The sequence below is a fragment of the Myiozetetes cayanensis genome, unplaced genomic scaffold (assembly GCF_022539395.1).
Source record: "Myiozetetes cayanensis isolate MyiCay16 unplaced genomic scaffold, myiCay2020 scf10, whole genome shotgun sequence".
Taxonomy (NCBI): domain Eukaryota; kingdom Metazoa; phylum Chordata; class Aves; order Passeriformes; family Tyrannidae; genus Myiozetetes; species Myiozetetes cayanensis.
In genome coordinates, this window is record NW_026086605.1 from 17,239,403 (window position 1) to 17,311,491 (window position 72,089).

Below are 72,089 nucleotides of genomic sequence, written 5' to 3' on the forward strand. Positions count from 1 at the left end.
CAAAAGTAATCCTTTCTAGTTATTGCAAGGTGTTCTTTTTCCTATGTCAGTTAAAACATGTAAAACAAATATCTCCTGGCATGCAGAAGGGCTGAGGAATCTGTAATCAGATGCAAGTTCGCTGTGTAGCACTGCAACAAAAAGCACAAAAGCTATTCTACCACTAATAAATAGCACAGAATATGTAAAATACAAATGGCTATTACCACTAGGGTTTTTTTGTTTGTTTATTTGGTGACTCAGAGCAGGTCTGAGATTCCCGTCTGACTTCAGGTGGCCAGGCCAGGGTGTGCCTGGCTTTCTCTTCAGACTGAGCTAAATTCACACCAGGGAAAGTCTACAGGGTGTCTGGACCTCTGAATTCTTAATGAGGCAAAAATGCTTCTATGCCAGGCCAAGGCATCGATGCTGTCAAACCTGATACGTCCCTGTTTATGGGGTCTGTCCTTGATGCAGCTTGTGCCAGCTGTGCACAAGGGACTTGAGAGGACCTGTGACTCATTTCTACCAAAGTGATCACATCGTTTATGAAGGATGGCTGAGAAACAACAGTGCCTTCCTGGCATATTTCTGGCTTTGCTGTCTGATGGGTTACAAAGACCTGGGATGGTGGTAGCAGAGAAGCTACTTGTGGGCTGAAGGCGTTGCACTAGGAGTTTGGAGCAGCTTTGAGGGTCAGTAGAAAACAGCCTGCCACATGTCTATGACAGGAAAAAAACACATCACTCTGAAAGGGAAAATAAATCAAACCAGCTGGTAAACCATCTTTGTTCTTGACACAACTATGGCAGCATTTTGCTCTCGACAATATTGGAACAAGATATTTCTGTAAAGGAGCTCTCTTTGATTTATCTGTGTCTGTAAAGTGTTTGCCTATGACAACAGATCAGCCACTACTGCTTCTTTGCCAGTCATTTGAATAAGCAGGACAGCCTGAGTGGTATTGCCAAAGTTTTTCTTTGATATGTGTAAAAATGGAAGAGCTCAAGGTATTACTTCAGGTTTTCTTTGACTCAGTGTACAATGGATCTTGATTCAATTTGTCTTAATGAATGTAAAAAGCAATCTATGAACATGTACCAGTTATTTTTACTGCAGCAGTGTTCAGAGACACCAAACGGGATTAAGCAGCTTTTGTTTCTGGCAATATACAGGCAAAACAAACCTTTTCTGGCAATATACAGGAAAAACAAACCTTTTCTTGAGACATTTAAAATGGAGAACCTTTAAACAGATCTTCGTATGGAAGACCTGCAGAACCCTATTTGCTGTAATGATGTAAGAATCTGAGTATGAAGCACTTCCAGCATCAGGTATCATGAATCATATTCTCAGACCAGTGCATAACCTTTTTTCCTATGATGTTACTTAGATATTGCTGCTTTTATTTACACCAGCCCCAGTGATCTACTTAGAACCTCCTAATGATCCTCACTGTTAAGCCACAAGCTTCTAACCTGCTTTTTTTTCATCAGTGTCCCGAAGTCCTCCTTGGTGAAGACAGATCTCCTCACTCCAGGTGTTTTCTTTCTCAATATACCTTGATCTCAAGGCATCCTTTCAGTAAATTTTGATGCAGAAACCCTAATGATTCTTCTAACAGGTTTTGAATGGGCAGTCCACAGTAGCAACTGATGGGGTTTTCTTTGCTCTAGTTCTGCATTTAGCACTTTCAGGGAGCTAAGATGTTATTTAGTACTGTCTGTCTCAGCAACTCAGTAACATGAATGTCACAGTCACTTTTATCATGACCTCATAACCTCAATAAGCTCCTTTGCAAAGGTGCAGACTGAATCTTCAGGGTTGGGAGCTCTCATTTTCTGAGCGATACAGAATTTTTAGCATAAATGTCATCTTAATTGTTTGTTTTCTTTTCACATGCCAGCTTCCTGTTGTTAGCATTTGTTGGTTCTAAAAAAAGGGAAGACATCATTTCTATTTAAGTTGCACAGATGCAAGTATTTATTTTGACAATAACAAGAAATGCCAAAGATGAGAAAGTTTACCTCTCTGTTTCACTCTCATAGAGTGATAATGATTTATCTTCACAAAGACAAGAAAAGGCAGAAAAGAAAACTGCAGCTGCAACATCTTTGCTAGAACTTAGACAAGAGTCTTATTTGTTAAACAGTACATGCTGAGAATAAAAAAATCCAGGTTTCAGTAATCATTGTCCATGGAATTCTAGCAGTCTCTCATAAAATATTCTAAATATTTTAACAACGTATTTCCCCAAGGCAGAAGAAAAGTATACCTATATTTTATTTGTTGTTCCCAACAGCAGGTGATATATATATATATATACATATATATATATATATATTGGTTTCTAAGAAAAAAAAAAGATGAAACCAAAAGGAAACAAATAAAAATTACAACAGACAAATGAAAACAACAGTTTAGGGAGATAAACTGTCTCAGGCAAGAAGAACAAAAAAGGGGATGATAAGAAAGGACAAAGAGCAAGAAAAAATTCTGATCTGTTTATTTTTTGCATTGCACACTTGTATTACCTTCCTGCCATGTATCCAAAATTGAATGGTTTAAGAAGGAGAATGTAGCAGGGCCTCCAAGCTTTTATGCTAAGAGGAGCAGGGCTGTTTTCTAAAGGCAGCTGTGTGAGGGAAAGTGTTACCATGCCAGGCTGTCAAAGTTTCCTCCTCCACTGCTAAAGCTCTTGCACTGCATTCCTTGACCCATTTCAGTCAGGATCTCCAAGCTAACACAGACCTGCTGTCTTAACAAACACTGCAAGCATTAAGTCCTCCAGGGAGGAATGAAGTATCCAGGATTTAGAGCAAGTTTTTCAACACAAACACTTTGATAGCTACAGTCTGGCCTCACTAAATCAACATGCACCTGGGAAATTGTATTTCCTGAGCCAGTTCTGATGATCTGTCTTAACTTATCTCACTAACTTGGGGGCAACAAATTGATGCCAATACCCACTGTTATATTATACACTTAGAATGAATGACAAATGCAGTAGATGCTACATTATTAGAACTATTTCTAGAGGAGGAGAAAAAATAAAACAAGTTAATTGTTTTTGGAGAGGAAAAAATCAAAATAAAAAGTTTTCTTGCTTTTTTTTAAAATCTGAAACATTTCTATATAGCAATAGTGAAATATCAAAGTTGATATTTGCAAATAAAGTACATTATCACATGTGAACAAAATATTTTACCTTCAGTAAGTGAAGAAAGAATGAGTGACAAGGGCCTTAGCACAGAGTTGAAGGTATACAGACATATTAAGAAACCTTTATGCATGGAGAGCCTTAATCACTCAAAGGACAGGATTTTACTAAGCTCAGCCAGAAAAATGATTTGATTATATTTATTGAAGCTTAATGGAAGGTGAAAAAGTAATTTCTTGGGGAGAGAACAAATGTCAACTTGACACCTAATTGGACATTTATTTCACTTCTGTGTGTTGTCTGGAACAACATTTTAGAATTTGTGAATAGGATCACTGAAGACAAAAGCAGGATGTACCCTTGGAAACATCAAGTCCTACCTTCATGTATCATTGTTTTAAGTATCTAGACTAGCTGTCATCTCATGGAATGATGGATGCTCTCTATTTTCACAGACACTGAGGATGTCAAAACCTCTAAAGCCCTCAAGGAAAGCATCTCTCCAGATTCAACCCGGCCCTGAAAACTGAAATGTTATTTTAAATGTGTCCTAGAGAAAAGCTTTCAAGAAACATATTTTAGAGAGGTATCAGGTGCTTCATCTTGCCAAGGTTTCACATTTTCTCTGCAATAGTACGTAAATCCCTTTTTATAATGGTACATAAATTGACTTAAATTGATTTGTTTCTTCAAAGATAAGATTATGAGAGTAAATACAAAGAACGGTAACATATGGCCCTTGAGAAGGAAAGAAATCAGGTGATTAACTTCTAATGAACTGTATGGGAATTTAAGGTACAGAACAAAAGATGAGGCTAAATTCTTCTTTCAGATTGGAACGGGTAGGAGTACACACAAGTGATCCTGCATATCATCCACTGAGAACATTTAGAGAGCCACGTTCCAGAAATGTATTGAAAAGCTGTCAAGAAGAATAACTGATTTAATGAACTGTGTCAACACATTTGCAGGAAGCACCAGATTATAATTTGCTCTCCCTTAGTGACATTTTAAGCAACTGAAAAATTGCTTTTACTGGGAGTATTATATTGTACAATATTATTAGCTTTTATGATGTGAATCTATTTTGAACAAAATTTACTCAGTTCCTAAGTTTTTAGCTGTACTTCATACACTATTTTTAAAAAATATATTCAGCCCTTTCATTCAGTCCTAAACATTCTCCTTTCTCCAAGTTTTGCCTTAATGCTTTAACTTATTTTAATGTACTCTTTCTAAAGAACTTTTTCTAAAGAACTTTAATGTTCTAAAGAACTTTTTCTTTCTAATATTTCCTTAATCGAGGAAGACAGAAAAAGTACTTGCTTCATTGCCTGGAGGAGTTACTCACCTGAAGCTCAAGGCTCATGAACACATTCTTCATGGTTAAACAAGGAAAGCTTTTATTGTGATTAGACACAATGAATCAATTAACAAAGTTTAGGAAAATACGTGACTGAATAGGAAAACACTTTCAATTTTGTAATGGTCCAAGAGCTGCCCTACTAGATTTCATCCTTAACATGTAAAACTTGCTTATTTTATTATCTTGGTCAAATCAAGATGTGGGGGTGGAAGGGAGAGCCAGCAACTAAACTCACAAACCTGCTCACTGCCTGCTGCGTTTCTGACCACCTGAGGCTCTGCTGTGCTCAGGTTGTGTCAGGCACAGTTGACCCCAACCCCTCAGTTCTAGACATACTCATATATGGGCCAATGTATCACACATGTTGGAAAGCCCCAAGACATCCTGCGAGCCAAGTATGGAAGCCTCACTTGTTATGGATTTATGTTTCAGTGGTGCCTATGACAGTCAACTGAGGGTTTTTTCCAATTGCTAGACACTTATTATGCCTGTCTTAAAAGATTTTAAACTCTGTATGATGTGAGATCATGCTGTAGAATCTCTTACTACTGGGTCTCACACACAGTTCTGCCTTCTGACTGGTGCATACTTAAAACTTGCTATATTGCTACCTACAAGAGTCCCCTTCATTCAAACACAACTGACATTGGTAACTGATCCATCTGGGATCAGTGGTCCTCCTTTCATTTCCTCTCCTTCTCTAGTTCATCTGGTTTCTGTCTCTTGTTGAAAATACAAGGGAATGTTCAGGAGCAAGTGTTTCCTTTTTTTAATCCTTACTATCATGTTACTATACCAAGAGGTGTAATCTTCTGCTGGCATCCCATGGGCAACTGACAATTCAATTAGCTTTCACCCCATTTGGAGGTAAGACTATGACTTAAAGAAAGAGTTCAGGGAACCTGCAAGAAAAGCAGGTAATTCAAAGCAATGGGAGTTTGTTGGTTTTAACTTTACTGAAGTGATTAAACATGGAACCGTGAATAAATTGAAAATAATGGCATATAAATATTAATAAAAGAGAAAATATATGTGATGGGATTCACATCAACTTAATACGAAGGAGAATCCTCAAGCTTGAAGATACAAAGAAGTACTTCAGCGCTGACCGTGTTGTTGGAGGGTAGATCTTAAGGAGCGCCCACTACTAACTCTGGCAGCAGCCAGGGTTCCGACCGAACCTTTCTGCACGGCCATGCCGGCAGCGCGGGCAGAGGCGCTCCCGAGGCAGCTGATCCCGCCGCAGAGCCGCGCTGGAGCCGAGAGACTCGCACTGCTCTGCGCCGGGGCAGCTCAGCCTGCGGGAGCCTCTGCTCCAGCCCCGGCCACCCGCCCGCAGCTTCTCGGGCACGCATGTATGTAGATGTACATATATACATATACATAGGGGGTTCCCAGAGCGCCCCTCGCTTGGCGGGAGGAGGTACCGGCGCCCCGGGCTGCAGTGAAGGGAGCTCCCCTACCTGCCGCTCAGAGGGCAGGAGGGAGACGGGGGCGGAGCGGTTCCCATCCCGTCGCCTTCGGGAAGCAGCCGCGGGTGGGAGCGGGCGCCGGGCACGGGTGGGCGGGGAGCGGGCGCCGCCTCTGCCCGCGGGCTGGGGGCGATGGCGCCGTGCCCACCCCGCGGCCACCCGGGATGAGCCGTGGGCGAGCCCGGCTGCTCCGGGGGAAGTTGAAGGCTGTGTCTCCGGCGGGTCGCTCGGCCGGCTGCGAGGGGGCGGGCGGCGCCGGGCACCCGAGGAGGAGCCCGAGCATTCCCGCGGTGGGGACAGCCGGCGAGCGGACGGCGGGCGGCGGGGCTTCATGGGCTGCTCACGCCAACATGGTGCTCGCCCTCAACGGCAGCCACCTCTACGGTAACCTCCGGTCCCTGGTCCTGGAGGACCCGCGGGCGCTGAGCGGCGGCAGGATGATCGCCGGCTCCTGGCCCCCGCGCAGCCTGGCCAAGCTCGGTCCCTCTCCTGCCCCGTCGGCGCTGCCCACGGCGAGCCCCCTCCCCGCCAACGACTCCCAGTGCGGGGAACAAATCCTCAGCTACGGCAACGTGGAGAAAGTTCTCATCGGGGCCGTGCTCTGCCTCATCACCCTTCTGACCATCGCCGGCAACTGCCTGGTGGTAATATCTGTCTGCTTCGTGAAGAAGCTGCGGCAGCCCTCCAATTATCTCATAGTCTCGCTGGCCCTGGCAGATCTCTCGGTGGCCCTGGCCGTCATGCCCTTCGTCAGCGTCACGGACCTTATCGGCGGCGAGTGGATCTTCGGGCGCCTTTTCTGCAACGTCTTCATCGCCATGGATGTCATGTGCTGCACGGCCTCCATCATGACCCTCTGCGTGATAAGTATCGACAGGTGAGAGAGCCCCGGAGCCCCGCGGCTCACCCTGCCCTCCTGGGCACCGGGGACAGCCGTGGCGCTGCGTGGGGACCTGCTGTGAGCGGTCCCACCAGCCGTCTCCTGCCTCCTCCTCCGGGTCTCTTGGAAATGAGCCGCAGACGTGCTCAGGGCAGGGAGTGAGGCGAGTGCCAGCCCTCAGCCTCTTTGTTCGAAGGAGCCCGCCGGAGCAGAGTGTGCTGCCGCCCCTATCTCAGCCCAGCTACCTGCTTATCCTTCTGGGTTACTGCCCTGCTGTCACTGCAGAGCAGAGGTCTCAGAGCAAAACTGAACCTAAACTGTTAACGTTTACTGTGGCTCCGTACAAGTAATGAGGCATTTGCAGCCACGTTAATATTTGAAACATATGTCTTTAAACTGCTTTACACCACAGCTAGATTTGAGCTGATTATTCTGAAGGTGGTGAAATTGTAACCTCGCTGGGTTCAGTGGAGTTTTACCAGACCAGAGAAAGTGCAGGAATTATAGCTTGTTTTATCTTTTTTCTGGGACACTAACAGAATAGCTTAATTTCAACCAACAGAAACATTTTTGACAAGCAATGTTTTGTTTGAAGGAAAAATTGCTTTTAAATGTTTGCTTTGTAAGAGTTTTCATCTGCTCTCTTAAAAATCAGGTTATGCTCATTAACTAAATATCTACTTCCAGAAGATATAGGCACTGGGGCAATAAGGAGGTGTATACAGACCGCAGAATAGGATCTTAGGTGTTCAATTGTGGTGTCAGGGCCACCTTGCCTGTGTCTGAGCTCTCCTCTACAGAGGAAGGTTAACAGTTTCCTTTATTCTGTGCAGGTCCTGTTCTAAAGTAACTTGCAGCCTATAGCTTCCCTCTTCCACAGCCTAAACTCCACGCCAAGAATTTTGGCATCACGGGGTTAACTTTTCATTACAACTCCACACAATTGGCAGAAATTGAAGAACTTCATAACTAGATTGTAGAAGCAGTTTACCAAGTCCAATATCTGAGAAAAACCTTGACTCTTTACTTTAGAAAGTTTTTGGAAAGAACTCTGCATTAGGTTTCTGCAGAGAGACAGTCTTTTAAAAGAGGTTCCCCAATAAATGGAGATTGTTTTATTCTAAAGAGCACCACGGTTTGTATTAATTTCAAAACTTTAATTTCTGTATAAGCATCCCCTGCTCCAGTGATCTTTATTTTGTAACTTCTATATTGAGCAGTATTTGGTTGCTGCAAAGCATCTTGTAGCAATGAAATCTACATACAGAATTTGACTGAGTATCAAAGGGTGTTGTGTTTGTTTTGTTTTTTGTTTTGTTTTGTTTTTAATTGGTGTTGTCTTGAAATTTGCTATTTTTAAACTTAATTCCAGTACTCTAAGAAAGTATGAGTAGGCTTATCTGCCTTCCCAATATTATTCTCTGTTTTTCTATACTACCTATTTCTAGGACTAATTATTTCATTTTTCTGCTCTCTCCTCATAAAGTAATCTTATTCTTTGATTATTCTTGATCTTCATGTCTGAGCTCTCCACCTCCATTTCAACCCTTTGAAGACAGGTTAACATATTTAAGCTTTCTTACCCAAGTACGGATGTGTGACTGATTCCCACTGTAGAACTGTGTTTGCTTAGTTTAACATTTGAGGCCACTGCTGTACGATTAACAGGGGCTTTCACTGAACTAGTCACAGTTGTGATTGCGTCTTTTGCTGTCTTATTATTCTTCCTCCACTCCCCTCTCCCAGCAAAATACTAACTAGAGATATCTCTGTATTTAGATCAGAATATAACCTGTTGTGAATGACTGATTTTCAACACCAAGTGCTGATTTAAACTAGAATTATTTTCCTCTTGTCTTTGCATCCCCAATTCTATCACTGAATGTTTGTTGAACGTGATCTCTTTACAATTCATTGTACTGTTTACTCCCTACTTGAAATTAAAATTCTGTGAATTATGATGCTTTAACCTCTGTCACCCAAATCCATTATATAGTTAAGATAGATGATATCATAAGTAAAAGGAGACAAACCAGCAATTCATTAGCAAAATGTCTCTACTACCCAACAATAAAAGAAATCTCCGTGATTTCTAATCTTATTTAAAAATAAGTAAACTTGTACTAGTGAAGCACTGCTCAGTCAGGGCTAAGATTAGTTTGGGATGAACTAATATTTGAATAGTGAAGATGTATAAAGTATGCAAGCCAGGGAGAAATTAGGAAAATTAAATGTGAATGATGAAATGTTGCCAGCGTAGCACTAATTTAAATTTAATTTTAATTAATAAAGCTATCTTACCGGCAATTGTTCTTACATGTATGTAGTTAGGAAATCCTTGGATGATCAATGAGAGAGATTTATCTCTGAAAAACCACATACCTCCAGATTAAGCATTGTATGTGGTATTGGAGCTGCAAATCACAATGTATATAGTGCATTAGAGGGTCAGATTTTCACAAAGTCCATTTTTCCATGGGTTTGATGGAAACACTAGCATGTTTTCTGTTATGTAGGAGAAGATCATCAATGATACAGCCTTTATTAGCCTTTCTATCTCAGTGCAAAGAATACAATATCCAGAAGCTGGGAAAGAGGGAATTAAATTAACTCACTTTCCTTCAAGCTGGCACTATCCTCAGAGCCATTTAGATGCACTTGAACTTTGTAGCACAGTTAAGTATCCTGGGGTCACATAGGAGACATTTTTTTAGGAAGAAGGTTAAGACAGGAATAGGAGCATTTTTTTAAGAATAATTATGAATGGCACTGTCACCTGTCTCTTTAGGACACTTTAGGAAACCTTTATTGGGATGCACCTTCCTGAAGAGAAAGGTGAGGCTATTGAAGGCAGGAAATAAGTTGGCTACTTGAAAATTTAATTATTAAATATCTAGGTTCTTTCTGAAGCAGATATGAGAATCAGGTAAATAGCTGAAAAAATATTACTATTGAATTAACCTTAAAAAAAAGAGAGTTTATTACAAACTGCTAAGCAAGGTGTATAAAAAGAGGTAATATCTTTTATTAAACAAACAATTACATGAGTAAAAGAGAGGCTTTGAGGAGCTTCCAAACAGGATAAAATGAGTAAATTGAAAAGGCTTTTTGATTTGTTTCCCTTGCACAAATATGTGCTACTCAGCTTACGCCACTGAGAGCCCTGAAATGCCAGCAGCTGGCAGACCTATTGCTCACAGAGATGTTTTGATGCACAACCCTTAGCGGCAGATGTATTTTTTAGCTGAATCTATCAGTTGGAAAGCTCTGAAAGATGCAGATTAGCCTGGAATCTACCAATGGGCTGCTTTCATTCTGTTGGAAAACCTTGTATTTTTTTCCTAATTAGACAAATCAAGCACTTATCATACTTTTTAAATTGTTTCTTCTCTGAGTTGAGTAAATGTTAAGGGTGCAAAGTAGATGTTAGTGTGCTATTATGGGGTTGTCTATCTTTGTGTAGAGTGCACAATGAAGAAGCTAGGTTGAGAAGGTCTTTCTATTATCCACAAAGATCTAAATTTGTGGAGATACAAGATTTGAACTATTATGCATTTCATCAGATCATATCTTCCCTTTTGTTTCACAAAATGAAAACCTTCGAGATCTGTATCAGGGTAACTTCAGATGAACGCGTTACTTTTTAGGCATCTCATTCAAGCCCCACTTCGGAAGAAGGCTATCTGCCTACAGGCAGGTCTGTCAGAACTAAACCACATATGATGGAGGAACAAAAGTTTCTCCCTTTTCAGATTTCATGAGAATTAAACAGGCAAGACAGCTTGATACTCAGACGGTCAATATTACCTGTGCTATTCTTGCCATCCATGATGATATGAGGATTAGCTCTGTAGAAAGGAAGGAGCTACATAGATTTTGGCAGCAAAATTGAGTCTCAGTGAATAGTAGTCTTCTTTAAGCCTTTACATTCTTTATGTTTAAGAGTGAGCAAACAGTAGGAGTGAATTATGAGGGATGGATACAAACCACATTCTAGTGGTGGAATGAACAAATAAAGGGAATTGATCGTATTGGAACTGGTGGTGCTTGCATGCTGATTCATCATGTTGTCCTGACCCAAGATAGCTACAGGAATGTTGTTTTGGAGAGTATCCACTGGATAACTGCATAAGTAGCAATTTTTGATTCAATTTAAAAATAGTTCTTTGGCTTAGATAGTGATAAAGTAACATAACTACTCAGATACAGTTGATGAATTATAACACTTTCCCCACACCCACACAAGTAATGAAACACTTTTTGGGGAACTTTTCCAGGCTGTATCTTAGCCAACAGTTCACGAGTATTCCAGGCTTCCATTAAATTGATGAGGATTTAGAGTTTGTATGCAAGTAAGTGTGTCTTTTTGTTAATCCTGAGATTTTTATACACAAGTATCAGCTCTTTCTCCTTGTTTTGCCATGCTCTAAGTATGAGTACTTATGCTTCTCCTTAGAGAATGTGTCAGAGCTCATTCTTTAGAGCTCATTCACTTCTCAAGTCCCTGTTCCTTGCCTGAGCGCTGAGCACGTCCTCAAATAAAGTACTTGGAACTAAATTTAAATAAATACTGAAGTACTTCCAATAGAATCCAGGTGTCTAAATTCTACCTACATCCAAAACTGATAATATGACCTGAAAACTGTCAGCAATTTGCTAAACTTAACAGCACCTAATAGTCCTGTGTGGCTTCCTATTCAGTGTGAAACTTTTTCTGCCTTCAGGGTGGAAAAGGCTGCGATCCATTCTGCCAACCCTGCTCAGATCATTCATAAAAGACATGTAGAAAACATATGTAGATTAGATATGAAAAAATTCTCAATGTAATATATTTCAGATCTAGAATAAACGTAGGCATCCACCAGCAGTACCACTCATGAGATTTTGTTCATATATTTACACAGAAGTGTAAATGAGAAATGAGGAAAAACCTAAAAGGAACTATGAAAAAAGTGTGTGATGGAGTTACTGCAGTTAAGGTCTATATTGCAGAAGAAAGTTTTGAGATCAGTATAGCAGCTAATTCCTTGCAACAGCCATTATTTCCGCTGTTTAGCCTGATAAACAGTACCCTTTCTGAGACTGTAAATAACTTGTTTAACTAATGAAAGATACAGACAGCATTGATAAACTAAAGTGAAAAAGAACAGATTGGTTTTATTCCTTTCCATTTAGTTTTTCTAATGTAGTCCACTTAAAGAATGTTCCTCAAGTTAATGTAGTTTCTTTTTGCAGAGAACTAATTGCTGAACACTTCTGAAGTCTCCGTTTTATTATTTACCTTGAAAAGAGGAACAACCATAATTTTTGATCCCAAATCTGTAGATGAAGAACTTGAATTGGAAGTTGGATGCATTAGGTAGCATAAGGCAGTGCAATGTGTATCTGTCACCCAGAACTCACTCCTAAAGAGTAATCATGATCCCTCTTTTTAAGTACCTTTCTGTGACATCCTCAGGTATCTTTTCCTGTGTCACACAGGCAGCCTGAAAGACGCACAGTCACTTACAGAGTAACTTGATCTTAGCCACAAGTTTAGTTTTATTATGTCTTTGCAGACACATTATGCTTCATGATCACGCTGCCAGATGCACAATAAGTAAGGTGGGCAGTAACAAATAAAAGATTTTTTTATCAAGCAGATGGACTATTTTTTTTGAAGACTTAACTCAGGAGTAAACTCTGGAGTCTGAACAACAAAACAAGTGGTAATTTTGTCCTTTCGCAGTGGGAACAGGCATAAGACCTGAAGCTTGGTGGATATGTCTTGTGGCTGCACAGTAGAAGCTGACAAATTTTAGGAAGATAGAAGATGTTACAGAACAAAAATCTGTAGATTGATTATTTTATTGCTGTTATGTACTGGATGCATTTAAGTCATGTTACTGAAGGGGAGTTACAAAGTGTGGAGATGCAAGATAATCAAGAGGTGGCAGTGAAATGGTGACTGCAATTGGTAACATTTCAAGATATGCATGCATGGGGAATTATAGATCAGTCAGTAACAGGAAATTTTAAATTAAACCACATTACCTGAATGCCTTTTCTTGAAATTGGATATTTCATTTCCCCCCCCCCACATTTGAAACTATCTTCTGTTTGCTCCTACCAGGGTTTAACACTGGATGAGTTTTCAGAAGTGATTTTGGGGTCTCTAATTCTTGGGGGTTCATCCAGACATTTCAAAGGATCCTGATAAGTCAGAGGTAAGGGAACATTAATTCGCGTTTTTACCAAGGAGGGCATTCTGGAGACATTAAAAAGTGATTTGTTTTCCTGACAAGGTCACAAAAATAGTTTCCATAAGTAAGGTTGGATTTACTTCAAAATTCACAGGAAAAAATACAATTCTAGAAACACTCCTCTTAGTTTTTGAAGGGAGCTTTCAAAAATATCTCCTAATATAAATTACCAAAATGCAAATGCATATGATACTGGCACAATGGTGTAGTGTGACCTGTGTGCACTGGTATCAAAATATATTTTCCTAGAGTGTTGTTCTTGAAATGAATGAGTATCATAGAATGACACATCAAAGCCTTTGTAGTTATTATACACTGTTTGAAGCAAGATTACTATATCAGTAGTAGCATGCTCACACAAGTTTCTGGAGAAACAGAAATTAATCAGGGAATGTTTTCACTTTCTTGGAAAAATTTTCTCTGAAAATTATTTCTAAAACTCACTGAAAATTATATAAAGAAAATATCTTATTCCTTTAAAAGAAACACAGAATTATTTATAATGTTGTTGAGTTGGAAACATTTTATCAGAAATATTTGTGGCAACTTTTGAAACAGAACACCTTGTTTCATCTGCAGCTGATATGTACATATGGCATCGTCTGTCAGCTACAAACACCTCTCTCTTTTTTCCTCTCTTAGTATATAGCACATATCTGGTCCATCCTCTGTGGACTAGAAAGTCTGAAGAAAGAGCTGGCCATTGTAGGTTGCACGAACATAAAGAACTTGAGAAATAGTTAAGTCTGCCAAGGTGCAGCTGTCATACAAGAAAGACTGGGGAACAAAATTACAAATTCTGATATCTGCATGTAGAAAGCACAAGTACCATAAAGCAGTGAACACTGCAGTTTTGTTCTAATGGTCACTGCTGTTTATAAGGTGAGGATAATTTCTTTTCAGCTGGAAAGCTTAAAAGTTTTAGTTTTTCTTCTTGAACTGGATAGACAACTATTTCTAAAGGATTGAATCATACTATATCTCTTCCTGGGTATCCTGAAAAGAGAAAGAAAAAACTTGATTTTTTTGAGCCAACTCTTACTGCAAAGTTTAAGTTTTCCTTTTCAAAAGACTCCAGTAATTAAATAGGGAAAATTTGTTTTTATTCTGTTTGAACTGACAGAACAAAATTAAAGAGTGCAGCAGTTATGATTTTCTTCTTGTACCTTGCTGTTTGCTCAAGGCTTTATACAGAAATCTAGATTATCTGATACATGTGGGTGGTTCCACATATATGAGCATGTATGCAGATCTGGTAGTGATTCACCTCTAGCACTAAACAAGGGGTTTGGGTAATGTACAGACAAGAATGAATTCTCCAAAAGTCCAGAACAGAGATGCTCAGGGAAATCAAGTCAGCACTGAGTATATTCTATCTATTGTGATCTCTGCTATCAAATTGAAGCTAGCACAAGAGACTACTGAAGGGGGTTAACTTCATCATGGGTAGCTATTTCACAGCAAAATGGTATGATTGTTTTAAAAAAAACCAAGACACAAACCCAAGAGGGGATATTACAAAAATAACTTTTTTTTAAGTAAGGAAAACCAGGACGAAGTCTATTCTTAGAGGTACATTGTGTCATGATGAAAAAACTGATAGCAAAGTTTTTTCCTGAGATATATCAAGGAAATGGGTGGGGATTTGGGACTGTTAAACATTTGAAACCAAGATTTTTTGGTTTGGTAGAATTGTGGTAGAAGTGTAAGATATAACCACAGGGAAAGTTGGTAATCCATTTTTGTGTACAGTTTTTATGTCTATTTAAGGAGATTGTGGGAAGTGGAGGCAGAGCCATATGAAAGGTAACACTTTGCTCACACTGGGAGCTATTTGTCCTGCAGGGTGTAGCAGGTTAAGGAGCAAGCAGCAGCTTGCCACGTATTAATAGCAGTGGAAAAACTGCTCAGGGACCAAAGGAGACTGGACAGAGCTTGTTATATCTCAGACATTCACCAAGTTGGGTAAAGTCAGAACTGGCAGCAAAAGCTTGCCTACAAGAACACTATTTTTGTGGGAGAATTATGTACAAACCTGTTATATCTCACTGGGTGGTAAGTTTCCTGTATTTAAACAGTCAAATGTCTAGTTTTCATGTAAATAAACTTTTTTTTTTCCTTTTTTTTTCTGGGGTGGGGAGTGGGCTTTGAAAAGACTCCAGTCTTTTGGGGAGAGATTGTAATTGGAAATCTAGGCAAACACACCATGAGTTCTCCTCCTAGTTGGGAGGAGAACTGGCTTGCAGTTAGGTCACCTTCTTTCCCACTGAAGAATACTTGGTGTCATTGGAATCAACATTTCTCATCAACCATGCAAGTGCCTGCAATCAGAAGTAAGGCCTTTTGCTGCTGGAAGTGAAATTGAGCAACGAATAAAGAGCTTTCATTAAGTACCTTATTTATAAACTGTTTGCTTTTCATGAGAGATGTGTTGGAGTCTGGGGACAATATATTTCAACATATGGTTTGCAAATCTCTGGAGAGGGACACGAAGGGCAACTGCAAAAAACCCAAATCAGTGGCAGTAGTGTCTGTTTACTAGTTGGAGGACTGTTCCCATGCTAGAAAATGCAGGGGTTTTTTAAATCAAAGAAAAGAATAGTGCCCTAGAAGATTTATTCTGGTAACAGGTGTTCAGGAATTGGTAATAGACATAAATATTAGAAGGCAGAAATGGAAGGCATAAGTACAGATAACAGAAGTATATGCTATTATCTAAACTTATTGGAGAATTTGCAACATAACTGTCACGATGAATATAAACCATTAAAACATATTGTGATTGTCACGAAATATTCCAGATATACAGTTCCATTTGCCAGAATAATTTTCTGTAAGCAGTTTTCCATGTGGCTTGTTAAGTTTTGTTTATTTGCTGTAGAAGTTGACATTTAGCAAATAGCTGAAATATTAAATCCCTGAACAAAGAGTGTGTTGTCTGGTCACAAATTACTCGGTAGTATTTATATGCATGACCCAAAACAGCTGCTGACAAGATGCAAAGCTTTTCTTCAGTAGTCTAATAAGACATTTTGATGCTAAAAATAGTACAGCTTTGGCTCAAAAGACTTAATTTTTGCATTGTTATGTACTGCAGTTTCCCTTTTACCTTAAGTATCTGCATTTGAAGACCCATTTCTTATCAGAAGCAGTTTTAGCAACAATACTGTTTGTAGTGTCTCAAGAGTGTATTGTCCTATATTGCTATTTTTGCAAAAATTGAGTATGGTCGTTAGCAGAACACAATCCTCATTTTTTAAAAATAACTGAAATTAAAATAGCATAGTGGACTGTTTGCCTGTGAATTAAACAACACAGGAAGGAGCTTAACATTTCCAAAGGCTGTTACTTAATGCGAAGCTTCTGCACTGCTGCCTGAGTGTTGAAATGAAGGGAGATTCTTATCAAATATCCCAAACACCTGCAGCTTGCAGTGAACTACCTGAGATGTCTGTAGGCCAGCTGTGGTGATTTATCCCACACTGATGCCAAAGTTCTGCTCCTAAATTCAAATGAATGTTTGAAGTTTTCAGCCTGGCAATGAGAATTGATATTATTGGAAGCTGTAGGCATAGCAGTAAACCTTAGGTATTTCACTCTTTATCCACACAAAGCTGATGCCACCATGCCTCAGAAGAACCTTAGAATTGCCACCTTGCTGCTGAGAAAGAAAAACCTCACTGAGAGGTGAGAAGAAAGGCTTCTTTCTGCTGATCCCGCTTATTTCACTGCTTTCATGTGTGATGTAGCATCTGTAAAATGAATATAGAAGAGAGTTCTGGGATCCTTGATAATCTCCAGTTCCTGCTATCTTTAAAGACTTTGGAGGAGGAGATGATCTGTTGTCAGCTGTAGTTCTGTTTTAGCATAAAGGTATAATTCTAAGTTCTGGGGAACACAAAAAGGCATTGTGACCACACACACACACAGAGCTGGAAAAATGATTATTTATGGATAACCAATCATTGAATCTGACCTCAAATTTTGTCATTCTATACAGAAAGCCCAGATGAAGAGGGCCAGAAACTCCTCTCTTGGTAAGAGAAAAGCAAGAGGTTCATTTTGTAGATGTACTACGTTTTCATGCCTGTGAAGTTGGTGTAGCAGTTTGTGTTGAAATGTGTTATATATTTTAAAAATATTTAGTGTTGCAGATTTTGCATGATTTTGAAAAGAAGGAAAAATATGAAGGATGTTGCTGAAAAAGAGAATATGCTGTAGTGGAAACTTGTGGGCAAGCCTGTTTTCAGTTAGACAAAGAGGACACAGTATCCTGGCTAATCTCGTATTTTCAGGTGTCTCTAACATAACTTACAGCTACCTTTACAAAAGTAGACCTGGTGACATCTTAAATGGGAATTATGGGTATTCTGGATTTGGATTAAATGTTACTGAAGTAGCAAGCTGGAAAAAACCAGCTGCATGGAACCACAGCCTGGTAGGTCTGAGCAAGATCCAAGAGGTTCAAAGTCCATTAGAGCGGAGGACTGGTTAGCTACAAAGAAGTAGTGTCCATTTGGCCATTACTTTCTTCATTCCCAAGCTTGCTGGAAAAATGAATAAATATTATGACAAGTAAACTATTAAATACTGAGGCTGGGAAAGGCTGAACATACTGCAATTTGGGCTTTTCATCACTAGATCTTTCTCCCCTTCAACCTTCTCCTTCAGTTAAAGGGCAGCTGGGGCTAATGTATTTAAGGATTCTGAGTGACTGCAAGGGGCAGTTATATTTGTAAAGTAATATTAAATTCCTACAAATTTTCTATTTCCAGTTTATAGAGGAAAGCTCAATCTGACCCATTCTTTTGACCCTGAGATGTGCTCAGCTGGTTGGAGCACGGTGCTAATAATACCAGGGTTGTGGATTTGATCCCTGTATGGGCCATTAACTTAAGACTCGGACCCTTGTGGGTCCCTTCCAGCTCAGAATATTCTGTGATTCTGGTTCTGTGATTCTGTGATTTATTGATATTAAATTCCAAAATATCACCAAAAGAGACATTTTGTGAGAAAAATGACAGCAGGCAGGAGTATTACATGTGAAGAGAGAACTTGGGATCGGGTGCAGAAGCATGCTGTAAATAAATATGTTAGTTAAAATGAGTGCTAAAGAAATAAATGACATATGGTTGACAAATGTGGTAGCTACAGTAAAGCTTCCATTCATTGACATGAAAGATGATGAGACATGATAACCTTATTCTGTGCCACATATTGAGCAGAAAATATACAGCTAAAATATAAAGAAGTGGAAAATAAATAGCAGCTTTTTAAGTTACAGGGAAGGAATCACCTTATTATCTAATGGTAAATCCCTGTACCAGAAGTTTCTGTTGGAAAGGACTGTGACTAACCGTTTTCTAAAAGGTTCTTTAATTGTATATACACAATTTGATCTAACCTCCTGCTTTCCTTCCTTGATAGCTTCCCCTCAATGCTGTGCTCTTTCCAGCCCACTGCCCCCCGCTTCCAAAACAAGTTATGACTTTTTCCTGTGTTAAGATTTATTTGAATTAGGAAGAGAGAAATTATTTTACTGCTGTAGGAAACAAGCAACTCCAGTCTGCGTCTTTAAAAAACAACTGGTATTATAGGGGATCAGAATGGGATGTTCTATGTGGTTCCATGCAGCTGGCTTTTTCCAGCTTGCTACTTCAGTAACATTTAATCCAAATCCAGAATATCCATAATTCCCATTTAAGATGTCACCAGGTCTACTTTTGCTAGAATGTGGTTGGGTTTTTTTTAAGTGATACGAATAATGTTGTCTCCTGGTAATGTCCTATTTTGATACTTCACAGCAAGCTTGTTCAGTTCATTTGCTTGTATGTGAAAAGCAGAGTTCAGTGCACCATTGTGTTTCTAAGCAGTCAATTCAGGATAAAAAAAACACCTTTAGAGTTTTCCTTCATAAATTTCAGAATGAAGACCAATTTTAAAGTTTTCCAGAAACACAACGTGGCTGTGTTCATTCTTTATACAGCACTGCTAGGTACCCATCAGTATGCGACTTCAGGCAGAAGCAGTTTATTCTTCTAATGCTTTGACTAGCGTTGTACTTAGTTGCTTACATTGTGGAAATTTATGACAAGCTCCCTACCTCATGTTTGGGGTTGGGGTTTTTTTGTTTGGTTTTGGGTTTTTTGGTTTTTTGGTGATTTTTTTTTTAATTGACTCAGACTTATGATAATTCTTTGCTTGATTGCTGCTATTCTCTGGTAAAGCATCACTGATCTAAGTTATACAGACATAACATATTCGTGCTTGAGGAGACACAATGTCCTTTTTAATCTTGGACTTTTTTTCTGAAACAGGATTACTTAGATGCTTTGACTGCTTCAGTGTCTCAGTTACGATTGCAAAGTTGCAATTTCTCACTTTTATTCTGTTGGTGGGTTTTCTTCTTGCTTTTAGACCTATTTGCATTGAGAGGATTACATTAGTGAAAAGTGTATTTTAGTCTGAACTGCAAAGGTAATATTTAGAATAGACTTAAGGAAAGGATTGAAATTAAACCCCACGTTGCGTACTTCCCAGGAACAGTAGGTACCTCTGTATGACATTTCCACAGGTACCATTGCAGAGAAAGCTGAACTCTAGACAAACCCTATACAAGATGCCTTGCACATCCCAAAGTTTTTGAAAGGAGACTCCTAATTAAACCTGCTTTAGACTTAGATTTTTCCTGTGGTATCTAACAAAGTTTATTGATATACTTTGGTTTTTATCTGTCCGAGCTTGGACAAACAAGTAAAGCTTGAGGTCATCATTTACAATTTTCACATATCTGATCCTTTGGAACATAGCAAAATCTTAGTGTGATTTTTGACAAATTCAGATCTGGCTTCAGGCCAACACAGCTATAGAAAAAGCCAAAAATGTCCAAGAAGGTTAGTTCTGTATTGAGACTCAACCATAATGACTATACAGGTGTTCCTTTGGGCTCTTGCAAAATTACTGTCACAGAGAAGCAAAGAGTAGGATTTGGACCAGTATTTTTCCTGTCTCTTCAGAGAGAGGAAGGGGAAGAAGGGGGAGGAGGGAAGAAATATTCTAGAGGGGGTTGTTCCTTAAGTCTCGAGGTATTATTTATTATTATGTTTAAACTCTTTGTATTGAAGGAAGAAAGAGAAGAGACATACATATCAGCACATTTGTACAGCTAATCCCTGATGATCCTTTGTTTTAATATAGCGCTATTATCAGTTCAGTGGGCTGTGATTTCTCATTTCATTCATCACTTTTACTATAGAAGTTTCTGAAATGCTTCATTTAATTGTACTGAAGACATCAGTCATGATTTTGTAGTTAAAGTTGTGGGAGGCTTTCATTTTTAAAAACCATTATAACTTTCAAAATAATTCCTTTTAAGCTGATGTTTAGTGTCAATCCAAGTGACTCATGTAATGAAGTTGGAGAAAGTCACCTTAGCCATTTCTAGTTTAGAGGAGTCTGATGAGGGTTTTCTCTTTTAAAAAGAATAGACATTTTTTCATAGCTCTGAAACTGAGTCTCCAGACATTTTAGTTGCAGGTATCTGTTATCTTCCAGATAACAGAAATACAAGTATCAAGAAACACACACAAAAACGGTTATGTAACTAAAGCAGCAACCTTGACTTGAGATGATTCTGTGATCAGGGTCTATAGGCTTATTTTGTGGTTCTGGGCAGGCCACTTAAACTGCACCTGAAGTGACAGCCTGATATGCTCAGGGCAAATCCTGATATTTATCTTCCCTGATCACCCAGAGCAGAGCTCTCTGCAGCTCCATGTGTGTTTAGGCTTTCTCCTGCAAAGAGCAAGGGGCTCAGGAGGCCTGGGTCATATGCCAGTATGTAGGCAGGGAACAGCCAGAGCGCTCAGCTGGGTGCAGGGACTTGGCAGTTCTGTGTTTTGAACTGGACAGGGCAGTACTGTTTTGGCAACCTCCTCCTCCCGAGACCCATCTAAAGGCCTGACTCCATCCTGAGGAAGTCTCCAGGTTGCCTCAGCTGCATCCACACAGGTACCCTCCTGTGTGCAGTGTGCATCAGTGGGTACTTCCATACCCTCTCTGCAGGTCCTCCTAGGGCTTGCTCTGGATTCAGCTTTTTTTTGTGTGTACATTCTGGGATCCACTATGCTGACAATACAGAGGGGTCATCTGGGGGGGGGAGGTGTGTGTATGGCTGCACAAACATGGAAGGAGAAGATGGTAGACTGATACACTGGTCAAAATAACAGCCACAGAATCCTGTGGGCTACCAACGTACCTAAGGGATGTTTGTGCTGGCATCTGACAGAGTACAGAACTGAGAGAAATCAGATGGCAGTTTTCATTACAGCCTACTTGAATGCTTGCACACAACAGGGTGGTTCCAAGACTTAAGCATGTCTGGTGGTTGTCTCCTGGCACATCTCCTCTGGCCTGGCTGCAGCCAGCAGACTAGCCTGGAATCATGACTGCTCATCCTGGGACCACACCAGTCAGGACATGGGAGGCTGGGAGATCTGAGCTCTGTTAGTAAGTTGTGAGCTTGAGAACTAAAACCCTTTCTGAAGACATTAAGGGGGAGAAAAAATATGTTAAATGTGCTGCAGACTCTGAGAAAAATCTGAAATCTCCATTGTCCTTTACAATACTGCTGAGCGTGGGTTAAAATGGGGGGAACACAAAAGGAAAATGAGGATTTTCCAGTTCCTATCTGCAAAACATATTCTTTTTAATTTTTCTATTTTCTTTTGCTCAGAAACTGCCTCTGTTTAGCAAAGTAGGGATTTCATCTGAGTTGATGTGTCAAGAAATCACATCTTTGCCTTAAGTTATTCTCCCCCACAGTGGAGAGTAAGTCCCCTGCAACACTGTTAAGCAATATTTCAAGCCAAGCCTCATCCTTCCTCAGTAGCTTTTGAACTGTATGCACTTATGCTCAAGGTTTCTGCTGCTCCTCAAGCTCACTGACAGCACCACCTCCCTCCAGTCATGCCAAATCCTTTACTCAGATTCATTTTCCTTTTTCAGATTTAACCAGTTATCCTCTAAAATACAAAAGACCAAATGAGATAAAACCTCTTTCCTTTCTTCCAACCAGAACTTTTTTCCTGCACGCTCAGTCTCTAGTGGACATTGCAATACAACTAGGCAGAAATAAATGAGAATGTGATTTCTCTTTAATTCTTTTTCTTGAACAAAGCTTTTCCTATCTTAGTCTCCCAGATGGTATCGGAAGGTTAACGTAGCTTCTCTACCCCCTCAAAAAGGGGCCAGGCATCTTGTAATAACTTAACAAAATTAAATACTGCATTTACACATAAAGGTGAAAAAATAGTCACATAAGACAGTCATCAGTCTACAAATAATTAGATATTTAGTTAGATATAACAGTTGACATGATGCAAATGCACTGCATTTGTTTCTATGAATCTAAAAGATTTTGAGAAAATAAGAAGGGGCTCAATGTGGAATAAAGTGAAATGTGAATTTTAATCAAAATAGTGTTTTTTGATATAAATCACCTTACTGAATGTAGCATCAAACTACCACCTTTGAAGATGTCCTGCTTCTCCTTTTTGTCTTTGATTGATAAAATGACTTAACAAGTACTGTAAATCAGACCACAGGGTCTGAATCTGTAACAGTGTACAAGGCCCTGGCTGTCTGCACTTGTGAAGTAGTTTGTTTGTATACTGTGATGAATTCCAGTAAGAATTTTTCAGTGAACTGAGATATTTCTTAAAAAGCCTGAGAAGTTTTTTACCAGGGAATATTCCTAAACTCTTCCTGATATGTATCGCAAATTATACTTTACCCTATATTTTGATTAGTATTTTCTACTTTCGAAAAGAGCAAAAATTTAGGAAGAGCATTTTGACTCCTTACTTCTTCCACAAAAAAATATATCTACATTAATTAGAGGGAGTTTACAAATCTGGGAAGGGGAGAGGTGGTGGTGGTGGTGGTGAAAGGGCAGAAGTGGGTAGGGTGTCCCCAACACAGTTATACATTTTCTTTTAGAAAAGCATGAAATTATTTTTTAATTTTCCAACTCATTCACAATGTTGAACAGTGTAAAGAAAAATAGATTCTTCTTATGTGTGACTTTCCCAGATTTAGAGAGTTTTTGAAGTGTTACAGATTATCTGTCAAGAAGTGGGGTAAGAAGCACTTTTGAGCTCTGTATATAATTAATCCTATTGGACTCAGTAAGCAAACCACACTTGTATACAGAAAACTAGGGATGATGAAGCACACAAAGTTGGAGCTCAGACAATTTGGAAAAACTTAAAAATAGGAAGTCTTCCATTGTGGAATGCAACTCAATTCCAAATAATTTATGCTCAAAACCTTTTCAGTTTTCAAATGCATCTAGTTTCTAGGAGGCTGGTGAAGGATTAAATGGGCTAAAATTCACTTCCTTTCTTATGTCTTGTACCTTTATGTCTTTGGTGAAAATAGGCAAAAGGAAAATATACATATACTGTTTTCTTCAAAGGGATTTAATAAGAGCATTCAGTCTATAATATAGAATATTTATATGAATAATTGCAAAATATTGGGTAGGAAATACAATATTATTTAACATTCAGGCAGTGTTGCAAAGTAAACATCAGCAACTGCATGTTGGGAACTTTTCTTCACAGGGTATAATTTGCAGTGGAAAAGAAAAGGCTACCTAACTGGTTTGTCAAGGATCTGAGAACAAGGCTCTGACAGGTGATAAATACTTTGACATGTCACCATGTAGGGGGAAAATGAAGGGTGAGGGCAGCTGAAAGAGATTTGCTGAGGTCTGGAAGGAAAGAGCAATATGGTTTCAGAAATGACATGTAAGAAAGATAGTAGAAGCTGAATGGAAAGATGTTGCACTTCTCTTTCTGGTAATACAGTTGTTAGGTATTTCTTAGAATGAGAGCAGAAAACATCTCCCTGTCTATGGGATAAATATCTTAGATTGGTGGGCAAAAACAAAGAAGGAAAAATATGGAGCTAACAGAGAAATAGAAATAAGATGGCAAGAAAATGAAATAAAAATAAGTGAAATAAAAGAATAAAAAATGAGCTGAAATAAATAAGAAAAATATGAAGCTGTAAAATTATACAATATGAGAGGAAGAAAGTCCATGAAAGTTCGGAGAAACTAAAATAACTGTAGGAGAGGAGAATCTTGTACTATGCAAATTACATTCCATTACAATGAATAGGTATTTAATTTTGATTGACTTAATCATCCCCTACTGCCAGGAAAGCCTACACTTCTTGAGTTCCATCACAACGATTTTTGACAAAAAACAAAATCAAGTCAGAACATTTACTATGTAGAATAAATTCAACATGTACTCACTGTAGCAGTGGGAATAAATGTCATTCTATTATAAAAAGAATTGAAGAAAATACAATTAATTTAAAACAAGAAGGGGAATAATGGAAAGTGTTAACCTTACTGAAAACAAAACAAGTATTTCATTCTCATTCTTCCAAATATCAAAATTAAAGTATTGCTGTTTCAACGATAAAAATACTTTTGAAATTATATGAAATGTGAAGCATAAGCATCTAAAAGAATAGATATCAAAACACAAATTTAAGATCTTTCACATCAATGCATTCACCATCAACTGAGAAAGATGAAGTAGAGCTTTCCAGCACTTCTAGCAAATGCAGTTAAGATGTGGAAGCTGGCCACTGTGCTAAGATGTTTTATAAACTGTGTACTTGTTCACAGCATAGAAAAGATGCAACATTTAACTAGATGGAGCACAGAATTAGTCAGTCTTTTTCTCTCCACTGAGTATTGGTTTGATTTTGTTCGTTTTGCCCTCTCTAACGTTACAGAATATTTTATGTTTGGGTTTGAAAGTGACCCAATTCATATTCAAAAAGTTTTAATATAGGCAATGAAATCAGTAATTTTTTTCACTTCTGATAAGGAAATGCCTCTGAAATATGGTCCTCTTCCAAGACAATAAACTGGCAGTCATCATCATGTGATTGTGAGGGCAGCCTGTATTGCATAAAGACAGGGATCAATACTGTCGTGTAATAATTAACAAGGTAATTATCACATTATACCACCATAGCTGTGCACTGTAATGCTCATGTCTCAGGAGTTCGGTCTTTTCATATTTCTATCCCTTTGCTTCCATCTCAGTTACTTAAATATGTGATGACAATAGTATTTCCCTGATCAGTTTTTATGTTTGTACATCTTACTCTATTTAAAAGCAAGTCCGAGGGACAGAGCTTCTCTTGCATTGTGTAAACGCATCATCTTTGAAAAGAAGAGAACAATTTCTGCTAGGTGTTTGACATAGCCATAAGAGAAAGAATAGATTTGGTAATTGTTTCAACCTGTTACATTTACATTTGACTTATTGTTTAAGGTATCGAAGTACAAGGAAAAAAATTATCTAGATCAATGACTATAGTAGGGAGAATATTTCTAAATGCTGGATAGCTTTCAAGAATGGCATTTTGCTCCTATTCTTGTGAAGTATCTCACAATCACAACATAATTAATATTGAACTGAATCAAACAGAAGAAAATTATGAAAGATTATGAGAGAATCATACCACTGGAGAAAAATCAGTAGATCAGCCTTGTTCTTCAGAATAAATTGTTATTGCAGGTGAATCACTAGACAGGATTCTATAGCTGTGGGTTGGCAAAGAAAACAATACATCGAGATATGTATTGAAGATGGAAAGCTCTTGTACTAGAGAAAGAAGAGAAAAGCAAAGGAGTAAGCATTATTGTGTCTCTGCAATAAAACAGTTTTATGACTCAAAACACAAAAGTAGGAAGAACTGAAAGAACCCCAGGTTAAACACAACTCCAAGTCAAATGATAAGTGATAACAGAACAGTATGTTGTGATTCCTGGTAGAAATAACTATAATACACATCTGTATCATCTCCAGTACAATGTTTCTAGTTCTATTCCATAGTAATCCCATTTGCTTCATAAAAGTTAAGTCAGACAGTGAAAGATGCTACTCTGATTCTGGAATCTGTTAGATCAAGTCAGTGAATTCTGAGAAACAAATGTGGACTAATCAGAACGGAATTCTATCTGCCTCTACAGTACATGGAGACCAGAGACAAGGGAATTACATGTGTGATACAAAAGTCACATAAAAGATGTTGATGTCACGGTGCATTCAATTTATTACTGAACTGGACAGGAAGCTTCAAAACTATTTTAATGCTTCTAGCTGTTAGGTTTTCTATTGTTTGTGACTCTGCTCACAGTGAGAGACTAGTCCTTTTGCTTTTTTTCTTTATCTTTTAGCCATATAATGGAAGGTAAGATCTTAAGAAAGGTTTTGGACACATGATCACAAATTGGACCATCTATTACTATTTTCTTTCTATTGTTGAATTAAATGTAGTTGTTAAGTCTCAATTTGCTTTCTGGATATTTCAAAAGGTGTGAGGACTAGACCCATCTCAAAGTTTCCAATATAGTAATGAAAAATTCACCATTTTACAACTTTCTGTTGTGGCTATGTCAAGACACCTAACAGAAATTGTTCTCTTCTTTTCAAAGATGATATGTTTACACAATGCAAGAGACGCTCTGTCCCTCGGACTTGCTTTTAAATAGAATAACGTATACGAACATAAAAACCAATCAGGAAAATGGCATCATGCTCAATATATCAGGTGGGGGGAAGAAGAAGGAAAGGAGGGAATTTGGAGTGATGGTTTGTCTTCCCAAGGAACTGCTACATGTGATGGAGCCCTGTTCTCTAGACACGGCTGAACACCTGTCTGCCCATACAAAGCAGTGACTTAATTCCTCATGTTGCTTTGCTTCTGTGTGTAGCTTTTGCTTCCCCTATTAAACTGTCTTTATCCTAACCCATGAGTTTTGCAGCTTTTAGCCCTCCAATTCTCTACCTGATCCCACTGGTGAGCCACTGAGCGAAGGGCTGCATGGGGCTTGGCTGCTGGATGGGGTTAAACCATGACAACCACAAAGAAAAGGAAATGGACTTTTCTACTGCTGAAAAAACAATCAGGTTCACACCACACACATACACACAAAAAATTCGTGCCTGGTTTACTTGAAAAGCTGCAATGCCTGGCACTCCTGATTTTTAGTTCCTGGAGGAAAAATTGACATCTTCTACATCTAGAGAATTACTAATCAATTCAGCCACCAATGGAGAGTTATTAATATACAGGTGTTGAGGAGGATCTTCCTGAAAGTTATTCTAGTGGATGATAAGTAGATGGTTACGTGAACTTACTCCAGCATTGTGCAGATAAAGTGAACTACTTTTCACAATTCCCTAGATTAGAGAATGAAATAAATATATTCACAAAGAAAGAAATTGTACTGCAAGCTTTCATGTTTATAGTCAGCCCTAGCAAGTCATGGTGGCAGTCCAGCTTCCAGTGTCATAATCACTTGTCCAAGCTGTAAGGTACCAAGGTACTACAGCCATCATAACAAGCAAGTAACTAAGACAAATGAAGAGAGCAAGAGGCAATGCAAAAAATCACTGAGAGATAAAATATATAGCTATCTATTATCTATGTGTTACATCTTAATACATACTGCAGCATTTATTACATACAGAGCATGCCGTAGTAGGAACTGCCTCTGTGATCTACAGTTCAAGTGACAATAGAGACTTTTTTTAGCCCTGTAGAATAAAAACTATTCTGTGTGGCCATTGTCATGCACCAGTATCAGACAGAAATGCCGGAATGAAAAACCCGCAAACTGAATGATCTCAGGAGCAGTCCAGTCCAGTTATAATGGTTTTATATTAAATTGTCTGTAACAACTGCCTGTCTTTATATGGTAACAATTCAGAGATATTGGGAAAGAATACTGGATTACAGGGAGCCAGAATTTTATAAAGGAAAAAGAAAGGACTTGTTCCTTTACCTGTTCCATTGTTGGTGTTCATTCTGTGAATGTGGCAAATGGCAATTGTATAAAATAGCTGCCAATAGCACCCCAACGAAGGAGGGAGTTCTTTACTCCCCCCTCTCCCATGTTTGAACAGAGCTCCAGAAATGATGGCACAGGGTAATTTTTCCTCCCTGGAGTTGAATGGGACTGCTGCAAAGGAACCAGTTTCCAATCCTCCTACAAGGAAGAAGAGACACAGAAGAAGTAATAAGAAACCAATCCAGAATGGGGACATGTTCATGCATTTACACACATTTAGAAAGAAGTTAACTCTGTCCTTCACCATTTTTGGTCTATGCTATCTGGTCTTTGAGCGAGGGGCTCACTCCAGATTTCAGTGATGTAGCAGAAAAAAGGTTTTCATCATTCTTTTTTGTTGTATGCGTTAGACACTAGTCTAATAGATTCTTCCTTCTCACTGTTCTCCACTCACCCAGCAGCCTTGGAATGGCAGCAGGACCTGACTGCTCTCTGTCTTGTGCCTCTCATAGGGTTACCCAAGTATCACAGCATCCTGCACTTCAGTGTTCTGCCTACAGCATAAGGTAGTGCTCAACGAGAAATGCCATGACCAGTTTATAAGAAATATAAAGGCTGTTAGTCTGCAGTACTGTGTTTTTGGGCAGTTACCTAGACACAGACCTCACTGTGCTGGATGTAATATGGATAGAAGCCTGTCTGGCAGAATCATATAGTCATGAAATTCAGAGGAGAAAGAATATCAAATAGCATTGCCCTTCTTATACAAGTGAGAACTGAGGCACAGTTGCTTCTTCACAAAGATCAAAATGAACATCTGTGGCATGTAAAAGAAACAAATCTCAGAATAACAAGTCTGAGACATTTCTTTCATGTGGGGGATAGCTGAGATACATGAAATGGGCTTTTTAGGGACTGACTTCATTCATTGCCAGCAATAAGACCTCAAGGTGTTACATATTTTGAATATGTTAAGCTCAGCTGATTTACCTTCAGTATTCTTTTTCAGTGTAGTAATTACAGATTAAACATTACAAAGCATATTTTTACACTGATTTTGACACAATATTTTTGAAGTTCATGAATCTACTAAGTCTTGAACACTCTCTAGTGTATTAGACAATAGTAGTGATTCACATTATTTTGGAGCTGCAAATAAGTTTTCAAGGGTAATGGATTTCATATATAGAGATTAAAATATAACATTCCTTCATTTGTGCCTGGTGACTTCTTTTCCCTTATCATACTACATTTAGCAAAATGAATAAGGCAGAAAGGATGCTGGTGTATTTTTATGATAATTAATGTATTTTAATTTCAAATAGCATTTCTGAAGCTCAGATATAGACTCCAAAAAAAGTGGTGCCAGGGCAAAACTAATGAATTTTAATTCTTTTCAGTATACTTATGCTTTCATGAATTCTTTTTGTTATATTCTGGTGCATGAGAATGCATCAGTAGGCACTCAGAGCATGCAGCCCACAGATCTGATTTTTACAGAAACACAGCTTAACTTTTTTAGCTACATAATAATGTGCACCTCAGAAGTGTGTTATTTTTAGTGACCAATGGGGTAATAGCTAGAAAAATGCATACTTCAGACCAACTTTTAAAAGATTTTTTTAAAACAACAGATTGTAAACTGCAAGTAGTCTTTCTGCACAAAGGATGCGTTTCAATGTTTTGTAGCTAAATTGTGTTATTCTTGGACTAATTTTAAGGGTGTGCCACTCTTGTCCCAGAGAGGCTGCAGCTAATAACTCACCCTTGCTTAAAGCACTTCAATCTGTCCCTCAGGTAGTTAAACTGAAACTTTACTGCACTAACTCTGCTCTTCCATATATTGGAGCACCTTGAAAAACTCGTGGCTCCTTGGGAGTGCAAATGGGCTGCTGTAAAACAGAAGAGTCCATGGTCTCTGCAGTTTGTCCATTACTGCTGGAGCTAAGCCAATGACTATATTCTGGTGCTGATGGTGAGGGGCACAAGAAGCAAGCTCTTTTGACATCATGTACAATGGATTGCACTCCTTTAATCCCAGACAATTTTAGTAGCAGTTCTTAGCTCCAGGCACAGATTCACTGGCAAAATACTGGCCTGCTGTAATTTAATTCTGCATTGTGTTGAGAGTAGGGCACAGTAAACCAGTCTGTCCTTTGTGCAACACTTGTCATAACAGCAATATAAAATCAATGACATTGTTTAGAAGAAGTTTTGTTACTCATCAGAACAGATCATTAAATGATGCCTCTTTTTTTTCCTTCCATAACTGTAGCATACCTGGGTGCTTGTGCAAAGCAAGAGCACCAGCCATAATTTACTGCATTGCAGTAAAATCAACAATGCAGCATTCCCCAGAGCCAGACAAATCTCATATTTGATATGCTAAGTGAATAGAGAAAACATTCTCCCCCAAAATATTTTTAATCACATTACTATGTTTCTTGTTTGTAACCTTCCAGAACCCTCACTGTCTAAGTAAACACTGGTCACTCTTGAAACCTAAACATTTTTCTGAATTCTGGTTTGAAACCATTTGTTTTACAAGTAACAAAGTGAATCACACTGATTTTCTCAAAATTCTTTCTTTTAGAAGAAGTAAAAAAGAACAATATGAGAAGTTAATGGTAACACATAGGCAAGTTCCAACTGAGCAGAAACAAAATTTGAAACTAAAAATATTAGATGTAAAAAAAAAAAAAAAGCATTTGATTCCATCTAAGAGAAAATTCCTATAGCTAGAAAGCAAACTCTCTGCAGTTGAGAGTAAATTCAGGCTTAGGATATTATTATCCAGCTATATAGAGCCATAGTTATAGTTTTTAATTTGAAAATTATACATATAGTTTAAGAAACTGCAGAATAGGAAATATTTTTTTCTATGAAAAAATGGACACATTAAAACCATTTTTCATATCTGTAAAATTGTGTTTTCTTCCCCAGGACTTCTTGAACTGTGATAGATTTTTATTTTGTTTGGTAGAAGTTGGACATTGAATAAATATAGTTTCTTTCTAATTAAATTATGATAAAAAGAATCTTGTAGTATTGAAATAATCTGCTTTTAGTATACATTTGCAGTTGGTTCCTGTCTGAAACATGAAGGTAAGAAAGACAACCCATTGTCTCAGCTTAGTGGCAGGAATCTTCCTAACTGTTGAATACGTGAGAAGAATAGAAATGAATGTTTGCTTGATGTAACTTAACCATTCACTCAATACAAAAAGTGATAGGCCTTGTGGACTGAGCATTCATCTATACTCAAGGATTTCAGAAGTTAGCAAATTTAAATTTAGGTTTCAGCATTTCCTTAAAAGCCAAAAAAAAAAGAAAAAAAAGAAAAAAAAGAAAGAGTTATCTGCATGAAGATTGTACAGATTGGTTAAAATCACAGTCCATTAGGGTCAAAGGGAGATTTCTTTCTGGAATAAAAGACATTTTATATAAATACCAACACTATAAATTTTAACGTGAAAGACAATTTATAATTTGGAAATATATGCAAAGAGAAGATTGAAAAATATGAAATAGAAAACTTAGCCAAAGATTTTGGTTTAGAGCAGACTACATGAAATAACTTTTAACAGTTAAACCCTGCACTGTATGGTAATTCTGAATTATTGTTCTAGGTACCTGGGAATAACGAGACCTCTTACTTACCCTGTAAGGCAGAATGGGAAGTGTATGGCCAAAATGATCCTGTGCGTGTGGCTTTTATCTGCCTCTATCACCATACCCCCGCTCTTCGGTTGGGCCCAAAATGTGAATGACGAAAAGGTTTGTCTGATCAGTCAAGACTTCGGCTACACCATTTACTCCACAGCAGTTGCATTTTATATCCCAATGTCAGTGATGCTTTTCATGTACTATCAGATTTACAAAGCTGCCAAGAGGAGTGCTGCTAAACACAAGTTTACTGGTTTTCCCCGCCCGGAAGAAACGGAAGGGATTTCTATGAATGGAGTTATAAAACTGCACAAGGAATCTGAAGAATGTGCTAATTTTTCACGACTCCTAAAGCACGACAAGAAAAACATTTCCATCTTTAAAAGAGAACAGAAAGCTGCCACTACCCTTGGGATTATTGTTGGGGCTTTCACTGTCTGCTGGCTGCCCTTTTTCCTCCTCTCAACTGCAAGGCCCTTCATCTGCGGGACGGCATGCAGCTGTATCCCACTCTGGGTTGAGAGAACATTTCTGTGGTTGGGCTATGCAAACTCGCTCATTAACCCTTTTATATATGCCTTCTTCAATCGAGACTTGAGGACAACTTATCGCAACCTCCTGCAGTGCAGATATAGGAATATCAACCGGAAACTGTCAGCTGCAGGGATGCACGAGGCTCTGAAGCTTGCAGAAAAGCCAGAATTTGTTCTGTAAGGTCACTCATCCTTTACTACGATAATTTGTCATTTTATCACGTTAGCTCTTTCCCTGCAGATTTCAAAGAAGAGTTATAGGAAGAACCAGGCCTCTTGAGGGCTGTTAATGCAGTCATCAAGAAACTGGAAGGTAGCAGTGTAGAGCCCACCAGTGAGCCTGGAAAAACAAGACCACTATCTGAAGAATTTGGGTGTAAGAGGAATACGAGAAAGGAGGAGAGTAAAATGTGGTGCAGGCTAGTGAGGAAAGAGCAAAGCTGGCCTAACCCACCTGTTTGGCCCAAACAACTGAAGGTCTGAGTGTTGGATGCATCTTGTGTCCTAGAGATTCTTTGCTGTAATAAAGACCTGAGAATGGTAAAAAGTTTACTGTAATTCATTACGTTCCACTTTGTTATTATAAAAATAAACCATTTAAGAAGAAGCTGGATCAAAGAAGTTCTATTGCTTAGAAATATTCTTTATTATAAAGACCCGTATGTTCATTAAACATTAATTTGCTAGATTGCCGGGAAATGAAATCCTTTGTGAAATTTAATATTGTCTTTGCACAGCAACTCTGGCACTGAAAGAATACATTATACTTCCAATGTGAATATAAGAGTCTGAATAAAGTCACAAGGACCAACTTCTACTGCTGCATACACTCATGCAGCAAAGGTAATTCAGTGCTGTTATGCTAACTACACCAGGTAAAGATCTTGTCCTATATTTCTAACATCTCAAATATATCTGATTACATTTTATTCCAGTATCTGTCTGGTCTTTGTCCATCTCTTCAGTCTTTCATTCTCTTGGCTTTCTTATCTGAGCCCTTCTCTAATCTAGATGGAGACTCTGTCTGTGCTTAAGTAATTTCTGTTGATTTATGGTTAGTCCTTGTTCCACTCCAGTAGTTAATTTACTGTCTATTTGAAAGCTCTTCTACTTGGGATTTCTTTCTCTTCTGAAGTCAGTACGAAAAAAATAAACTTAAGACTTTATGACTTCAAAGACATCTGGACTTCATCCTTGTAAACCTATTTTAATCATCACTTCTTCTTAAAGTAATTTAAAGCCTTGCCCTTTGTAAGAATCAAGAGAGTTTACTGTTTCTAGCTTTTTCTACCACTACTGCAGCTTGTCCAAGTATGTGACCCTACTTCTCCTGACTTTGGTAACAAAGTTCTTCCCTCAGTGGAGCAGGGCCGAATATTACAACAGCGTTTTTATTAAAAAATTAATTATGAAGGTGTTGATTATAATATTATTAGTAATGTATTAATATTATATGCCCTGATTGCATCAGGTATTACTGTAAGAACCTAAAATAATATAAAACAACTCATAAGATCAAAATGCTTTCTCTGGAACAATAGCACTGCACACCATGTTCAAGGTGAAGCAGCAGGGTACATTAGTGAACAGAGACTGCTTCAGAGCTTGATGTGCTTTTTCAGATATTGGGACATCAGTGAGGAGACATGTTCATTCTCAAATTGCCTCAGCATCAAATCACACTTTAGGCTAACTTCTGTCCCTGCTTTCTGAAGTATGACTTAAATGAGTTCAGTGATGTTATGAGAATTTTGTGCCAGATCCCTTGTTCAGAGCATTCAGACATAATTGCAAATGCTTTAAAGTAGCAGACACGTAAGTCCTGGATTGATATGCTGAGCTTTGTGTACTGAAACATGCTTGAGTCATTTTAGATGCATTTATAAACCAGAATACATACAGTAGGAAGAACATTTTGGTCTCATTTTTCGAGAAGGATCCTAGTTTTGTAATAGTAAGAGGCTATATCCCAGCTTCAGTACAGCTTTCTAAAGAAGTTTCAAATTGATTTGGAACAGTCCTGTTTTTTTTAAGTATTCCAATATTATGTACAGAAGAACAAGAGGATATTTAGGCCCAGAATATACACAAGCTCTGGAGTACAGAGTCGAGTCCATGTTAGTTCAAGCATATTTTCCATATTAAATATGAAATTAAAGTTGTTTCTTTGATACCTATCAGAGTAGCATTTTTTTGATTTCCAGCATAAGAGAGGTGTTTTCAAGACCTTCTGTAAATTCTTTTCTCTGTGTGAGGATATACAAGAGAATATACAAATAAATGTATCTGTGAAGACTCCAAGTGGGACTATAAAACTTCTGAAAGTGATTTTGGAATTCTGGGAGGAACTTTCAGCATTTTTATTCAGCAGGAAAGTCTGAGAAGTTGTGTTTCCTCCAAATAAGATTTTTCTTTCTTTTTTTTTTTTTTTAAATGAAATGTGTGTCTTATGAGTCAGAAATTGACATTTGCCCAGCTGTCACTAAAGGCAATTGCTTTCCTCAGGGAACGCATCCTGCAGGACTCCAGTTTCCCTCTACCATCTGTTTCAGGTAATGAGAACTCAGGAAAGAATAAGAGTTGTTATGGGCTGTGTACCAATCCTTGAAGTTTTTGGAGATAAACATCCATCTTTTCATGTCTGGATATGTTTGGAAAGAAAAGAAAAACAAAACAAAACTAAAACAAACCACCACCAAGTTTATTCATATACCCAAACCAAAACATAGAGGAATGCAAGCTGTTGTTAGATAGACCTGTATTTGAGGGGAAAAGTAAAGAAGTCAGGAAGATTAGAAGAATGTCCTCGTTGCCCAAGCACACAGATAAAAAGAAAAGAAATTGAGGAGAAAGTACTCAGACAGAATTCTAATAGAAAGAGGCTTAGATAAGGAAGGAAAGACAAGGAACTAATTACTTGGGTTCATGAACAGGACATTTTACTTTTTAAAAAGATAAATAAATAGAATTGCATTACAATATCCAACTGCAGCAGTAGGATTCTTTTAACTTAGGTAACTCACTACACATCTGACAGGCGGGTAACATATGAATGGGTGAGTGAGAAGTCTACAGCAACATGTGTGCAGCCTGGTACATGCTTTTATCAAACCCAAGAAGAGATTGCATTCTTGGTCTGTGTGTTCTTACAAGTGTTTCTAGGAGAAAGCGAGAGGAGTGAATCAGATAGATGGTTTTGTGGGGAAAAAAAAAAAAAAGGTAATAAAATACTCCAAGAACCATCTAGAGCATGGGGAAGCCAGCATAACACTGGCTAAATGAGAGACAAAGGTGAGAAATTGGAAGCAACACATGGAAGTAGTTCTAAGTTGCAGACTTTTGATAGTTACTTTTGGGAAAATGTGCAAAAATATAGAGGCAAAAAAGGTACATATCCAAAAAATTGAGAAAAAAGACACAAACCTTTCAAAAATATGCTTGTACAATGTCAGTGAAGACAATGTTGCTACATCCTTGCCTAAAGGACAGCTGGGCTCTGTAGGTCACCACTGCTCTGGATTTAACAAAAATGTATTAAAAAAAAAAAATTAATAGCAGCATGAAGAGAATCTTGACCTTAGGTAAGATCTGTTGACGTGAAATCTAAGCCAGTCTTTTTTTTTTTTTTAAGAAGCAGTTCATGTTGTCTAAATCCACAAATTGTAGTCACAGAAGGATGTGAATGCTGGTGACAGCTCACTCTGCAACCCCACTCCTGGGAGGCTTGGAGGATTTCAGCTATCTCATTCTTAAGTCACAGTTTGATATGTAAGAAGTCCCACGTTAACTACAGAGTAGGACATGCTTAAAATATTGGACAACCTCGGGTTTTTTATGAAGGTAGATGTCACTTTGTGTAAGTTGAAGTGCTTGGCAGGAAAGGTTGGAGTTGTTCCTTAGGTGCATAGGGCAGTACAATCTGGCATACAAGAGAGCATGGAAAAACTTATCCTAGAGAACAGGATTGCCCTTTTACTATACTGCAGAACTGGCCTTACCCCCAGATGATTTTTTTTTGTCTGGGGAAACTCAATGCAGCTTTTGTTATTAGCTGCAGAATTCACATTCAGTATTTCTGATTAGAAACCTCAGTCATATTGCTGCACATCCTAGACCATCTTCCTATCAGCTGGTAGTTCTGAAATTGGTTTCTAGCCACTATGGGATTTCTGAATGGTGGTGGTGGCAGGAAAACGGGACCAATGGACGAGGTGATACTGGGAAATGGAGTGCTTACCATAGTCTGAGCTAGGAGCTGAGGAAATCAGGAAGCAGCTGTGCAGCTTCTGACAGCATCTAGACCTCCTCTTCATCCAGCACAAGCAGCCACTCAGTCACAGCCTTCAGCTGCAGCATGAGATTTCAATTGCTGCTAGAATTATCTAGATATAAACACAGGATGATATCAATCAGAATAAAGTGTATATAAAGTGTATATAAAAGTGCTTGAGAGCAGCCATTGAGTGATGCAGTTCAGTAAAAGGAATTTTAGTCACAACTATGTCAGAGATCAAACAGAGAGAAACAACTTCCTCCTCCTCTTACACAGCTCATTGTATAATATTAGCAATACCCTACCTATAATTTATCTGTAAAAGTAACACTAGCTCTCAAGGCATTCCAGATGAGGTGGTGCTGGATGAGCCTCCTTTGCTTGAAACAGTCGTTCCACAGCATGTCTGACACCAGTAATAAAACACCCAATGTACAGATGGTACTTTACCAGGAAGCCCCTTGCTTCCTTCTTTCTCATCCTGCTCAGATGCACCACATTTCTGTCAATTTTCCTCAATGAACAGGGCTCCAGATCAATAGACTTAGACTGAATAAATCTCCTCAGTTTATACCCTTGGATCAGAGTTCGAGGTAACGATTTAGCGTGACCAGTTTGCAGCCTTTCCTGCTCACCTTGGACCCTCCCACTTCTTGTTTGAGTTAATTACTCAGAGTCAAATCAGTACCTGTTGCTCAGAGGTTCTCAAGTGCCACATAAGACCATATTTCTTCATTACCATTCCTGCTCACAACTACTTTTGTAAATATACTGCTCACCTGTTGTAAGCCCCACTCCCATTTCACGGTAGCACTTAACTGGCAGGAGAACTGGGCAGAAACAACACACAGCATTTCCCGTGGTGTTTTCCCTCCTTGTTCAGTTAAAACTCAAGGGTTTGTGGCAGTATCAATACATGGTGAAAACTGTTCTCCCCCTGCTCACTTAATACTGATTTTTGAGGGAGACTGTAGTAGAAGCCTCATTCCTAACACTGTTTCCAGCTCGCTGCTTACCAAGCCTGTAGGTTTGATACTGTAACACAGTATTGGCACTTACCAAACTGCTCTGTTTAGTAAGGGCCTTACAGGGTAATAATAGAAATAGCAGAGTAGTAAAACATGTGAATTGATTATGATATCTTATTATTATACATCTATTGCTTCACATTTTAGTTTAATGAAAAGAAAAACAGTGTCTTTTCATGCTCTGTTCAGAGATTTATTAGCTAGAACCACCTGCAGAAAGATGTGTCAAACAGTGGGAAATAAATCTATAATGTGACATAGAGGAGGGAATCATTTATCAAATTAATACTAGAAGTAATGCAGACAACATCCGTTCTCTCCCTCTGCTCCTGATTTATAGCAGAAAAATAGTTTTCCAGGCAGCCACTGCTCCAGGCACTGCAGCATCATTACAAGAACATTATTAAGTTTTTTGATTGCTGACCAAGATGCTGCAGTTACATAACTAGAAGGTGTTGGAAGCAATGCTGTTCTCTTGCTTTCCCCTAGCTATAACCGTAACTTTTCATATTATTTTCTTATCTTTCAGGAAAAACTATTCAAATTATAATATTCTCAGAAAATGTGCAAGATCAATGTGTCATCAAATCCTCTTCACAGTTTGCTTAGGAATCAGTTTTTGTCTTTTAAAACAATACTGCTCAGGAAGACACAGGGAAAAAGAAGGGAGAAAATTTAAAATGGTCTTAATGTGCAAAATTGTCAATATCTTGAAACAGAAGACACCCCTTATTTCAAAGAGTGTTGAAGTAGTAATCGTGAGAACTAGATTTTTATTTCTTTTAAGAGACGGATTCAAGTAAGTAAATTTAAAAGTAGCCTAAGAAACACTGCATTACAAGAGAAAACTTTACAATATGCAAAAACCTCTTCATCATTTTAAATTTCCAAATAGTTATTGGTGCTAAACAGTGGCTTCAGCATGAGTTTGAAGTGAATTAGTACTGCTTTCTGTGCCCACTTTCTAAACATTTTGTGGGCCTGTCCTTCCCCACACTCACTATTCAGCTGCCCTGCTGAATATTGCCAAATCCCTTCTCATAAAGTCACATTTCCAGAAGGGCAGAATGGCTTTTATTTGCTGAGAACTGAAAAGATGCTTGTGATTCCCAGGTTCATTTTTCACTGCTACAATCAAAAGAAAACCCATTGAGATATTGGGTTTTCTTAAAGATAATAATATATGGATGCTGTTGGAGATAATATTTTAATGATTTATAACTTGGTGACTTTACTGATTGAAATTTTTTCTGTCATTTGTGATCATTTGCACAGAACAAGTCAAGTTAGTTTAGAAAAAAAAGCATACAAATCTATCAAAGTTTCCAGAAGAGACCATGCATTTTTATAAATCAACATACCAGAGTGAATAAATATTTTGCTTTTAGTTTTCTCTCTACTCAGTCAAAACCAACAATATTTCATTAATTTAGTAGTTGTGTGGTCTTTTTAGTTCCAGAAAATTTTGTTTACAGTATACTTATTTTCTTCTGGAAGAGAAGAGAGCAAGCCACTGTAATATACTTAGTTCAGCCCTTCTGGAGAATCTGTGTTTTCAAGCATGGAAAAACATAGAAGAATGCATCTGGATAAGCTCACTATTGTCTCAGAAAACTTTGCATCTTTAGCCAAACTAACCAGGATTTCAGCAGGCCTGTGTTAAAAGAGCAGAGATTCTTCAGTCAAATCTACCATCCTATAGATGGTTGCAAGGAAAAGACAAAATTAGGCAAATTAAATGAACATCTACGTCCCAGCAATAGCTGCAAAATCAAAACAGCTCCACTCAGTAAGTAAAACCAATGATGATATTCTTGTAATCTGAAGACTGAAACAGCACAATGACAAAATATTACAGGTGCTTTGTAGAAATACTGAAATTAATATCTTAATGGTATGTTTTTAAACCGAGTAAGAGCTGCTTGCCTACAATTTTAGGGACTGTTTTCCTTTCATATTTAATTAATAGAGGCTTTCTCTAAGGAATGCTGGAGCTAGTTGCTGTGCTTTTGCAGTCTATTAAACACAACATGTTTGCTGTAAGGAGGATGTACACCTTCTGTGTACTGATATATTATAGAGGGCCTGCTCAAGGTATCTGTTGCCTCTCCAAGCTAAGGGCATTAAAGAAGCCCAAATATTTATCCTGATACTGAAGAAATAACAGGAATAAATAAAAGTAACGTAGGCACTAAACACATGCAGAGAACTTGAAACCTTTGGGATATTTCACTGCAAAGACTCAAAGAGCCTCTCTCTTCCTTACAGAATACTTATTTTTTTCTTAGCTTGTATACAGTAAATATTCTTGACAAATCCATAAATTTTATTTCTGTCTTCAAAAAAAAAAAGAAGTAATTTCACAGCAAGTGAAAATCATGCTAAGGACCTTTTACTTGTCGTTATAAGAAAAAGAAGCCAATGTTCAGTTAGACACATAAGGTTAATGCTAAAAAATAACACTTTTTTTCCAAGATTAGTATTCTCTTTCCAGAATAATCTCCTGTCAACCCAGAAAACAGCAATAATCATCAGAACTAAAGTAGTCTGGAATTAAAAAGATTTATAAAACCAAACTTTTAACCATAATAATGAAATAACATGTTTGGTTTTTTCCATGTATTTTTTAAAAAGTTGCTCATCCAATTAACATGATATCTAACAGACAATAACACTTCTAAGGGCAAATATATAAAGTCCAAAACTTTATTTTGGATAGTTTTGAACTTGGATGTAATTACCTGCCATCCTTTAATTTGGATCAATTTTTGCAAAGATGTGTTTTCATGTAATAAAATATTTGAAATAAGTAAGAATGCAGGTTTGTCTGCAAAAATACATTTCAAAATATGAGTAATTCCATGATTTCAAAGGGGAAGCTATAACAAGACAAAACAGTACCTTGTTGCATGCTACATCCAGGCCAAACTGGACATGGGATACCCTGAAAGCCTGCTTGCAATCTCAGAGATGTTTCTGTTGCAACATTTCAGCCTGGTTGCTGTAGAAAATTGATTCTTCCCTTTAACAATCTTGTGAAGAGAGGCAGGAATTTGTATTTTCCATGCAAAGCTTTTGCAGTCATTATTTGTCTACAGACAATTTTATGAAATTGAGGAAGAAGTCTTCATTATTGCTCTGGCTCCTTCCTCCCTCTCTCACACGCGTGAGGTCCCCATGAGCAGCTCGTGTAGTGCTGCCACTGAAGGCTGCACAGCTGAGCCAAATACAGGGCTCTCAGTAAAACCACCTACATTTTCTGAAATATTTTTGGGCTTTTCACACTGAATTGCATAAAATGGACTGGGAACTTCCTCAGTTCTCACAAGAACCCAAAATATAATGAGCACGAAGGACTGAAGGCCCCCAGAAAGCTCCACTTTCCCCTAGCTTCTTCCTTTGTATGGCACCTCTGAGGATTATCTCTGTCGACATGGTCTAATTGCCTCTTAAGAAATGTTTCAGTGGTATATGGATCAGAAATTTTAGTTGCTCCAGGATATTTCTCATCTAATTCAGCCTCTTTTTTAAATACAGGAGAAGTTCTGATTTCTCCAGGGAAAAAGAGTCATGACCAAATGTGCTTTAAAGCAGCCAGAAAAAAACCAAGCCAGAACAGGAAGAAGAAAAATGAAGAGCTGGCTTCTAAAGAACTGGATAGATTTATGAAACATGTTTCATCTTCTTTTGATGGAAATGTGCTAAAAATACTCCATGAGCTCGATACATTACATTAATACATTTCTGTTGGAAGTAGTCACATCTTGTTTGTTATGAAGGAAAGTGCTGCTATACACAAATGAAAATAGTTTTCTGCCTGAGAAAGCCAAGCCATTTCAGCAATAAGAGTTTGGCACACAGGGTTGAGAAAAAAAACATGCAACTAAAACTCAAAGAGAGAGCATTGTACAGATTTCTACCACAGTAAACAATGTAGAAGAGTATTTGTATGTTTACCATGCTCGTGGATCATAACATTAGTATTAATATTCAGGGATTTTCATTGATAATGAATGTATTTTGGTGTACTACAAAAAGAGGTTTTCAGGCAAATGCTGGATCTGTGGATGCTTTCAGGGCTTGTGTTAGAGATGTTATGCACCTGGAATGGGATTGAGAACAATAAAAGACCAATTTTTGCAAAAACATTCTATTGTTCTAAGTTTGTTACTTGTTAACATGCATGTGGTTTGTTCTCCCAAACCTTTTAAAAAAGCAGTTTTCAGTTATGCTCTGACAAAATCAAGGGACAGAATTAGAATGCACATGTATTACACCACAGCTAATTTACAAATATGATTGCTTTTGTTTAATGTAATTTTCATGACCTGCCAATTTACAAATTTCTATAATTTCAAGTCAAATAAGTACAAAAGACTGGAGAATGTCCATAGTACTTTGCTTTTTGTCTTACTGGGTAGCTAGTCAGAAAATTAAAACATTTATTATTTTTAAAAATGTGTTTAAGAAGTGTTATTTCTGCCATTTATTTGTTGTATTTAAAAAGACATCCCTTTGTCCCAAGACAATTGATTCAAGAGATTGTTCTTAAAATATGCCCTTGAACAATTTTTTTTTTTAGCTTCTCATATTCATTTCTCCACAGAATTTCTAAACTATGCATGGTTATACCATCCACAAGGCAGTGGCATATCCCATTCCTAAATTCTATCTTCCTTAAAGGTACATCTGAGTGAGCACTTACTCTATTTCCATAGCTGTGTGATTTGTGATAGCGTGGTCTCCTACTTGCAGTTTAACCAAAATGTGGCTTGGTGAATCACCCACTGACTCCATATGGCATCATGGCTTGATTTCCTTTGTTTAAATTAATATACAAGGTCACAACAGTTACCTGAATAAGGAGCCAGGCATCCCAGGACAGGCCAATTCATTTGTTATTGGCAAGGGATAAGTATGGGAAGCAAATCAACACATGTTAAGCCTGTGTAAAATCTAGAACAGAGAGCCTAACTCATCTTCTACACACTATCCTGAGACCCTAAGATAACTCCTGTGGTTACAAAAGAGAGCACCAAAGTATCATATTTTCATTGTAGTAGATCAGAAAGGCTCTTTTCAGTATTTCCCTGATAAAACTAATTGCTGTGAACTCTGCATTTGAAGCAATATGAGTCCTATAATTTGCTTTATTTCCCCAATAGAATGACTCAGAAATGCTTTTTACTTGCTTAGCCTGAAGTATTTAACAGGAAATGGGACAGTTATTGTCAATGGCAAATGGACCATTTCTGTTTGCATTACATGAAAATGCATTCAGAGAAACAGCTGAAGGCAAAACTACCCTGGCAGATAACATTATAACTGAACTTAATCAGAAAGGGAGAGGATAGATCCATAAATGTAACAGTAAAACAAAAAAAAAAAGTGTTTAAGTGTTTCTTCTTTTAAAAAACCCAAACCTTAAAATGAAGGGCACTAGTCCTATTCTGAAACTCATTTTCAAGCTTTATGGTCTCACTTGCATGTCCATTTCATAAGGGCAATGAATCAATTTTACCCTGATGAATTAGACTGTCATTTTCCTTGTTCATGATACTGTGCCAAAACCTTAACTTGAAGCGAAATGGAAAAATTGTATGTCATGAGAATATTTTGAAGGATTAAAACCCCCACCCAAATAAAAAAATGCTACCAATGAAATTTTTCTGTGAAAAATTTTGGGGTTTTTAAATGTCATTATTTTAAGCTTAAGTGAAAAGTTATGTTTTAGGAGAAACTTAATGGAGGGCAAAAGAATCAGAAAGAGCTTTTAGCTGTTAGGGAGCTACAGTTCTAGTTAAATATAACTATACGGATATATAACACACACATTCATCCCTCATATTTTAGAATGATACTGCCTCATGAAAAGAAGGCAATAAAACTACTATTACCTGATAAACCATTTGTTTCTTTTAATGCTTTTACATTCCCAGAATTTTGCAGAAATTATGAGGATAATTTAGGACAGGTTGTGGCATCATGGACCTAATAAAATTGCAGTTCTACCTGTTTTTTTTCCATAAAGAGCTTTTCATCCAGGAATGTTTGAGACACATAAACAACCCAGAGAAGACTGGGAACTATAGAATACTGATGCTTTGTCATTCAAGACGAAGCTTATTTTTTTCCAGCTGTAACTGCCAGGTTTGTCCCCTCTCAAACCAAGGCACTAACCTGCGCAGTAACTGGAAGTCACTCAAGGCTAAGGACATATTCAATAATGGTAAATAATGCACACAGTATTTTAGAGGATTATAGAAAAAATAGGGCTGATCAAAAGAAGTCAAGAGATTGGATGGCCTATAGGGATAAGGAGTTTTCAATAGTTCCTGTAGCCAGTAGCGCAAGGGCAGCACACAAACCTGCCTCACACTGAGATAATGCAAGTCCCCAGGCTGCAGGTATAAAACCAGCAGGGTGAATGATGTCAGAAACAAGGCTTGTACTCATTGTTCTGCATCTGCAGAAGATTCCTTTCTAGCATCTTGTTCTGGGGTGTGACAGTGAGTAGTTTGCTTTTTCACAGGGCTGCCTTATGGTAGATATCATTGTATTTGTCAGTTTTAATGAATAAAACTATTTTTTAAAAAAATGTGCAAACCCCTTGATCTTTCACTATCCACCCCAGCCTGTCCTGTTCCCCATATGTTCTTGGGGACAACAGACCAATGAGATATTTGGTGGACCAGCCTACTACACCTTGATTATATCTCTCTTACCCTTCCCTCACTACCTGTTCCCTGTCCAGGTTGATCTGTTTTTTAAAAAACTTAAAGCCTTTTCCTAGCTGTCCCCTTGATTGTACTGAAAAGTTATTGCTAAATTACCTAATTTTATTCATATGAAAAAGTGATTAATTTACTTCAGACCTGAGCAAAATATAAATGCAATGATAAAATAAGAAAGTTTTTCTTATTATCACAAGATACACTGATGAAAAAATTTATGTGAAAGCACGAAAACCATATTTACATACAATACAAGACCAATCAGATGTTCTTGATAATTTTAATAGGTAAAAGTGAATTCTATATGTTATTTCAGTCAGCTCGGACTTTTAGTATGCCAAAGTTCCAGCAGATTGAGTTGCAACTCCATTTTTGGTCATATATTTTACCTTGATGAGGTCTAGTAAAACATAAAGACATTTAACATAAAATACTGTGTCCCACAAATAGCTTACTAAGAAATACAGACACAAGGAAATTAACTCCTCAAGTTCTAAGTGGTTTGTGCTGAAAACACTGAGTGTCTTTTGTTGTAATATGAGTCTTATTTGTAAAAAAGAGAATTGCTGCCACTTGCATTGCAAATTATTCAAATTTATACAGCAGACTAATTTAGCATAAAAGGAAATAAGGTTCTTCTGTATTAGGTACAGAGTTATATTATGCTTTTAAAATGTATAAGCCCAGAGGAATATTATAATGTTAATTTGGATAGTATTTAAAAGGTAATTACTTTTATACAATAAAATAAAATAAGAAGTCTCCTGAATACTAATCCTTGTGTCATGTGCTTTCTTTGAATTAATGTTACATAAAATAGAGAATTCATTTGTTTAAGTGATTTTAATTTAGATTCATGGCAGACATTCTCATCTACAAAAATGTCTGGTTTTTTTCAGCTGAAGTAATTTAAAATCCTTACTGTATTAAAATCACTGTTAAAGAAAGTTATCTACATTTGTTGAATGGCACTGAACTGTAAGAACGAGAGATAGGAGATTTTAATGACTCTCTTAAAGGGTGGTTTGGTGTGCTCAGCACAGGCACTGTTACAAGGAGCACTGGCACAGGCCATACTGAGCAGGTCGAGACTGATTGCTCCTGAATGGAAGCTGATTTCATCTATTCAGTCCTATCTATCTATTCAATGGGAAAGGCTCAGAAGTTTTATTTGCATTTCAGTCCAGAGAAGACTGAAAGATATTGAAAGACAGAAAGCATACTTTGTCCAATTTCTTGAATTACATGAACATCTACTCTTGTCTCTGATGATCTCTTCAATGCACAGAGGGCATCAATCTTAGGACCCCCTCAGAAAACAATATTCAGATGTTTTATAATATATTTAATTTATGCAAGCATTTTCTTCTTTTTTGTCTGTTGAATCAATGCTTTTTTCTTTAGCCAACATCTTCTCCTATAGTTGACTATCTACCAGAATTATTTTGTTAAAAATACCAGGTATCTAAGTTGGGTATTTAGTCAAATAAACAGAGATTATTTCCATCTGAATCAAAATAAACTGATAGATGAGACAGCCACAGATGAGAACTTGATTACTTTTTTCAACATATCATAAAAGAGGTTTTTAGAAGACATAGTATTTTGGAACTGCTCTCAAAAAATCAGTTTTGCATGTAACCATTTGAGTTGTTCTGAGCAAACCTCACTTCTTATGGTTTTAATTACCAGATTCAGGAAAAATGAAAGACAAAAACAGCACGACAAACCACCTGATGGGAAGTCACATCAGAGAAAAGCCAGTGAGAGATATATTTGAGACAGTCAGCATGTATACACAGGTCTCCAGAACAAACAGAAACCAAACAAGAAGGTTATTCCTTCATCCTCAGCCTGGGGTTACTTCCCATTGCCTGAATCCAGATGTACATCTGGGGCATGTACCACAAGGCACGTCTTCTCCACAACACCCTTCCCTGTGCTGTGTCCATAGGGAAGGGAGCAGAGTGAGTGGGCACTGAGTAAGATGGAGCACACCCCATGTCTCCTGCTCTGGGGCACACCTCTCCTCAAAAGCACAGATTGCTGAGGAATAAGAGCTCAGTGAGCCCAAGGACCCCCTCCCAAAGTCAGGTCACCAAACCTTTTCCCAGGGCTCAACAGGTCACAATTAACCCTTTTTTCCTGGAGAAGTGTCCTCACTGAAAGGTCACATCCAGTTCCTGAGGAAGCAGCTGGTGGGAATGCAGTAGAGCCAAAAAGCCTCACTTCTCTAGTTCCCATCTTTCTGACTGTAGCTGTCATATTACTGAATGGAAAGGAATCTTTGTGCTATCTCAGTTCTTAATTTATTCTTGTCAAGCTGGACACTTTTTTACCATTGCTTAGTTTTTAGCAAGAATAGGAAGTCCTTTTTAAAATGATTTCTGATCAAGTTACAGCCAGTGCAGATGAACCATATAAGAATCTTTCACATGGTGAAACTCAGGTTGATTTGTGCTTAAAATGAGAAATGTTAAGAACCCTTCTACTCTTCTAGGCCATTTACATATGCCCACTCTATATTCATTAGTTTGACATTTACTACTCTTATTCTGTCAGCAGAAAGTTGATTTGATTTTCACTCTTGCTATTACAATGTCACAGGTATAATAGCACTATGTACAGCTCAGTATATTTAGAGATCGAATAAAATATGATTTCTGAGGAATAATTACTGGTGGGAAACTAGATTTTAATAATAACTTACAACTAGATGGTAATTAACTAAATATAATGATTTTATTCATTATCACGATTTATAGATGAATCATTAGAGGAAAATGCCCTACTACAAGCCTCTCTCTTATCTAAAACATTATGAAGTTAAAGATATAGTAAGTGATTGGTTTCTTGAAAAGGATAGCAAGGGCAAGAAGCAAGCAAAGAGAAAAACAGTAGAAAAGCTGCTGCCTGTTTTTTCTGTGCCCTTTCAATACAACTGCCCTTTCAAAGAAAACACAGATCTTCCCTGAAATCTTTGAAAGGATAGAGCATAGAGATAGGCTCTAGGAATGAACAAAAAAAATAGTAGTCATATCCTAATTCCAGAAAGTTGTTTTAAGTATAACATGGAGTATTACACTGGCTAGTTGAAGGAAGTTTTATTGCTCTCAGATCCCACCCTAAGTCTACCAGCCCCTCATCAGACACTGCAGAAGAAGCCCATATACCTAACATCAGCACTATCATTTTATTTTGGTCATCAGGCACCTAATAAGGTAAGCCCTGTATTGGATTTGATGCAATTATTTTCAAAGTATGCTGGAACATACAGATGAAGTCATTATATTATCGACTTCATTTAACTAAAATAAAACTTGCACTGTTCTCTCTGGGGAACAACTAAGATGCGATGAAAACAAGTACATTCATAGAACCACTGTGCAGTTTGCACGGGGACAGAAATTATTTTACAGTGAATGATTATATTAATTAATATAGTTTAACAGAGGCAATTCAAACTTTCATTTGCAACTTTTCATTCTTATGTATTTGAAGATATGTTTCTATCAGCAAAAGTAGTAATTCCTTTGTTATGATACATTTTGGAGTTAGAAGTAAATAAGAAAACTCCATAGTGTTATTGGTAACTTGCATATAGACAGATAAAATTTTTAAGAATGCAAACCAAAATCAACCAATATGTATATTTAAATCATTTCTCTAAAGCCTGTAATTCTGTGTTCATTTTGCTGTCTGAATTACCAGTTCATATTTACTTTCCAAAGGCCATATGTGAGATTATGACTATGCTCTGGTTGCTTAGTACAGCGTAAGCCCACGCTCTAATTTACAGATATACTCCCAAAATACAAAAGTAAAGTTTCCTCATGTCTAAGTGATGGCTGAAACTAAACAAGGCTTTAATAAGAAAGCATTGATATTTTGCCTCTTAATGAAAAACTGTGCAGGTTCTATGAATACACATTAAACACAACCTGAAAAATATAATTTACAGGGAAGACTTCAGGATCAGAGGCACTTCTTCAGCCATTACACTAATACTGATTTGATATTAACTGCTTCAGTGAGGCCTTATGAAGAATATTTGGCATCCTTACACTCAGTAGTTGGAATTAATAACAGAAATTGGGCAAGCTCCGTTATTTGGATCCATCCTGTTGAATTTATCCCTGATTCCTGGCTATCCACAAAAGTTTAGATGGCAGCAATACTTTCACAGAGCATAACTGAAGCTAAAAAAGTACCTGTTGCATATAATACACTAATATTTTACATGGTATAAGCTTGGATTTGGCAGGGGAAGTCTATGTAGCAGCTCAAAAAATATCAAAAAACAGCATTGAAAACCTGAGAATTTAAGATTACTTTGATAATGTGGGGTCTCTTATTCTTCTGCTCCAATGTGACTATTCTGAGTGCAAGATCTTCAGATTAATCTAAGAAGATTTTATATCAATGCAATTTTTAAAATGTTCAAAATAATTCTGTTGTCACAAAGAAACACTACAGCCTTTAAAATTCTCCGTTTAGAACTGTCCCAGATAATTGACAGGGTGAAAAAGTATTATTTGTTAAATTATCACCTGGAAGAGGCTATAAATAGATTGAATTTTCTCCATTTCCTTAAATTGGTCTACCTAATTAACTGGTTAAGCAGCACAGCAGATTGCAAAACACGTACCTAAAAGATAAATAACCTGAATGAGTTCCAAAAATATATTTCTCTTTATCTGCTATAGTTCCATAAACTGCAGCTCACACAGATAAACCTTTTTCCATTTAGACTTCAAACTCTTATCTTCATGTTACAGCCTGAAAAGCCTAAACTGTGATTTAGGGAACAAAGTAGTAGAAAAGACTGACTAGTTCTGATAAAATACGGAGAAAGATTAAGCTTTTATTTGAGAAAATGGTCCTGAGGTTACTTGGGATACAAACTCATATGGGTATCTCTGTCCTCCAACTGACATTTGATAGATGTATTTCAACCTTTTTTAATTTGTGGTATGGAATTTTCGTTCTTGGCTTTAGAAAGAAACTGGGAGACATTGACCCTTTGTGGATTATAGTGGAAACAAGCAGCTCTGCCTTTTGCTGGTGCCATACAAATATGTCTGCTGGCTAATTTGAATCACAAGGACCCATGAAGCAAATTTGTTCCATTTATTGTTTATTGGAAGACAGAAGATTAATTTTTTCCTTATAGGAAGAGACAACCACAGTACAGTTTTGTTTGTTTTTTTAATTATGGATTTTTTTTCATTATAGATTTTTTTCTGGGACACAAATAGCTCAAGATGGGGACCTGCAATTGATAAAACATACTATGGGTTGTGTAGTAGAGTCTGGGTGCATCTCCCTGCATCCCTGTATCCTCTACACCATGTTAGCAGTCATTAATAAGTTTTAGTTTATGCTTACTGAAAAGGTCACAAAGGTCAGAAAACTTTATCTTCCTTCACTTCTTTTGGTCTTCTATGATGATGATTCAGCACAAAAAAAATTTATACTTTCAGAAGTTCACTTTCTCTTTAAAATTATTCTAAAAATCAACATTTAGCAATTTTTAGTGGTTGTGCAATGCTGGTCAACTGAAATTCTTAAATCTCCTTTTAACTTCAGATTTAAACCAGCAAGGAAAAAGTCTTGAGTTAAAAGACCAGTTTTAGTCTTTAAAGTTGTACTTTCTGCTGTATTTCAAAAGGAGTAGTTTTCAATAACTATCAGTCATTAACATGAACAGATTTGCAGATAAATATAACCTTTACTTTAAACTTGATACCTGCCTTTGTTGACAAAAAGGATATGATGTGAATGTTCAAGAAATTGTATAGGTTAATGTGCATGTACCCAGAATCTTAAAATTTAAGTTTTGTAACCACTGAAAGGTATTTCTTATTAAATATTAAGAGATCTGGGCTACAGATTAAAGAAGCTTTAACTGGTGTTATACATCAAACTGTTTTTAGAATGGAAATTGAAGTTTAATGAATTTGAAGAAAAACACCACTTTATAATTGATTTGCTATGTAACACAAAGGAGAAAGGATTATAGGTGTTCTGCACTTCTAAAACTAATTCACTAAAGTGATTTATTAACCTATGGTAACAGGACCTGTATTTTAATGAGCTGAATGAATAGTTTCCTTGTCCCTCTGTTCCTCAGTATTTCAGAAGTGACTGGTAACATAGAATTGCACACTTCATCTACAGATTCAAAGAAGGAAAGAAGCTTTCCTAGTTTTACAGTGAATTAAACCAAGAGCACTCAAAACAGGGCATCTTATCTGAGATTATGTTTACCAAAAATGACCTGGTAGTTAAAAACAGTGTGGTTTCAGATCTGTAGTTTGATACTTCAGCTAACTCAGTAGTACGACCCTTGGTAAGGCAAAGTGGTGGTAAATGTATATCATAGGCTCTCACTGGTAAAATTGTAATTTCTTGAACTTTAAAAGAATGTTCTTACCTCATACATGTTCTCACCTAACATGAAAGGTTCTAGACACAGAATTCGCTCCAATATAGTTTTTCTTTTGTTTTAAGCATTGTCCTGATACTGTTATACCCCAAGTAAGTTTTTCACAGGCTGTTGAGACTGACATGTCGATTAGTTTAGATATTTTTACCATATAACCTCCATAAATGAATCCTTCATTGATGTTATCTATTTAACATCTAAATTATCTATTCATTCACAAATTTCTGCTTCCTTTTGAATATATATAACATGAAGAGTCATGTTATATATATTCAAAAGGAAGCAGAAATTTGTGAATGAATGCTGTGTTAAATCTAAACTCAGTCTATATGAAACATCCCCCTGCGGGCAAAACCCACGTATACATATAATAGCAGGGAAAATACAGAATTTGTACATTTATAAGTAGAACTCTAAAAATTCAGAGATAAATCCAAACCTGTCTCAGTACTCTTCCCTATCACTGAAAGTAAAGTACAGGGCCGTGTAGATTGATAAGGCTATGGTCCAGAGGCTTCTGCATTACTGGAATAAAGAAGTGCCCTGTGGCCTTATGCTTTAGCTTTCTAACTTAGGTCAGCAATAAAGTAGGAAATTCAATGTGGGTGTGTAATAACAGCATAAGTTACTTTGAAGGATGACACAAAATTGAACTTGCTACAAGCTACTTAATTATTCCCATTGGGAATGAATAGCATTCTGGAAAAAACTTTTGTAAGGTTCATTTGTTAACACATGCATTTGCTGTTTTCTTAACTCCACTGTGCTTTGTACCCCATTATGAAGCTATTTTTCAATAAAGGGTAATTATTTGTTACTGAAGGTGTAGGAAGTAATATTTATAACTGGTACTTCAGTTTTGAGTCACCATAGAAAATTTAGCATCTACAGGTTAATTATCAACCCCTTTGAATCTGCAAGAATTTTTTTCTTCATTCTTCATTCATAAAGAGCTCTCTTGCATCAAAACTTACAATATTTAATGTTTTTCTATCCCAGTATTACAAACCAAAACTCTCATTCACCTTCATTTTTATTGAACTTGCTGTGTCTTTGGCTGTTAATGCTTCAGATTAGTACATTATTGATCCTTTTGTGCTGATAATTCCAGATTCAGACTTCACCATCAGCTCAAGTCCAATGCCTCCAGACTAGCCTTATGTGCAGACGGTGTAAGACCAAGAAAAGTAGGCAAAGATAGAGTTTGCAAACAGTAAATTCACCAAGTAGTTTGTAAAAATGCTTTTCTGTACGAGAGTCTGAGTGAAACTGACTGAGTTCATTGCAAAGATGCTCACAGTGCACAGTGCAGAGCAATTAAAACTCAAAACATGACACTCCTGCAGGACAAGGCACAGAACAGTAGCAGGATAAATCAACACCAGTGTGCTGGACTGCTTCAACCTCCCTCTTAGAGAGGCTGAGCAGAGTTTTCATCCTTCTATCAAGTTATTGCATGTACCTGCTTGGGGTGTATAGATACATGGAGAGCTGTCACATTGCACAGATGTAATCTGATACCTTAACTGTTGAAAAATAAGAAACACCTAGAGTAAATATGAACGAGAGAATGTGGCATAAGCTGAATATCAAATTCGTCTCCTACATTCAGATAATAGCACAGACTACAAAGAATAATAAATTCTTGAGTATGAATGGTACAGGGCCTTACAGATGGCATACTATATGTATGCTACTGCTTGTACTCTAAGTATCTAATTCATCAATGGGATAAAAAAAGCGAGGCTTAGAATTAAAGAATGTACACAGAAGGGTATAACTCATGATGGAAGCAAACAAACAAGTGCAGGCTGACCTGAAAAGAGACTAGACACTATAAGAATAACATGGCTGAAAAACAGGAGCATGCAGTGAAACTACAATGGCAAAATTCATGATGTAAAAGGTACGAAGATTGATGCAGAATACCAGGAAAGTGGGGATTTAGAGGTGAGAAAAGAACTAAAACACAACTGCAGCCATTTCTAGAATGGAAACAACATGTTTGCCAGTGAACTCTCCTACGTTTTCTCAGGAATATTGTATACTTTTAGCTATCATACATCAAATAAACCTACCAGAAAATGTCTGTAATCATACATGATAAAGTTTCACACTATAATTATAGTCCCTTCCTCCTGACATAAAATCTGGCCAACAAAAGAACTTACTGTATTTGGAATTTTTATCCAATCTTGCTGCTAGGCTTGACTGAGGGAAGAAGATTTAGGAAATTGTCCTCTCTAGAGGGTTTGGCATGGACCACGTTTTAATAGTGAAACCATCCATGCTGCAAAGGTCTTTGAGCTACAACTCCTGTCCTGAAATGACTTGGCTCTGGGAAATTTTTTAATGTATTTATTGCTCTGAAGGCTAGGCATCTGAGCAGGAGTGTACATGAGTGTATTTATATACATGTATCTTTATCTATAGAGATTATTATATTTACACATTTCCATATTTAAAAGGCAAGCAAAGAACATTGTTCTGCTTCAATAAACTAATTAAGCATACACTTAATTCCCTTATTAGTCAGCAAAGCGTATAAGCATGCATTTAATCATGTGTCAGTCTCATTAAAATCAATAAGACTAAGTGGAGCTCAAATGGTCAGAAGAAACAGAGCCCCCTTAGCCTAAAACGAGGAAAGAGAGAGGAATTAATATGCTTGTATCTAAGACAACTTTTGTTTGGGGATTTTATTTCAAAGTCATAAATAAATAGAAAAACATCTGTATGAGACTGTAACTGTGGGGTTCTCTCTGCATTAACACAGGAAAAAAACCAACTTGGCAGCTATTTCTGAGCCAATTAGCACTTATGAAATCTTGAGTATTGATGTGAGATGGGTAAAGAACTTACTCATATACATGAATCCTAGCAGCATGATTATAATAAAAGTGGTAGTCTTAAATATTTTGTGAACATTTGAGAATGGACAGAGAAATAGGAAGAAAATCATAAAAACAAAGAAGCCCATTTTTCGTTTAGCTGTTTAGGCAGGAATGACCATGAAGTGATATAACTTACTTGGCAGTGATAGTGCTAGCTGTCAGGATGAGATTCTCATGACTGGGAATCTGATTTTTGCATTTCTCCTAGGAAAGCTTTTCTGTAGAAAAATGTTTCTTACACCAAGGTGACAAGCTGGTGTATTACTATCTGCATATTCCTGAAAACATTTCACAGTTAGATGTACTTGAAGGCAGCTTGCATGCACTGAAATGAGAGAACCTAAGACAAAGTATTTTGGATAAACTGCTTTTTTGTTTGATTTTGTAAACTACAGGTACAATCTGCTCTTCTCACAGACGTCTTTCACTGGTGGGTGATTAGTTTAGAACCTTTAAATCTTTGAAATAAATAAATTCACATATATCAGGAGTTCTGATTTAGACAAAAAATTCTTCTGGGCATTCTGTGACCCAACTGCACCAGTTCAGGTGAAGAAAAATCTCACTATTTTCAAAAACATTTTATAATAGTCCTGGAATTTAATTAGTAACTTCAGTAAGACCTCTGGGTCTGCCCTTTAAGGCTTTTTTTCCAGATTTTTCTGGTTTTCTTTACCTAGTATTCAAAAAGACTGCATCATCCTTTCTGTTGTTCCATGTGCATCTCCAAGATCTTAACATATTATGTTTAAACTCACCCTTTTTAAACCTTGAATCTAGCAACTTTTTTTCTCTCTATTCAATACAATGCCATGGAAATTTGTGTAGATCATCTATGCTTCACCATTTAATCCTGGTTGCTCTTTTGTCCTTGCAAGACTTCTCATTGCCCATTAAGTCCTTGTATCATTTAGTCCTTCCAAGTCATAACTGACTATCCCACTGTGATGGTATCTCTAACATCACTGTGCCAGCATCCTGGGCCTTTATTGTCTACCCTTCTGCTTCACCCCTCAGCTTCTCTCATGAGAGAAACTTTATGATTTTTCTCATGGTGTTTTTTTTTCTGCCTGAGTTCACTCAAAAACATCCTTGACAGTTTCTTATACTTAGCTCACCTACACACATGGTAGAGATGAAAGCCTGTCATTTACTATTTAAGAAGAAAAAGGAGTTCTTATATTGATATCCTGTGGGAATGCAACTAATTTCCTTTCTCCAGGGACTATGTGTCCACTTATGAAGAATTAGCTCTGATGCTACTTTAAACATCAAAAATCACTCATCATGCTGCCTTACAGCAGTGAGTGAGGTGGTGGCCTTTAAATTGGGGCAACAATGTCACAGAACAGCTCAGGTTTCATCCTAAGGAGGAGAGCACGGCACCAGCAAGTAGGTAGGAAAACACTTTTAGTGCAACAGAAGAAAATAACTGGAGGAAGAACAAAGCTATCAATCTTAATTAGCTCGCTTTTCCTCAATTTGTACTTCTGATTTTCTATCTGAATGAGTCTAGTTATATATGATAGCAGTTTCTGTCTTCCATAAGTCAGAGACTTCACTGCTAAGTAGACAGCTGAGGGCACGCTCTCCCACATTATCAACGCACTTTCTCGATCTGTCCCTCTGGGCATTAATGTTTCACCCTCTCTAGTTTTTTCCATTGATAAAATCTGACATATCCAGGAAACTGTGGGTGTTTCCCAGCAAACACTAATATTTCTTATGTGACCAACTGGTAATTAGTATTTGTAGGGATATAAGCAGTGATATATGGGATTCTTGTTATGAAGAGCACAACCTATAAAGTAACAACACTTGCACTACAATAGAGCAGGTATACTCAGTATTATACTACAAACACACATTTAATATTGCAAATATGAGTAATGAGGATTTTTAGACAGACATTTTTCTGCTCCCAATATTTGTAGGAGTGGTACCATGTTGTTCATGCATTCGTATCATTCTGCATGAGCTGAAATCTCTAGGGCCTAAATTTTGCAACAGCCTTACACAAACAGCCCCCACACCTAATGAAGTGCCCAGGCAACACAAGAGGAAAAGCTGCATTCTGTGTTGCATTCAAGCAGTAGTGGAGGATGCATTATGAGGACACAAGCTTTAGTTTACAATTTGCATAAGATAAAACTTAATTTTCTTCAAAAGAATTGTAAATATAAATTACTATTCGACCTGCCACTTAACATATAGCTATTACTCTGATGTGTACTTTGCCCCCAAACAGGAATATAAATACAACTGTAAAGCTACAGTGTCTGAAGAAACACATTAGCATTCATTAATAGGAAGCACTAAAGAAAGACTACTTTAATGTTTATCTCCTCATTGTTATTCAGCTCAGTGTATAGTTACCCTGCAAAGCAGGCTTTAAGTCCTATTTACAATGTTTAATTAGAATTTAGATTTGAAATAAAATTAGATAGAGAGAAAAAGTTGCACAGAATAAGCATTTTATCTATTTTGCTAAAACTTAATTCTTGCTTTTGATTCTTCTGTGCTACGCTGAAATGCCAATATTCACTGGCAGCATCAGAACACTGACAAGCATAAGTAGAAAAAACAAGTATACCTGCAATGGATGTGACGCTGAGCAGACACAGGAGTCCAGAAGAAGTATATTGCTAATTCAAGGAGGGAGAAATAAGAAAGATCTGTAGTCACAAGTTATCAATTAAAGATAAATACATTATCTTACAAGTCTTTATGTTTTTCTCCCTTGATTTCTCCTAAGATTCTCTTAGTAGGAAAATTTGCGTTGCTCAGTCCAAAAATAAAGCCAGTTAACAAATTCTCCCTCTTCATTTGGTCCTTCTGTAGCAGCAGTACCCATTGAATCAACTACCCCTCAAACTCTGTACAGAAATCACTCATCTAAAAGTGATTTTACCATTTCTCTATTTTAAGAGGCTCAGTGAACCTTAGAAGTTACAAGAGATGGCTGAGCTGACCCAAGAGCTCATTCGTTCCTGAGTGGGAGGTTTCCCTCCTCCCTCTCATCTCCCTTGGCCAGAGTCCATCCTGCAACATGGCCACTCTCCATCACTTTTGGGGCTGCAAGTGGCAGCAAGAGTTTTCTGAGAGTTGCTCAGGCCCTAAGGAAGAATCTACATCTGTGCTGTCCAAGGGAAGGTGATGGCTCACAACTGGATCAGTCTTTGAACTATTTCATTGCAGGATCCAGCAAGGTCTAGAGCCTCCCTTCTGTCAAAAGAATGAATGGTTAAATCAGCTCACACCATCTCACACAACTTTAGAGCAAACATTTCTAAGTGGCACTCATTCTCATTGCTCCCACTCTCAACTTTATAAAGTGCTACCTGTTCCTGCTGAAATGCCTCAAACATGCTCCTCCCAAAGCTGATGCACCTTTATCACATCCAACCTGGCCCTGAGTTTAAAGTCAAACACCTATGTCCCTCTTGCACCAGGAAAGTCAGTGAAAACTTTATTTGTGGGTCTGCTCACCAGTTGTTTGGCTGGAGTTCTGCTGTAGCATACACAGAACGCATAATTTAAACTTTTAGAAAGCCATGCTGAAATAAGCCCTCACTTCTTCCACCTTGGAGTGAGAAAGGGGGAGAAGAAACTCAAACCTAAATCCATTCCCTTTGAGTCCCATCAGTTGGAGCAAAAGATACCATAATTTTTCAAGGACCAAGTCCATTACGTGTGCTTTTCTCTATTTTTTTGTTCCTAAACATAGGAATAGAACAAAACCCTTCATAGTGCCTAAGAGAAGGACTCACACAGGACAATGACATTAAAAGATATTAGAAGAATCTCACTCTGCAGCTTCAGTTCAAAGAGATTTTTAACACTAATGTTAGTCCACTAATTAAATAACTATTTTAAACTGTTTATTCCTGTTATATTCAGTAAAAGCTCATCTTAAAAAGGTCCATGCTTAAAAATTTTAATTAAGTGCTTTTAAAAAAAGGTAGTATTTATTTTGGTACATATTTTACAAGAACAGTGCAATGCTAGAAGCAGCTCCAAGTTTAAAAAGGCTACATTTTGTTCTTTAGCTTTATTTACCTTACTTTATGTGAATATTATCACCAAAAGATGCTTTTCTTTCTGAAGTAGGATTTCAACTTTTTCACTTAAAAGAAAACAAAAGTCCTATTTCCCTGTGTTAGCTGAATTTTCAAGGATTACTGACTAATGTAAATGGCAATAGACCTGGCATTACCACTTAAACAACCAGCAGCTGTAAAATAGAGTAAATCTGTGTAGAAAAACTAGATGACAGTTACCAGAGGATATATTTTTGTCACATAAGGTCAGTGTTTATTTCTATGATGTCACTAGAAAATATCTGAGGGGTAAAAGTATAAAAAAATTAAACTAGATATGCTATTTGAATCTTAATTAATTTGAGTTTCAGAGCTCAGCTGAAGGAAGGGATGCCCAGCACATCATGAACAATGCCCAGCTCGGGCACAAAGCACATGGCTGGTGCAGTCTGTGCTGGTGGCTGTGCCTCTCCTGTTCCCCACCACAGGTAGCTTTAGAGCCACTAATATCTTTTATCAGTGCACATATAACTACTTTTTAGGTTTCAGTATGTGTCTTCCTTTCCTGTTTCCAGAGCAGGCTGGCATGCTGGACCATGAAATCCCCAGAAGAGTTACTTACTGTGGAGCTAATTACAGCAACAACAAAAACAGGAAAGCAACGTTTTATGCATAATCCATATGCGGTACAGCTAAAATTAATCCAGCAACAAAAAGTACAGATGGAAAGAGCCCAACTGTTGCTATTCTGATGCTGACAGCTTTCAGAAGAGGATCAGGTTGTGGGTTTTTTTAAAATCATCCTGACTCTTGATGGAAAAACACTTCCAGGCACAAACTGAATCTGCAGCAATGTGGTTAAGGTGGATAAATCATGGTTTTTCAGTGCAGAACACATTTCTGGCTTCCACCTGATGAACGTATACTATTAAGACTGTAAGTATGTAACATGCTGCAGCTTTGATTTTGAAAGTTGAGGAGTCCTTTTGATTCCAACTCATCATTTTTTGCAGTGTAGATTAAAATGTTGGAAAATTTGAGACATGCCAAATGCAAGTTCTATCCTGCTCTGTTCAGTCCACCTTACTAACCACCACTTTGGGAAGTAAAAATGGTGAGTAGCTGGCAAGCCAGTGACAGGGATTTACGTGATTGTCCCTCTCTTAGATTCATGTATGATGTAGAAAAATGTTGGTTATATCAGGCACTCACATCAACCTGACACAATTCTGGGAGGATACATTTATTTAATAGAGCTAATTTAGCTATATTATATAGCTAATATAATTAGGGCTACACTGCAAAACCAAGATAGACAAAGAATACTTGGAAAAAATCCCAGTCAGTTACAAAATAATTGTACTTCTGGAAATGACGGGCTAAAATAGAGAGAATGGTTCATGGGAGAAAGTTACAAAGGTAAGAGTAACTAACTTTGCACTTACTGCCTATTCTATGAGGAAGGAGTAGAGAATATACATAAATTACATATTAAAAAAAATAATTTACAGCAGTCCACAAATGCCAAGATTTCCCTTTTACAGCAGCTCGTTCTGACACCCAGGCCAAACACTCCAACACCCCAGGTCCCTCGCAGAGGACAGAGCAGACCATACCTTCCTTTCTGGCTAACACAGCTCCAGATGAGGCCAGTGCAAACCAGCAGCCTCACCATCACCTATCAACCACATCGGCACAAACAAGTTCTGCTCCATGTATCCCCCCAACTCCTTTCCATAATCTAAGTGCAAGGAGAATACATATGTTCTAAGCCTGACAGGAAGGAACAAGAGCTCTTCCCCATGATTCCTTAAGATTACTCCTGCTTGTTCAAACATTTGGATTCAGAAATGTTGCTGTGGTGCCTCCTGAGTAATACAGTTGGGTGCCTTCTGATCTCATCCTGGCTGTGCCAAGTCTTCATGCATGTTATATTTCCCTGCACATGGTGAAGGAAGCAAAACGCATCTGGGAATGTCTGTCTAAGCGTTTGTCAGCTACGTGGGCCATAAAAAACCCTGAGATGTGAGGAAAGTAAAATACAACTCCTACGAGGCATTGCCTCAGCACACTTCACTTACAGAACAGAGGAGCCTTTGGCATGAACAAGTAGCAGCACTTACTGTGAAAGAAAAATAGCCAGAAAAATACAGTTTGACCAGGACTACACAGAAATGGTTGTTCACTTTCTGGAGGTCCCCTACACGCTACACAGGAATTCACACCTAGGAAGCTGCAACTGGTTTCCCTTTTGCTATGATAGTGCAGAGGAGTGTGATTCTAGTCCCTTTCAGGGAGACTGTCACCCGTTCTTGAGTTGTGGTGTGTTTGACCAGGAAATGCTCAACTTGTGGGAGTCATTTGGACAGTTCTTCATCTCCTTCATGCTTGGGAAATTCAGATGAAGTCTAATTCCTTAAGCAAGCATAGTCCTTCTGAGTATGTGTACTTCTAAATCCCACCTCTATTTGCATGTGTACTGCTAGACTGAATAATTTGTTAACAGTTGCAATCAAAGTTAATCCAAAAAGGCTGCAACTGAATAATTTGTTTTCCATTTGTGCTTTGTTATTATGACTAGTACTCATGTATAAATTGTGAATCACTATATGGCCTACAGACACCCTACACACCTACAGTGAGCCATATGCAGCTTGAACATATTTTTCACAGGCAACAGACTGCTTATTTTGGAGACCTCTGCTCTTTGCAGAAATTCTGACTTCAAATGTTGCCTGTAAATCAATGAACTTTCAAAACAAAGCTCATTTACAGCGATCTACATTATTACATGAGAGATACTCCAACAGTAAGAAAGTTCAATTCATATTTTTATGCTCAGCAAAAAAAAATATTCTAGCAAAATGCCTCATTTTACTATACTTTATTATCTGGGATTATTCCAAGTGAATAAATGTTGAAGAGCTTAATTATTTTATCATCCTGCAATTAGTTTGATTTTGTAAAGATTTCTAAATTATCCCTAGAGGGGTTTGCCCAGGCAATAGTAATTCAACTTTAGCCTCAAGACAAACCAAAATAACATTATCAGAATAAAATATTAATGGAGAAAATGTGAGTTAAAAGCTCCAGGAATGTCTGGACAAAATATAAAAGCTTATTTAAGAGACTGTCCTCCTACTTTTGCAGATCTGTTTGTCATCTTTTTGCTTCCAGAGACTATGGAGCACGACCTACCAAATGATTCTGTTTTTCAATGGTTGAAAAAAAAGTTTATCAAGCAACTTTCTTTGGATGAAAATATCTTCATTTAAGCAAATAATAAAAATAAATCAGATATTCTGTTCAAAATGTGTGACCACTTCTTAGATTAACATTAGAAAGCTACTATTTCTCTAGTTGAAGGGGTCTACCAAGTCTACAACTTTGAACAAAAATTGCAGCAGCTCCAAATGCCCTTAAAGGCTGTGTCTGTGAATGAGTACCAGTCCTCACACAAATCCTTAGCAAGACAATTAAAGAAGGTTATTATCTAAGTCCTGATCTGTTGAACCTGAGAAGCTGGCATTCAAAATAAATTACTTTCAAAATAAGTGCTTTCAGAAATTATCAACCTGCAATAAAAAACTTCCTTGTCTGCAAAAGGAAGTCATACAAAGAAAAGGTGTTTTGATATCACAAGGGTATTTCCAGTTTAAGTCTGTCTCCATAGAAGACAATCATTGTAACTATTGCTGAGAGGAATTTAAACTGCCTTAATACAAAACCACATGCATTATATAAATAGAGATTTAATCTGTTCATCTTACACCATTTAGTTGTTTTCCAGTTCCAGTTATGGAAACACAGATATGCTTTTTTGTGTGTCTGTTTGGAACCAGAAAGTGATGGCAAGCATGAGCATGGATCTCAAGCTCACTAATTCAGGCACTGTTCTAGAAGCAGAGTACTAGTTCATGATTTCTGTTCTTAGAAAGTTTCATTTAATTTCTAAAAAAGTACTCAAAGAAGGAACTGGAATCAGTGACTTTGCCCTCCAAGATTAATACCCTAACTGCTGGACTATAATGTTTGGATCAGACCTGACCACACTTTCAGTCCATGGAATGATTTTCTGCATAAGAGAAGTGAAAGGGGAGAAAAGAGGTATTCCCACTCTTTCTATAGTATGTGACCTGGTCTATTAGAACAGTATTCTCAGAGGTTGAAAGAGGGGATTTTAATGTTCCTGAATTTATTTAAAAATTGAACTTCTCTTCCCTACATCTAGGTTCTCTAAATGCCACATTAATGGGTTTTGAAATAAGAAAGCATGAAGGGAGAAGCTATTCCATACTATTTTGAGTGAAGCCCAGTTCTGTCAGTGAACATTAAGGCATTTTCTGAGAATGATGTATAGAGAGATTTGCAATACCTGAAAACCACACTGTCCATTTAAAACACTTAAACAATTGAGTAAAAATGTTAATTACTTGCAAGGCAGTTTGATTTGGGAAGGGGGAGTCCGATGAGACATGGCTGGAATTGCTGTTGATGAATCAAAACACCATGCTAGAAAAGTTTCGCTTACAGGGAAGCTCCGAAGCATTAAATTAGCACTCAGAGGCACTTGTTGACATCCCTGGGTCGGCTTTCCTTGAAATGCAATGTCCTTTGCAATATACTAAACTGTCAAATAAAAGTCAATGTATCACTTTTCCCTAAGGTTTAGAACTTCTCTTTCTAAAATATTAAGTAGATAAATGTGATTAAACTGCATTTAAGAGATAGAACAGAGATAAGCGACACTTTAACAAACAACCCTAGTAAATGTGAGCCCTGCTAAGTGGAAGGGTTTATAGCTCAGAGCTCAAAGATAAGCTATTATTTTGCTCATTTCATCAGCTGTACTGAGTTTTCTGTCAATCTTGCAGTCCTCAGGAGGGACTGATGGATCTGGCCCTGACATTTTTCTAATTTTTTTGTATGGTTTTATTGTTAAAAGCTCATTTGCAATCAGGAGTCAAAGACAGCAATCAAGAGAATGAGCTCAGTCAGAGTACAATGTTAGCTGCAATTTTATTCCCACCAAGATTGCAGTGAACACGGGTAATCAGATGTTCTTGGGGCCAGCAGCCAAAGAGGCAACTATAAATTTATGTAAGAAATGGCAAAAAGTGTTATTTTAAGCTGAACTTAAAGAACTATTTACAAGAGTAGACTCAAGCAATCAACCCACATGGGAGACAACTGTAGAAATGCTAATCTGTGACAATATTACACATCATCGACATCCAGGTCCTTCAAAACAGTCTTAGATTACATAATGCTCTTTGTTTTCTATGATTTTTGTCTGTGCTGCAAATTCACCTGAACTCTTGGAAGTTCTATCAGTTTTCCTATGCTCCCTTTGATTGCCAGAGAGACTTCAGCTAATGCAGGTTAGCGGGTGATCTTCACCCACTGGATCCAGCAGCCTCCATAGTTTACCATCCGCAAGATCAGAAAACAGGAATACCTTTATGCCAAAGCAACTCAAGGAGAAGAAAAGAGCTATTCCAGAAGCACTTTGTTATAACAGTAACTCACAAGACCACATCAACTCAGAAAATGATTTGGAGCTTCTTTGCATGTCTTGAATGCCTATACTTTTGGAGGCATGGGACAAGATGAGTAGTCCTCAGTCTCAGAAAACACAAAATATTCTATTGCCTTTATTTCTGTGGATGGGGTGTGGGGGGGATGGGGAAAGTAAGTTACATACCCAGGTTTTGCTTCCTGCAAATTACAGAAAACTATTTGTATTTCTTCCAAAACCACAAGTTTTGTCAATCCCAAGACAAAGGCTCATGCAGACAACCTCTGAGAAACAAAAAAAAGTTTCTTTTTAGGCCTGGTAAGACAAGGTGTCGAGAGTCCCTGGCTCATGGTTGAAATCACAGTAAATCTTCAGGCTCAAATCTTGCTCTTAGGTCAAAGACTGGACCAGAGAAATCTTCTTTAGCCTAATAACTAATCATGTGTTTATGTGTTTCTGTATTTCTAAACTAATGCAGAAGACCTTTCTGCACTTCTTATGCACTGTGCCAAATACCTTCTTTGTTCTTCTTTTCAGTCCTGCCTGCTTTGGGTATGAGGACTGAGCTCCACTCTTTACTAATCAGTGACAGACTTGCATCCTTTAAACTCTCTTTATTATTAGTGATAGCCATTGATCATTTAGCCTGGGGATGAAAGAGAAGATATTTCTAAAATAACAGTAAGTGTGGCAACATCCCTCCCATGGATCCTAAAACGCAAGCAAGTAGAGTGGGATCAACACAAACCAAGAAATAGGAAATTTAGACTAAGCATTCTTGCAGAAGGTTTCAAAACATTCTCCACAGACACTGCTGTAATAGAAAAGCCCATCTGCTCTGTACAAAGCTAATGAAGTCACTTGGCATAATGTGTCTTTACTGCCCTCCTCATTGCCCAAGAATTCCTTCTCAAATAATAAATAGACACCTGTAATGAAATGTTGACTTCTGGTTTTAATAAATTACCTTAATGTATAAATTCTTTTAAGATCTTAAATATTTAATCAATTTTCTTATTTTAAATATTAACAAATAAGGGAAGTTAATACTGATTTATCATGAGATCCAGATAATTTTAAAATCAGATCCATTAACAACGATAATAGTCCCTTTTTCAGTCTAGATGAAGGCAATTTATGAGTGCTAGGAAATTTTGCAGATTGCCTGTGGGTAGAGCTTGGCATCTATATAATTATGTGGGATCTCTGAAGGCATTTAAAGGCCAATTGACTGCTTTTAAATCATCTCTTTAAACTGGTGACAACTAGGATATAATGGTTTTGTGGCCAAATGAAAGAACAGTATTTTAGTGTTACCAATTCTGGCTCGGCAATTCACGAGCCTTGAAAGTTCATACTTGGATATATTTTATAGGATATATATTTAAAATTAATCACAAAATTGATGTTGGAAAAGAATAATTAATTTAAAAAAAAAAGAGAAGAAAATATTCTAGAGCCATTGGAGAAGAATTTGAAGCAGTGAATGCCTTAATTATAGGGGGCAACTCACAAAGCTTGCCTGGTTACAGGGATCAGATCCAGGTAGGTTTTCTTGGCCTGTTCTTCATATATTTCTTCACATATGCCTGCCACTGTTAGCATTCTGGCTATCTATCAGAAGGGAATTACTGAGCACACAACAGTCAATCTGCTCATAATTTCAGACTTCCCACACACACTAACGCATGCACTGAATCATTCCCAGCATCCACTTTTACTGCCTATTGTATTTTAAAAGACAAAAGAAGCCGTTTCCTTCCTTTCTCCATAGTGTTCTTACTACATATAATAGAGAGATATATATCTCCCTGTCACCTCTTTGGATTACAATAAGGTTCCATACACTGATTCAGTTCTTCTCAATTTCTACATAACAGCTGAGCTGTGTATTTTCTTATGATTGCCACAATACCTTTAGTTATATACGTTAGTTAAAGGATATTATGACATGACTCAAATAGATTTTCAGTGAAAGGTATTCTGAATGAGTGGTTCAGTGTGCCAACAAGTAGAGTTGCTAATTTTCTCATGTAAGAAATACACTGAAGGAGACCATTTCTTACTGCTTCTAGTTAACCTTTTAGCTTGTGCATACCTGGAACCACACCATTCAGCATCACATAGCACAGAGGCACTGAAGGGCAGAGTTTAACTGCTAAACAAGCACATTACACTCAGACCTTCCCCATCCAGTCATGAAATTCTACTGCTTTTGACCTCTAGCCTCAGGCAGTGGGATGCAGAGGAACAACCACCAATTCACAGAGAGCTGGTCTGTGTAAAGTGCAGACTCACACACCAGCACAGCCATGCATGTTGCACGATGCCAAAAGGAAGGAGAAAAAAATTGAAGACAGACTCCCATAAAGGCTGTTCTTTCCTGCAGTTTCCTGTCTTGTCTCTTATGAGCTGCACCAATTCATGTCTTTCATGCTGAAAGACATGATGAAGCCAGAACAGTTTCCATTAAAATGTCAGCAGAACAAACTATTACAGAAGAAATTCTTCACAGAAAATTGCAAATGCTTATATTACTTCTGACTAGAGCATAAAATGTAGGGCTCAGTGTTCAAAGAGGTAAAGAACTACAGTACTCTCTGTGGTAAGAATTAAAAAAATAAAGTAGTAACTAATATTAACTAATATTAACTAGTAACTAATATTGCCAGGAAATTATAGTTTATTTCACTGTAATTTATAGAAGAAATTAATATATCCTTGTCTTTATGCAAAAACTGCTTTACTCTTGTTGAAGAACTAGGTTTTTAGCTACTCCTAATGATCTATTAGTCATTTCATCACAGAACTACAGAACTGCAGGCAGCACTAGGAAGTCATTGCATAAATTCTACTTGCCTTGTTCCAGACAGATCTTTGTTTATCTTGTTCTTTAAAGTCTCCACTTATGAGGATTCTCTATCTTCCTTAGGCAAGCTACCCCTATGCCTAATTGCCTTCAGAGCCATAGAAACAACAGGTTTACATTGTCATTGCTGCCAAGTTCCTTTGATCAGTTGTTTGATGGTGGGGATCACAATGAAGAATCTGATCTCAAAAATTCACTTAATTGGTTCATTTCTCTCCTAAGATACCCAAAAACTCCTATCTTCAACTGATAAGTTTTACCATTACACACCATGATTTGCAAAAACAAACTAACTGCAACCAAGCTGTGTTTTATAAACATGTGTAAGTTGCTAAATAGCAGCATAGTTATCTACCAGGTATTTACAGAATTCAAGAGCATAAATCAAGGAAATGCATAATTAAATGGAGCTCCAAAGTTAAAGAATTCACTTGAGCTCAGACGTAAACATTGATTTAAAATATCTCAACAGCTCACTCTGTTTATTCCTTCAGCAGTGATATTAAAACTGCAAATCTTTTCAGTGAACAGAACTGGAGATTATATTTGCCCACTGTTTGCACCACTCTTTTCTAATCAACCTCTTTACATTATGTTCTCAATTCCTACTAGAAATACTTGGCCAAAATATTGGTCAGTTAAAAATTATATTTAAGTGTTGATAAAGAAAAAATAAAGAAAAGATGTCTAGATTCCAAAATGAAGTAAAGATTTCTCTCCCTACCAATTACATAGCTTTACTGAAACACTGCCCTTGATGAAACAGATACTGAACAGTGACAGTATTCATTTACTTGGAAAATGATGCAAGTTTTCAAATAACTAAGTATTTCTGCTGCTCGAGTTTAGCTTCAGAAGCTGTGATTTGCTTTCTAGCAGTACTGATTTTACAGGTGAGATCAAATTCCTGAACTCATCATATTTATCTATAGAAGCAATCTTAGGATGGAACTGAGATCATGAGGAAGGAGGAGGAGAGAAAAACTAAAGGATATGAAAATAATAAATAATTCTAATTTTGGCTTACTTGAAATTGAAGCAGAGTATTTAGTCTTTTGCAATTCCACAGAACACTGTACTTTGAATGGTTTAAAAAGAAAAAAAATCAGCAATTTATTAGCACAGTATTTGATGTCAGCTGCAGTTTGAGACTTTATTCTTTTTGAGGGGCTTTATCATCTCACAATGGAATGCATATTCCTTTCTAGTCATATCTTACATGACCAAAGAGGCTAGAGGATAATGTAGTTAGGTCCATACCAGGAGTTGCATTTCTCAATTAAAAAAAAAAAAACTTGAAGTGTCATCATTATGATATATTGGAATTCAAAGTCAGATGAATAGCCTACATTCTACTTTGCCTTATCATCTTGTTCTTCATATCAACTGTTTACTTGCACAGAAACCTCAGATTCGGATAAAAATCTTATGAGACCCTTAACTAATAGCTTTGAGAGTACAGATGAAATAGTTATGTAGTAATAGGGTTGAATAAAGAAACAAAGTATTCAAAAATTTAAACCTTAATTCTGGTTTCTGTGGTTATTAAAAAATTATCTTAAGAGCCTTAGCACTGTTAGAAACTATGATGGTTTATAAATACAAGATTGCTAGTAGCATTAATTTTATTATAATTAAGTAGAATTGCAGCACAATATTTCTCTATGAGGTTTTTCTGCTTCTTTACAGAGAAGTGTTTAGTGGCATAAAATGAGAGTAATTTTATTTACTTCCTTAATAAAGTGATTTATAATCTACAGATGAAGCTGTTGTATGAAAGAGGTACGTATATTATTACTAAATCATACAGCTCAGTACATTAGTAATGCAATTATCACTTCATAAGCAAGGAAAAGAGTGACTTCTTAGCTGATTAACTGAATTCAAAACATGATTTTCACCTCTGCACCTCACTATTTAAGAAAAATCTAATGTTCATGTATGACATTCAGCTATTCAAGAATTCAGATACTTTTAGTGTTATAATATTTAAAAAATATTATAAGAATAATAAAAACAAAAATAAAATTCGTCTATATTGTCACTGTAAATATGGAGGATAATTCAGTAGCACTTTTGCGATATAAAAATTGTTTTGAAAATGCATTTGAGGAAAATTTGCTTTCCAGGTAAGTTGAAGACCTAACACACGAGAGGTTTACCTAATTTATAGACTCCCAATTCCTAGACTGCAAGTTCCTAGTAAGGCTGCTTGAAGACAACCTGGCACCACTGACTGATAACTGCTTTTTGTCAAACATCTCAGGGCACACCTCTTTGGAGTGACCATCTGTGTATCATGGATATGAATTCTGTGCCCACCATAGTCCCATCATCAGGGTTAAGTTTTCCTTGGATTTGTCATGGAAGGAATGAATCCAACTTGGACAGTCTGTTTTCATGACCTATCACCTTATAAACAAGCGAGAGCTACGGTGCCTTTTGTTCTGCACAGTCTGAGTTCTGCACTGCCAGTGACAACCCCTTGTTAGGACCAACCCCCTGAAGTGCAGAGCAGCCTTCCCACAGCCACCTCCACCCGCTGGGAGCTCCTCTGGGGCCCCCTGACACCACTGGGAGGGTTGTTAGTGATCCAGTCCTAGTCCCTACTGCTTTTAGGCCAACTCACCTACATGTACTGAGCACCAAAGGGTCACAGTCCCTGCTTTACCCTCAAATCTGCAGAGGAGCTACAGTCGCTCCTGGTCTGATCCAAAGTAACTGAGAAAAGAGTCAGGACCCCATTTGCCTGATGAGCAAATTCAGCATCAGCTTGTTCCTGACAACGTGTTTTTTTAATCATACCACTAAGTTGTCTCAGCTAATTCAGCTTCAGAAGATCATTAAATTTCCTAAAACTTTCTTCCTTTAAGGGCTTCTTTACAACTGCTTTGGAGGTTTGACCTGTGCAATGGCTGTAGATCCATCCATGATGATTTTTTTGTCTTGCACATTTAGGGGGGGGTTGGAGAGAAAACTGTAAGTGAAGTAAATTCAGAATAAAAAGCATATTCATTAATACAGCTTGCTTTCATGTTTTGACCTTCACTGTTCCTTGACACAGTGAAATGACACCTAATCTAACAAATCAATAGCAGAAAATTATTTAATACAGCAGTCTGTAATCTAAATAAACCAATATGCTATGATTTTGGTTTTGGCAGCCGTGGACACAAATAGCAGTAGCCACTGATGTTTCAGCTTAAGTTCAACTTCAGTATTAACAGCACAAGACTCTCTAATGGCAATTTAGTTTAGATTACAGTTTCAGTGGTTTACTTAAGGTTCTTCTGCCTTTCAAAATGCTGTTTGTTATTAAAACATTACTTAAATCCTGTCCCATGACAGTCAAAATGTATATGCACCACATTTAATATTATATTTATCAGTTTTCTACAACAGAGTAAAATAGAATAGAAATATGACTAATCTTGACTTACATCTAGTTCACAGTATTTGGGTATAAAATTTTAAAATGTGCTATGGATTAACTGTCTCTTCATATACCTCATGACAATTTCCTGACGTGAGTTGACCACAAATCATATTGAGTCACAGACATTTCTTTAATAGGAAACTGACAAGGGCAAGTTAATATTGTTAAAGGAACTGGGAGTTTGAAAATTGAATTTTAGTTGTACTCTGGGCAGTAAAATAACCTTTAGATTACAGGTATTGCCCACTACGTACCATGAGACAAATCAAGTAGAAGTGCTTCTTTGATCCTGAATTATTCAAAGCTTTGGTTTCTTTAAAAAAAAAAAAAGGAAATGGGAACTTAAAATTTAGTTGTGTTTTTTTCCCTGCTTCCATAGTTGGAAATTATACACGAGCTTTTTTACTTGTATTTAGCAGGTAAAGGATAAAAACAATTTTTCAGTGATATTTCTCAGTTTTGGTAAGTGCTTTCTAAGAAATTGTGTTAAATACTAATATTATTACTAACACTTTTCCTTTGGAAAAGTTTTTGGAATTTTCTCAGTTATTCTTCAGAAAATAACCAAACCTCACAAATCCTCTTAAAACAGCAGCAACTAATCCAGTGTCCCTAGAAAATACTTATGTCTGATATTAAATGTCTGATATTAAATAAGCGAAGTTAAAAAACTTGGTTTTGCATGATATGCAGAGAAACATTAATATCTCAACTGGTAAGGTTATTTACAGGTAAATTTTTGAGGCATGCTAAAAACAGGGAGTTTTAACCAGTGTAACAAAATCAAATAGGACTCTAAATTTGATTTCTAACTTTTGTGGATTATGGTGTTTACATAAGACTTTCTCAGCAGCTGATTTTGAGAGTGTTTTCCATTACCGATATAGGTTAGAAAGCTAACTATTCTAATCATTCCTGTTCATTGACACAAGGTACCCAACCAGGCTGAAATCCCAGCAGTCACTGGTTAAATCCCCACTGCCAGAAGACCAGACATGCTACACTTCTGGGCATTAGTTCTGTCAAGTCTGGGCATACCAATAAAGGGATTCACTTCTAAACGTTCATAGTTCTCAGACACCCAGCTCTTCCACATATTCCAAGTACTCTGCATGGTGAGGAGGAGCATCCAAAATTCCTCCCCCTGGGCAGAAACAGCTGCAGGTTTAATGTACTGCGCATATCAAATTCCCTGTGGTTGGACCCATATATCTGTGCCAAAGCCAACATTTCTGCTCCCAGGTACTATAGCATCTTCTGAAGAAAAACTATTGCAGTAAGTGTGGGTGGGACTGCAGTCATTACATGGCACTAGATCTCCACAGGGAAGAATCCTGCAGATCTGAGACGATAGCCCAGTTCACCTAAGTGAAGTGCAAACAAGTATTACTCGATTTCCTCTCAAGCATTACATGTATACATTTTTACCTACACAAGGTCTTACATGACCAGAAATAAACATCCCCGTAGATAACTTATAAGATAAACCAAACATGTTCAGGGGATATACACAGTTTTATTTCATTGTTTCATGTGCACAGAGTTTACAAACCACCAGGCTAATGGGAAGAAGCAAACATTGTTTGGTAATTAGCAAAATGAAGCCACTCCTTTCCCAATCTGCATTCAGTTTCTAAAGAAATACTAATTAGAAATCAGTATTCCACTTAATTGAACTGTCAAACACTTTCGTTCAGTGACAGTGATTTTAATATATTTTAAAGTATTCATAATTGGAATAGAATTCCCAGACAACCTAGCAGTAACATGAGCATATTGTTCTCCTAATGACATTTTATGAGCTGGTTTGAAGTATTTTAGAATCCTTTTTTCCCAAGTCACTTTACGATAGCACCTGACATTGAAAATATCGAGAATGTACAAGCTACTTGCTAGGTGACTGCTCATTCTTCACCTGAAGAATGAGCATTTCTGGATGCAGAAAACATAATTCTGATAATTTTTGCTGTCCTGGTTATAAAGTAAATGCACCAATACTTTAACCCAAGCTGTGAGAAATCAACAGATTTGGTAAGAAGGCAGTAAAAATCAGAACTTCTTGGTCATGTACCTGAAACTTGACAGCCAGAAACTAATTCTCTCACCATCACAGGATCTTTCTGAAATACTTATCACTTTCTTATCTTGGCCATATCCAAACCTATCCTGCTCATATCCAAACCTAGTATTTAATTTTCATTGTGGCTTCCATACTACTTTATCCCTTAATCATCTACTTAAATTAAATACTACACAGATTTAGATCCATGTGACTATCACAGGAGCTAAGACAAAATATCATTGTACTAACTACTTCTATATTAACATACTATAGCATCCCAAAATGCTATTTAAACATGACTAGAGAGGTGTCATTTTCTCCTGGTGTTACCTGGCAGAGTGACTCCTTTTTGCCGAACATCAGTACAACAAAGCACTCACATCAACAAGCCTGAGGGGCATGAACCGTGTCAATGAACGAACCCTTATTATGCTCACTGTTATTATATATTGCAACATCAGTAAATAAGCTCAACTATTTTGTGCATGGCACCCATAACAGAGTTGAATTGCAGTTTTAAGTATTATTTAAATTGTAACACACATTAAATACATTCTACAGCCCTAAAGACTTCAAAGTCAGAAGAATGATCATACAGA

At 37.4% G+C, this 72,089-nt stretch overlaps 1 protein-coding gene across 3 annotated transcripts; it reads left to right on the forward strand.

Annotated features, from left to right (window-relative positions):
- The first annotated feature begins 6,176 nt into the window (after positions 1–6,176).
- Positions 6,177–41,637, forward strand: HTR7 (5-hydroxytryptamine receptor 7). Of its 3 annotated transcripts, none has more exons than XM_050340253.1 (3): positions 6,177–6,854; positions 31,619–32,365; positions 32,926–33,122. In XM_050340253.1, exons 1-3 carry the CDS (start codon positions 6,328–6,330, stop codon positions 32,978–32,980), a joined length of 1,329 nt encoding a protein of 442 aa, XP_050196210.1. In that variant the 5' UTR covers positions 6,177–6,327; the 3' UTR covers positions 32,981–33,122. The 3 variants fall into 3 exon arrangements, with proteins under 3 accessions (XP_050196210.1, XP_050196230.1, XP_050196220.1); XM_050340273.1 differs by lacking the exon at positions 32,926–33,122 and adding an exon at positions 41,027–41,637 and having other exon boundaries at positions 6,180–6,854; positions 31,619–32,370; XM_050340263.1 differs by lacking the exon at positions 32,926–33,122 and adding an exon at positions 41,027–41,637 and having other exon boundaries at positions 6,180–6,854.
- Positions 41,638–72,089: the final 30,452 nt, after the last annotated feature.

Excerpts from the sequence above, each read along its gene's own strand:
- HTR7 (XM_050340253.1), top strand. The coding sequence starts at position 6,328 with ATGGTGCTCGCCCTCAACGGCAGCCACCTCTACGGTAACCTCCGGTCC. Across the intron at positions 6,855-31,618 it reads TGCGTGATAAGTATCGACAG|GTACCTGGGAATAACGAGAC; the intron begins GTGAGAGAGCCC and ends TTATTGTTCTAG. Across the intron at positions 32,366-32,925 it reads GAAAAGCCAGAATTTGTTCT|CAACTCTGGCACTGAAAGAA; the intron begins GTAAGGTCACTC and ends GTCTTTGCACAG.